The following is a 67519-nucleotide window of genomic DNA, read 5'->3' as shown; positions in this document are numbered from 1 at the left end:
AAGGGAAATTACTGCTTCATTAGTTATTCTAAGGTTTTGGACTAGTTGACTTTTGAACTCTTACAATGCGTGAATTGTATGGGCTGTTGCAAGGCATTCAAAGTTTCTGTAGTTTGAGTTTTTTTTTTTTTTTTTTTTTTTTTTTTTTTTTTTTTTTTTTGGTGGTACTGGGGATTGAACCCAGGGCATTGTGCATGCGAAGCAAGTACTCTACCAACTGACCTATATCCCCAGGCCCTTGTCTGAGGTTTTTAATGATCATTAATAAGCACGTTTTCTTGTCTCTATGCTCCCTTTTTTTCCTCTCGATCTTTATTATAAAAAATGGAGGATGCAAGCTGGAGATCATCTAAGGATTGATTAAGGCCATGTACCAATTTTTGTAATTTCCTCTAAATGTTTGGGGCTGACTGAATGATAAATTTATCCTTTAAAAATAGGTTGCCCTCTATGGATTCAGGATTCAGGATTCAGGATTCAGGGTGGTGTGTTTTCTTATTGCCTTTCTGAGTCTCTCCATGAAAATAGCAGGACTTTCCTGAAGGCCTCATACAGTTTTTTAGGCATCCTACTCATTATCTAAATCTAAGTTAGGGTGGTTTCTGGGAATTGTCTGTGTTCTAGATGGTTAAGTAATAGGATAATTTTTCCAGGTGAAGCCAAATACCTGGCATAAGTTCTTAAACATCTCAAAATATTTATTTGGATTCTCCAAAAACCTTCCTAAATTATTTTTATCTGTCTTAAGTTGGGGGGATCCCCTTGATTTTTCCCCCTTCGTAGGTAATTCCTCAAAGTTTTCTCCTCTCATGCCAAGCCTAGTAACATACGAAAATCACTTTTCTTGGTCATTTGTAATTTTGCAGTATGCAGGGTGAACCTGGCAATACCGTTAAGAGAGAAGCTCCCATCTGAGTTAGAAGAAGTATTAGGGACGTCTCCCTAAGTCTGAGCTTCCATGCAATCCAGAAGAATGCGTCTCTTACCACTGGCTTTGTCAAAGTCAATTTTGGCCTTCTTTGGCAAAGTGCTAGGGTCTTAGCTTGCCTTATGCCAGAGATCCTTGGAGAAATCAGAGTTAAGGGCATTATTGCTTTCCTCCCTGCCATTATAAACTTCTAATTATGAAAAAAAAATGACAAAAGTAAAAATTGTGCATATTTGTCTATTTTTTGCCCTGTAGACTAAAGGACTCTCCAGAGGGTGAGGGGACATTTATTGGTTCTTAGAGGGTCTCATAGGAGGTGTTGATTTTAAATGCCTCCCTCTTGCAGCTTAAAGACAACACAGTGAGCACATTCAAGCACAGGAACACTAATGGGGAGAGTATAGACTAGTGAAGGCTAACTCTGGGAACAAAGGGAATCTGGGCATTTTCTTTTTTTTTTCCCCCTAAGTCATTAGTTTTTCCTTTATTTTTGTACCTATAGAAAAGATATCAGATCATAAATGTAGTGCTAAGGGAATTAATTACAATTTGAATACACCTGTGTAACTATGTGCCAGATCAAGAAAATTTTTATTATCCTAAAAGGAAACTTTGTCTGTTAGTGGTCATTGCCTATTTCTTCCTACTCCCTCCTGTGTTACCCCAAGCCCTAGGTACCTATTAATCTCCTGTTCCTATTGTTTTGTCTGCTCTGGATGTTTCATTTAAATGGAATTACATAATATGTGTCCTTTTTGACTGGCTTCTTTCACTTAGCACAGTATTTCCCATGGTTCAACCCTATGGTATGAATCAATATTTAAGCCCTTTTAATGTTGAATAATATTTCATTGTATGGGTATGTCACATTTTCTTTATCTGGTGGTTAACAGACATTTGAGTTAGGTCCACTTTGGACTATTTTGAATAATGCTACTATGAACACTTGTGTACAGTTCTTGTGTGGATACATTTTTATCCAGGAATAAGAATACTAAGGCTTTTGGTTTTTGATCAGGAACTCTCACATATGGGTGTCTATTAGTCTCTACCTTAGAGTGATGTGATATTGAAAACATGTCATGCTTATAGACTGGATGGCAACATTCCACTTCTGGCTTGGAAGTCTTCAGTTGTTCACAGTTACCATTTTACCATTTTGTCACCACATAGCTAGCTCTCCTTGGTGCCGGGGACCAGCCCAAGCAGCAGAGTCCAGGGGTCCTTGATGGCCTGAAATGTAAAAGCCCCGAGTGATTAGGCGGCGCAGCGTCGGCGATGGACAGCAACCACACAGACTCAGGTCAGTGTTAGGTTGCTGACAAGTTTATTGAATTTACCAGCAATTTTTATACCCTTTACAAACTTACTAAGAATAAAGGAGGGAGTTTCAAGGGCATAGATAACAGAAGAAGGATTTGGGCATTTAGCCAACAGGCGCCATCTGGTAATATCTTATCTTACTTGACATTTTCCCACAATGAAGTATCCTTGACTCGAAACTTACAAAAGCAAGTTGTTGTATACTACTTGTTTTTCCTTGAAGTTTAACTTTTATTTGATTTCTTACTGCTAAGATTAATTATAACTTCTAGTAATTTGTTATTAATTTTTTATGACTATAATTACATGTCTATGCTATGTTAAATCATATTATACTATTAAGAACCAAGTTATTATCTTCAGAGTAAAAAATCTTCATCTAAAAGAACTAAAACTTTTCTTTTGAACTAAATATAATGTATTTCTGTGGGAGGCTCATTACTTTGCAGAAGAAACCAGATGTAATAAATATGTTGATCACTGAAGCTAAGAGAATCACTTATATGCAACTAGATGTCTGGGAGTCTTGTAAAAGTTAACAAAAACATCACAAGACATATTGCTTCAGAATGTCCACCATTCCCTATAGGAATATTAGTGCTTTGTGTAAACAAATGAACTTTATTTTACTGGAATTGAGTTAACTCATATGAACTGTTTGTGTTCCCATCATCCTTCAACCGAAGAACTTTATTAAACATGATTAATCCGCGTAATATTGTGAGTTCTGGTGAAAAACAAAAAAGGAAGAGAGATTAACACTCTGAGGAAGGGGCTCCAGCTTTACTCAACTTACGACGAGTCCTTGCTATCGTCTTCCAGGGAAGGCCTTGGCAGCACCCAACTTATGACGAGTCCTTGCTATCATCCTCCAGAGGAAGATTACCAACCTCTGGCATGGGTCTTTATGCGCCAGGCACACTTCCCTGGCATGAGTTTTATGTGCTAGGCGCCCCCGCACCTTGGGGTATGTTTTTATTTTGTTTTGTTTCTTTGTTTAACCAAATGTCTCACTGGGCATTTTCTTACTAATCATCCCAAGTCTTTTTAGCAGAAGGTTGAGATCAGTAGGGAGGGGGCTTGTCAGCAGGGTCCTGGGGTCAAGGGGTCTTAAGAGCTAGTAGAACCTGGGTCAGAGAACAAACAGAACAGAGGGACAGCTTGGAACAGAGGAGGGAGAAGCCTGGCATAGGGGATCCCTGTCCATTTCCCCAGGACTCACAAAGGTTGAAAAGGTCCCTCAAAATGTTGGGATCCAGGGTGCCTGCAGGCAGCCATTTGGAGTCATTGTCTAAGGTATAGAGGGGCCAAATTTGGTTACAAAGACAAACTAATTTTGTGCCTTCGAGTCAGGGGTAAGGCGGAGTGAGTCCAAATTTGCCAAAAGGCAACCCAAAGGGGTGTCTGAGGGGATGGTGGAGGTGGCTGCACCCATGGCAAAAGAGAGCCTGGTAGGGAGCAACAGAGGCGTCCCTCTGTTCTCTTGTATGGAACGAGAAGGAGCTGACCACTCTGGGAGCCGTCACTGCCTCAGGGATGGTGGTAGCTGGGGCTAAGGCCCATAGGGGCTCTGGGTGCCTGTGACCAGGGCTTTGGGCTGGAAGGGTGACAGAGACCTGCAGAGAAGATCTTTTACCAGAATGAGGCCCTCTGGCCCCACAGACTTGATTGACAGTGGGGATCAACTGTGGCTCTGAAAGCTGTGGTTGGGGTGCCCCGGCCACATGAGGAACCCTGGGAGTGCTGGACGTTCACCAGTCACTCCCTGGGACCTGCAGGCCGTTTGAGTCGATCACAGGCAGGGGAACTTACCCAAATCAGCCAGTGGTGGATCAGAAGTCAAGCACCGAGTGAAACGGAAGGGGAGTTTGTAGTGAGGGTGGACTTAGACCAAATATAGGATCCCAAAACAGCTCAGAGCCCCACGGGGAGAGCAAGAGCCATGGGAGAGCCTGTCCCAGTCACGGCACCATGAAAGGGCAAGTGGTAAGTCCAAACACAGCTCAAGCACCATGCCACACACGGGACTCGCACACAAGAGACTTATTAAGTGGGCAAGAAGTGTCTGTCCTTAAGGATGAGAGAGAGAGAAAAAATAGTAGGGGAGCAAATGGCAGGGAGAAAATGATAGCAGCAAAATGGCAGATCTGATGCCAATACTAACAAAACTGCTTATGTCTGCTTTTTGCTTCAGCATTCTTACCCCTAGGAATTTGCCCAGAAGCTACACCTCTAACGATATGAAAATACATATGCACTTGGTTAATCATTGCATCATTGCTATAACTATAGAATACTGAACATGATATGAAATACTGATACAAAATACTGTCCAGATATGAAATAGTGGCTGAATAAACGACAGTACCTTTACACATCTCTAAGAACCCATAGGGAATGGTGTCCAGGATAGGATGTTGCTAAGTGAAAAAGCGAAGTGTGAAAGAATATTTAGAGTATGTTACCTTTGTGTACAAAAGGGAATCAAGGCCTAGGGTTGTAGCTCTGCGGTAGAGCCCTTGCCTAGCATATGTGAGGCCCTGGGTTGGATACCAATGGGGGGGGGGGGAGGGGAAGCAGGGGTGGCTAACAGACATTTGAACAAAAAGAAACCTAGCTAAGTAAAAACGTGACTGAGCTTGTTTGACAAAAGGGAATGGACAAGGATGGGGAAGAAGATGCTTCTCTTAATATATCTTTTTGTATATGTCTGACTTTTGGCACCATGTTACTGTTTTAAATATTTGAAAAACTAAGTAAAACACATTTAAAGGAAAAGAAAATATTTAGCTAATCGTAGTAAACTTTTTTTTTTTTTTTTTTTTAATGGTACAGGGTGCGCTAGCACTGAGCTGCATCCCCAGCCCTTTTCATTTTTTATTTTGAGACAGGGTTTCACTAAACTGCCCAAGCTGGCTTAGGATCCTCCTGCCTCAACCTCTGAGTGGCTGGGATTAAAGGTATGTACAGCTGGCATAATTCTTGCATACAGTGTTTAACAGATTATATACCCTCAAGCTAAAGACAAAACCAATTCCAAATACTGAGCTCTAATTTGTAGGTATATCCTCCCTACCCCTACAGGAAGCATGTACAAATGATTTTGAAGCTACTTTTTACAATTCTAGGATGAAGGAAATTAGTAAATACATTGGAGAGGACTGTGGTCGTAGCTCAGTGGAAGAGTGCTTGCCTAGCATGTCTGAGGTCCTCGGTTGGATCCCTAGCATGGAACAAACATAACAACAAAAGGTGATGGTGATGGAGTGGAAGACCAGTTTCTCCGAGTGGGAGGAAGAAATTACAGAGAGGGAAGTACAGAACAAACCCAGCAGCATTAGATGAACGGGAATCATCAGTGTCATGGATACAGGACTGTATTTCATTCAATTCCCAGCTTCATCACCTCAAGAGGGTCTAGAAATGATATTCCAGTAATTGTAAGTTCATCTAACATACAACTTTGGCTTCAAAATACATTTCCCACTGGGTGAAGGTTGATTAGTTGGTTTTTCATTACTATAAGAAAAAAACACATTCGAGGCAGGCTAACTTTACAGAGCGATTTATTTAGGTTGCAGCTTTGGAGGCTGAAAGTTGCAACAGCCAAGTGCAGGCCCTGGAGGGCCTCCTACCTTTGGCTGCACCACCTCCTGGCTTATGGCAATGGTGGGAGCAAGTGAGAGAGGAAGTGGCATTGCTTCAATGTCATTCTGCTCATTTCAAAACCTGTATTGTGGATTCATGGGGGAAATTCACCATCATCCTCATGGGAAAAGAATATTTCTTCCGATGGGGTTGTCACGAGCATTTAATGCGCTAATGATTCAGGTACGGAACTCAGCACAAAAAATCTCGTCAACACCGAGAAGTCACGGGGGCTCTGGTTTCGGGAAGGTCTGTCACCTGGCCCGGCTGTCCACGCAGCGAGAGGCTCGGGGAGACCGCGGCACCCGCCGGTGCAGGCACCAAGCGCCCTTCGTGGGCACGTTGAGAAGGACTACACAGCGCCACCGAGGCAGGCTTGGCGAGCACGGCCGGCGCCCTGCCCCGCACGCCGGGCGGACCACGCAGCGCCGCCGCCGTCGCGAGGAGCTACGGTGCCCGCAGGGCTCACGTGTCGGTGGCGTCGCGTGCAGCACGCGCTGCTTCTGCGGGGAATTCGCGTCCGGCCGTCCTCCGCCCGAAGGCGACAGGACGCGACTTCCCTGGAACCTGTCTCCCCCTCGCTCGGTACCGGCGGGCAGGAGGCTCGGCCTTCCCGCAGGCCCAGGGCCTGAGGCTGGGCTCCCGGCTGCCAGCGGTGCGCAAGGATCAGGCTCTCAGGTTACTCCATCCCAGTACGACAAATCGAGTGCTGAGCTGGGCAACGGTGCAGTGTCCCCAAGATTGGCCATCACCGCCCAAGATGGGAAGACAAAATGGCCGCCGTGCCCCCAAGGCTACATCCGGGTTCCGCGCCGCGCCTGGACTACAAATCCCAGAATGCCCTGGACCGAAGGCGGGCGCCTGAGACGCTCTCGGCGTCGGCCGATGTGGCGCTAGGCCTTGAGCCCCTCCCCCAGCGAAAAGCCTCCTGCAGGCGTTGTGGTCTCGCCCGCTCGGCCGTTCATCCCTGCACAGTCTGACGGGACTCGTAGTTTTTCGGCTGAGTAGTTGAAATTCCCAGCACCTTCAGGAACTTTTTTCAACGGTGTGGTTTCCGCGCCTGCGCACAAGGTCTCAGGGCGTACTACGCATACCGGCGCGCCTTGCGGTGCGCACGGTTGCGTGCTGACGCACTGAGTCGTGCTGACGTGCAGCGCGGCCCAGGCGGGGTGCGAGTGGCGCAGTCGGAGCCCGCTGCGGCCCCTGAGGAAGCGAGGAGGCGTCGGCGTCGGCTGAGGCGGGCGGACCGGCGAGGCGAGGCGGCGGCTCCAGGCCCCGAGGGACTCGGGAGCCCGGGCAGCGGCAGCGGCAAGACCTCTCCCCCTCAGAGGCGGCGGGCGGAGGCGGCGGCGGGTGAGAGGGCGAGGGAGCGCGCGAGCCGGGTGGGGGAGGGGCGGCTCCGGCGCCAGGCCCCAGCGCGCGGAGAACGGCCTTGCCGCCGCACGCACGCGCGCCCGCCGCTCTCAGCTCGCGCGGACGCCCTCTCCTGCCCCCTTCCTCCCCGCCGTCCGGGACGCGCGCCTCCTTCGACTCCCGCCCCTCCCCCATGGCAACGGCGCGCGCCGCCGCCTGCGCACGGGTTCGCGCGCGTGCTCGGCGACTGAGGAGCGCGCGAGACTCGGCCTCTCGCCGCCCCGCGCGTGTGGCGGAGCAGTCTTCGCCCCCTCTGCTGCCCTCGTCGGCCCCTCAGTGGCTGGGAAGGCCCGGCCGCGTTGCGGTGCCTCCGCCTTCCCCCTCTGCTCCCGGGCCCGCCGGCCGCCCGAGCCTCCGGACCCGGGCGCCGCGCAGCCCCTCCCCCACCCCGGGCCGAAAATAGGCCTCGCGGCTGGCGGCGCGGCTGCGGGTGCGCGGGGTGCGGAGGGAAGCCCGGCGCGGGGAGAGCGTGCCGGGCCTGAGAGCGGTAGGCCTGCCCCGCCGCAGCGAGGCCGGGGAGGCAGTTCCGGGCTGCGTGTGAGGGTACGGCCTCCTGTTCGGGGCGCTGTCCGGCGCGGAGCCCTCGAGGGCCCCGCCTTGGGTTCTGCTAGACCCGGGTCGGAGCCGCGGCCGCCTGCCGCGCTCCGCTGACGGTCGTGGGCCTCGGCCTCGCCCGGGCCGGTCCTCGCCATTCTCGGCCGGCGCCGGGTCCGGGTCCCCGCCCGCTCTTCCCCTTTCCGTGCCGTTTCCTTTCTTGATTGTCCTAGTATTGGATTTCGAGGTGCTTTTACTTGGCATTCCGGTAATTTTCCAACAGGAAACATTCTTTTGTCTTTGTAGATTTCTTTTACTTTCTGCAGATTCTTGGAGTGTCTTTAGTATATCCAATCTGATCACTCCGATTTAAGAATTGTCTCGTTTTGGTAGTTTTGTGTTGTATTTTCTTTTACTTTGATTCTGTGATTCTCCCCCACCCCCCATTCTTTTTTTTTTGTCATCCCCTAAAATTTCTCCAAAATGTTGTGACTTACTACCCTTTTCTTACAATTTTTCCATTTTTACGGAGTGGGGGGATTTTTGTGTGAGGCGGTATGGAAGTGTGGGTGAATGATTAGGCTGAAAAATTAATCGCAGGCCAGAAGCTTTTTGCAAAGCAGAAATTATGTGGGATATGGAGAGACAACACATGGCTTGAGTTTAGACTGGGGAAGGATTGGTTTTAGAAAACTAAAGTGAGAGTTGGAAGGTAGAGAAACTCATTTCTGGTGCTGTAAAGAAGTTTTTCATTTCTTCCTGAATTTGTTTGCTTTTCCTAAATTTAACCTTGTGTGTCACTCCTTTACCTTGGGATGGTCATCTTTCACTTCAGAACTTTCTTGGGTTTGCCTTGGGGTTTGGGCAGGGACTGGTCAGACATAGGAATGGGACAGAGGCAAATTGGGCAGCTCCCTTCCTTTCATCATCTCGCCTTATTTTTACTTCCTTACTTACTACACATTTTGGTATCTTTCGTCCAGGCATTTGTTTGATGCCTTCTCGTCCACCCCGCCCCCCAATTATATTTATTTTTGGGCCTGGGAATTGAACCTAGGAGTACCGAATCCTTTTTTAAGACAGGATCTTGCTAAGTTGTTGAGGCCATCCGTCACCTTGGGTTCTTCCTGCCTCCTCCGCCTCTTTGAGTGCTTCAGATTACAGGTATATGCCACCGTGCTTGGCTGGCTATTCTGGAATTTCTTAAGTGCAGTCTTCCCCACATCCAAATCCATCTTTTCTGACTAAACTTTCTGCTTTGCCTGTTCCTTGGGTTTTTTCCTGAGGTAATTTCCCGTCATACCTTGTGAAACTATTTGGAGAGGATTTGTTGAAGAGATAGTACCATATATAGCAGGAATAGAGTGTGAATAGCCTATAAATCTAGCCAGAAAAATTGGGATTTAGGGGTTCTTCAGAGTCACATTGGGTTGGGACAAATCAAGAGGATGGAATCTGGTAGGAGGCGTAGTGTTAACATACCTGAGAGGAATAAAGCAGAATTGAGAGAGAAAACCCAGGAAGGTGCCACAACAGAATTGATAGGGAAAGTAAAAAGCTGGGCATTAATGAAAATGAGGTACAGAGACGCAAGTTTTATTGGATAAGTTTAGGGTAACATATAGAGAAACTGTGGAAGAGTTGAAACAGAGGAGGCTGTTTTGGTGTCTTTAGAACATTGAATTGAAAATGGGAAATATTTAACAAGAGGTAGCAAGATTTGGAGGAGGTGCAAGTCGTAAATCCTGTTGGGAAGGAAATTAAAGGAGTGAAAATTTAGGGTTGTTAAGAGTTGTGCATATTTGGAATCAAAGAAATGACTCTTCCCTGGGAGGTGAAACAAGATTACATGTCCTGGTTCTTGTGTTCCTGATGTGTATACTGGTTATAGTCTGGATGTGAGGCTGCACAGGCATTTGGTTGATGTTACCCAGCAGCCTACCTGTTCAGATACCTTAGAGATTGTTTAGTCCATTTTGTGTTCATACTGGATAGTCTGAAATCTTTAGGTAAGTTCTTGGAAGTTTCTTTCAACGTGGACTGTAGGCCCTTAGGCACTACAGATGTGTGTTTTGTTTATCATGTCCACTTTGGAGGACACTTGGTTATCAGAGGTTAGATGGCAAGAGTAGTTGATAGAGACACTATTTAAAGTGTATTGGCTTCAACAGAATAAAATGGTAATATGGAGAGATTTGAAAGAAACCTTGATTGCCTAGGGTGAAAAAAGAAGGAAGTCTAGGTGCAAGGAGGAATGATTTTGAATAATGTGGAAGAGCATTGGGAGAAAAAGACTAAGAATTGGGCTATGATTTGGTTGAAAGGATGAAAGGGACTTGTTAGTTCAGAATGAACGCAGCTCATGGAGATGTAGTGTGAGGATGGAGAGCAGAGACATGGGTGGTGGTAAGTGGTTAGTTTGGGGCCAGGGGCCTGACCCGTGTCTCCCCGCTCCCCTTCAGGAGCGGTGGTGCCCCCGGGCACAGGGCCATGTACAACGGGATCGGGCTGCCGACGCCCCGGGGCAGCGGCACCAACGGCTACGTCCAGCGCAACCTGTCCCTGGTGCGGGGCCGCCGGGGTGAGCGGCCTGACTACAAGGGAGAGGAGGAACTGCGGCGCCTGGAGGCTGCCCTGGTGAAGCGGCCTAATCCTGACATCCTGGACCACGAGCGCAAGCGGCGCGTGGAGCTGCGATGCCTCGAGCTGGAGGAGATGATGGAAGAGCAGGGGTGAGGGGAGGACTGGGGGAGAGGCAAGCACTGAGTGAGTGCAGAGCTGGGTGTTAGGTGGGATGTATGGAGTTTAGGGCTGGTTGAAAGAGCCCTGGAGTGGAGTTGTAGGGGAGGAGGTAAATGAGTTAAAGATTTGAAAAGAGTTAAGGGGCAGTGCAAGTGGGAGGTGAGGAAACTGTGTCTCGTGTTAAATGGGAGCCTAAGGGAGTCTGAATTACTTTAGATGGATGCACATGGGGAAGGGGGACCATTGAGGAACAAACGTGTGCTGAAAGAGAGATGGGAAGGCAGAAATTAAGTAGGAGAAGAGCTAGGCAAGCTGTCAGGTGTTGTCATTGGTAGGAAAGAGGAAGTAAATGGATTTTAAGGATTGAGGCCTTGGAAAATAACAAAGGCAGAAAAATAAGGATTGGTAGAATATTGGAATAAGAGTGTCATGGGCGGGTAGGGAAGTGAAATTTTGAAGAAGGAGCACATTAAGACACCTTTTAGAGCAGTGGTTTTCAAACTTCATCAATGGTACCCTTTTTATATAATATACCTTTGGAAGCCCATGAAGTAAGAGATCTGTTCTTGTTGAAGTTGGTGAGGCACATTGAGAACTCTGCCAGCTAACTTTCCTTTCTTGGCTCCTGAATTGTAGCATGTTTAAAATCCACTGTTCTAGAGGGCATAGGGAATAAAGGGAAGAAAGATGATGGGAAAAGATCAGAACTTTAAGGCATTTTAGGGTGACAGTGAGTGAAAAGTTCTATGTGTGCATGGAGAGGGAAGGGATCCCCACTGGGAATAATGGGAATGGGAACCTGGGACTAGGGAAGTGTCCTGTCAAGCTCTAACCCTGAAGGAATTTGTTCTTCAGGTACGAGGAACAGCAAATTCAAGAGAAAGTGGCGACCTTTCGACTCATGTTGCTGGAGAAGGATGTGAACCCTGGGGGCAAGGAAGAGACCCCAGGGCAGAGGCCAGCGTGAGTGTTGAACTCTCCCTTGGTTCCCCCTGGATTTTATCTGCTGCTGCTGCTACCCTCTCTCCTTATTTGGAACTTCTCCCTGCTTTCATCTTCCTTATTCCATGGCTGTTTGGCTCCTGCTTATAATTTTGTTCTGAATTTGTTTCTGCTCTTTGCTTCCTGTATTGTTCAGATTTCTACCTTTTTTTCTCTAGGGTAACTGAAACCCATCAGTTGGCAGAATTGAATGAGAAGAAGAATGAGCGACTCCGTGCTGCCTTTGGCATCAGTGATTCCTACGTGGATGGCAGCTCTTTTGATCCTCAGCGTCGTGCTCGAGAAGCTAAACAACCAGCTCCAGAGCCTCCCAAACCTTACAGGTACTCGAGACCTAGAAACCAGTATCAATTTCTCTTCCTGGTTCTAAGCACTCTGTTTTTTTGTTGTTGTTTTGTTTTGTTTTTTTATTTTTTTTATTTATTTATTTTTTTGGTGCAAACTCCTCTCTCAAAGTCTTAAGGTTTTACTTTTGAGGTTGAAATGTATTAAAGACAGTTTGTCTTATTACCCATGTTTTTTGTTTATCTTTTACCAGCCTTGTTAGGGAGTCCAGCAGTTCTCGCTCACCGACCCCAAAGCAAAAGAAGAAGAAAAAGAAGAAAGATAGAGGACGGTGAGTTAGTTGGAAAGTTACTCTATTGTACACACAACTAATCCTGTGGTGTACTTTTTCTCTGGAAGTCAAGGATTCTGCTTTCTGGGAACAGCAGGCAGATTTCAGAAAAATTGAGGAGAAGGGAGTTATCATTTCAGATCTTAGCTGACAGGCGAGATGTGCTTAGTGATGAAGGATTGAGTCCATAGCCCTGACGGTTAAGAACTGGCAGCCACAATTTGGATTTCTGGAATTGTTTTCATTTTTAGATTTGTTGATTTAAGGAGTTACCTCTACTTCTTGGAAAATAAGGAAATAAGTCCTAGATTTAGGTGTTCTGATGTTGCTGGGGTTATTTGGGTGTTTTAGAAAACCGTTTATGAGAATGGGTTGTAAGTGGGAGGGCCAGGAAAGAAGCCAAGCAGAATGATCTTGCTTCTGATTCCATCTTTAGCAGGTCAGAGAGCAGCTCTCCTCGACGGGAGAGAAAAAAGAGCTCGAAGAAGAAGAAGCACAGGTATGAGGGTGAAGTAGTTGGGGTGATTGGAGAAGGATTATTGATGAGTTCAGGCATAGGCATAGATATAGGTATATGATTTTTTTTTTCTCCCCTCCCCTCCCCCCAACAGGTCAGAATCCGAGTCTAAGAAACGAAAGCACAGGTAAGAGCCCTTTGGTATATAGGGGCTTAGGGACACATGGGAATGACAAGCTATTGCTTGATGGCCTTGCTTGCTCTTTATTTGGCCTCTGGGAGGTTTTATCTTGGAGTAAAACTTAATTCTTGGTCTTTCTAATCGTTAGAGAAGCTTTGTAGTTCCATCTACTTCACTTTAAAAAAAAATTTTTTTTTTTTTGCCAAGTATGGTGGCACATACCTGTAATCCCAGAAACTCAGAAAACTCAGTCAGATAGATCATAAGTTGAAGGCTAGCATTAGCAACTTAGCAAGACCCTGTCTCACAATTTTAAAAGAGGGTTGAGGAACCAAGTATGGCTTTGCATACCTGTAATCCCAGCATCTTGGGAGGATGAGGTGGGAGGATCACAAATCTGATACCACATCTCTTAACTGTCTCAAAAGGTGTGTGTTGGGGGGGCTTGCCAGGAACTAACTGAAAGGTAGAGTTCCCTTTGTTCAGTCTCTAGTATTGCCAAATAAATTTTAACATCCTCACCTAATTTCCTAGGTCTCCCACTCCAAAGAGTAAACGTAAATCTAAAGACAAGAAGCGGAAGCGGTAAGTGAATTTGAGGGGAATTTTTGTAGTAAGTAGACGAATAGGTTCCCTTAGGGGGGATAAGACATAATTAATCATGTCTGATTGGTGAAGGGTGGAGGGGTGAGTAGAATCCATTGTAGGTTTGACAGCCTCCTGAGCTGCCTTTCATGGGATTCATTCAGGTCACGGAGTACGACACCAGCTCCCAAGAGTCGCCGGGCCCATCGGTCAACCTCTGCTGATTCTGCTTCCTCCTCTGATACTTCTCGCAGTCGGTAAGGGGTAGTCCAGGAGGAAGGGAGGGAGAGGGAATGGTGGGTTAATCAATTTAATATTTATTGAGCGCCCACGGTGTGCTAGGCGCTGCACAGACCATTCGGAAGACACGGTCCCTGCCCTCTAGGAGCTGACAGGCTAAAGCAACAGGATGGACAGACATATACATTTCCCCTTCTCTTTTTTTTTTTTTTTTAATTTGTTATTTTTGTTTCGTTATGATGTATATGGACTGCCAGAATAGGGGGGGTGGTTTGTTCGTGGTGTCTGGGGGAGGAAGGAATCCTTACCCTGGCTTCCTTAATCGGGGAAGGCTTCCTGAAGGAGGTGGGCTCCGAGGTGAGTTTTGAATGAAGTGGGTAGGGAATGGGCTGGGTGGAGGGTTTGGGGATGTTTGGGGGAGGTGAATAAAGGGGTAGAGGGAGAACATTCTTTGGGATTGTGTTGGGAAGAGAAGAAACAAAGTGACCTGAATTTGCATTTCTGTGAATGATTTGAAGTGTGACTAAGGCTTTTTGGAAGAGGGCTGTGTATGGTTAGGAAAGGTAGTTGGGAGCTGGGAGGGGGTTTTCTGTTCTCCCTTGAGCTGATTTCCCTGCTCTCCCCCATCCTCCATTAACTCCCACAGGTCTCGAAGTGCTGCAGCTAAAATACATGCAACTGCTTTGACTGGGCAAAGTCCTTCCCCTGCTCCAGGGCGTCGAGGGGAGGGAGATGCGCCTTCTAGTGAACCAGGTACCACCAGTATACAACGGCCTACCAGCCCAGAAACCTCTACAAAGCAGCCTAGCAGTCCATATGAGGACAAAGACAAGAAGGAGGTATGTTCCTGAGGGTAGTGAATGATTATTGAGTTGCTAGGTTATGGGTTTTAGGATAGGGGTGTGGAGTGAAGAGGAAAGATGATGGCTTACTAAGAGAAGTGAATTTAGGTTTTGTTTTTTTTTTGATGTGCATTCTTCTTCCACTTAATCAAGTTCTTTTATATTTGTACATATTTTAGAATGTGACTCAATGAATCTTTGAAGTCTTTAGAATCAAAATTCACTGGATGTTTATAATAGATTTTGTCTGTTTACACGTTACATAGATAGAACTGGAATAGAAAGTTCTTTAAGTCACATTTAAATTTACTATTTAAGATATCTGTTTTTTTTTTTTTTTTTTTTTTTTGTGGTACTGGGGCTTGAACTCAGGGCCTTGTGCTTGCAAGGCAAGCACTCTACCAGCTGAGCTATCTCCCCAGTTCTTCTGTTTTCTTTAGTTTGTAAAACTGTTGAACCCGCTGGGGTTTTGCCAGCAGGCTGAAAACACTAAAAGAAATGGTATTCCCTGTAGTTACCGTTTTACATCTTCTGTCCTAATTCTCAATCCTGATTATTCGTGCTTTAGTTATTATAATTTCTCTGTTTTATGTCTCATCTAACAAACTTTGTAAATTATGAGTTTGATCATCTCAGAGATTGTATCTGTTTTCTGTGACTTTTGAGTCGTATTTAATAGACTTGTGTAGTTTGTTTTCCTTTTCTTTTTTTCTGTATTTTCGCCATTCTGGTCAAACCTCCCAGTTTGGCTCCCCACCCCGAACCCTGGTCTTGAACTCAGGGCCTCATGTCTGCTAGGCAAACACTCTTCATTGAGCTACATCCCTAGCTCTGTGTCACTTTTTTTTACTTCATACAAATTGTATTTTCAATATTTTGCATTTGTTCCTGCAGTTTCTTTTACCTTAATATAGTAGTTTCTTAAGAGTGAGGTCAAGTGCCACCTACATTAGGAAACTGCTTACTTTTTCTTCTTAAAAATGCTATTGGAGATCTGGGAGTGTTAACGTGCACAAGGTCCTGGGTTCTCAGCATCCCTGAAAACAAAAACCAATTGCCCCACCCCAATTCCTGCCCTTTCTGTATACTTTGTAGTGGCATTTATTGTTAATTGTAGTGCATTAGTTATTCGTACTTTGTTTCTTCTCTACATCTTAAGACTTCAGGTTACAGATTTTTCATGTTTTTCCTACTGTGCTTTGTGTTTAACAATTGTTTTGTTGTTGAATGAATGTGACTGCTTGTGGTGAGGGAAAGGACCGGTTGGTATGATGGGGCATGTAGAAGTTTAATTGGAAAGGTACTAGGATCTTATGGGTGATAGGAAGTTTGGGTGCTTATGTATCCCTATCCCTACTTTCTCTTCCACTCAGAAATCTGCAGTTCGACCTAGCCCCTCTCCGGAAAGGAGCAGCACAGGCCCAGAACCACCTGCTCCCACCCCGCTCCTTGCTGAGCAACATGGCGGCTCCCCACAGCCCCTTGCAACAACCTCCTTAAGTCAGGAGCCAGTGAACCCCCCATCTGAGGCCTCCCCAACCCGGGGCCCTTCACCACCTAAGTCTCCTGAGAAACCACCTCAGTCTTCTTCCTCAGAGAGCTGCCCACCATCCCCACAGCCTACCAAAGTTTCTCGGCATGCCAGCTCTTCCCCTGAAAGTCCTAAACCCACTCCAGCTCCTGGGGCCCGCCGAGAGAGTTCTTCTTCTCCCACATCCAAGAATCGGTCACATGGCCGAGCAAAGCGGGATAAATCACAGTCTCATACCCCTTCCCGTAGGATGGGGAGATCACGTAGCCCTGCCACTGCTAAGAGAGGGAGATCCCGGTCTCGAACCCCCACCAAGAGAGGTCATTCCCGTTCCCGGTCCCCTCAGTGGCGTAGGTCCCGATCTGCACAGAGGTGGGGAAGATCCAGAAGCCCCCAACGGCGTGGCCGCTCTAGATCCCCTCAGCGACCAGGTTGGTCCAGGAGCAGAAACACCCAGAGAAGAGGCAGGTCTAGATCAGCAAGGAGAGGCAGATCACATTCTAGATCCCCAGCCACCAGAGGCAGATCTCGTTCTAGAACACCAGCCAGGCGGGGCAGGTCCCGCTCTAGAACACCTGCCAGACGGAGATCACGATCCAGAACACCTGCCAGGCGAAGGTCCAGGTCAAGAACGCCAGCCCGTAGAGGCAGGTCTCGGTCAAGAACACCTGCTAGGCGCAGATCTAGGACCCGGTCACCAGCACGAAGGAGATCTCGTAGTAGATCGCAAGCCAGGAGAAGTGGCCGCTCACGCTCTAGAACCCCAGCTAGACGGGGTCGCTCACGCTCTAGGACCCCAGCTAGGCGCAGTGGCCGCTCACGCTCTAGAACCCCAGCTAGGCGCAGTGGCCGCTCACGCTCTAGAACCCCAGCTAGAAGAGGGAGGTCTCGATCTAGAACACCAGCAAGGCGAAGATCCCGCAGTAGAAGTCTAGTTAGACGAGGAAGATCTCACTCTCGGACACCACAAAGAAGAGGCAGGTCTGGTTCATCATCAGAGCGGAAGAACAAATCCAGAACATCTCAGAGGAGGAGTAGGTCCAACTCGAGTCCAGAAATGAAAAAGTCTCACATTTCCTCCAGGCGGAGCAGGTCTCTCTCTTCACCACGATCCAAAGCAAAATCTCGCTTGTCTTTGAGGCGTAGTCTTTCCGGGTCCTCTCCGTGCCCTAAACAGAAGTCACAGACGCCACCCAGGCGCAGTCGCTCTGGATCATCACAACCTAAAGCTAAATCTAGAACACCAAGGCGGAGTCGTTCTGGTTCTTCACCACCTAAACAGAAATCTAAAACGCCATCAAGACAAAGTCATTCCAGTTTATCTCCTCACCCAAAAGTGAAATCTGGAACACCACTACGAGAAGGTTCCTTCCCAAGTCCCCAAGCCAATGAACAATCTACAACACCACAACGACGGAGCCATTCTGAATCACCTGATCCTGAGGTGAAATCTAGTACTCCTTCGAGGCAAAGCTGTTCTGGTTCCTCTCCTCCTCGAGTGAAGTCTAGTACGCCTCCAAGACAGACCCCATCTAGGTCTTTGTCTCCACAGCCCAAAGTGAAAACAGTGTCACCAGGACGAAGAAGTCATTCTGGCTCCTCTTCTCCAAGTCCTAGTAGGGTGACTTCTGGAACACCTCCAAGGCAAAGCAGATCAGTGTCTCCCTGCACCAATGTGGAATCTAGATTGTTGCCAAGGCAGAGCCATTCTAGATCCTCCTCACCAGATACCAAAGTGAAACCTGAACCACCACCAAGACAAAGTCACTCAGGGTCTACATCACCATACCCCAAAGTAAAGCCCCAAACTCCACCAGGGCAAAGTCAGTCTGGGTCAAAATCACCATGTCCCCAAGAAAACTCTAAAGAATCTCAATCTCAGAGTTGCTCTGGATCCTTCTCCCTCTGCCCAGGAGTAATATCTAACACACCACCGGGAGAAAGCTACTTTGGCTCCTCATCTCTGCAACATAAAGGACAATCTCAAACTTCACCAGATCCCAGATCTGATACTTCAAGTCCAGAAGCAAGACAGAGTCACTTGACATCTCCACTTCTGCAAAGCAAATCTCAAACATTCCCAAAGGGCAGTGGGTCAGGGTCCTCCTCTCCAGTCACTGAACTGGCATCTAGATCTCCAACAAGACAAGATGGAGGGGAGTTATCAAGTCCTAGGCTGAAATCGGGAATGTCTCCTGAGCAGAGCAGACCCCAGTCTGACTCTTGCCCATATCTTGCAATGGACTCCAAGTCTCTTCTGGGGCAAAGCCGATTGGAGTCTTCTGAATCAAAAGAGAAAATGGGTTTACCCCTTCAGGAGGATGTTGCTGCATTGTCTCCTAGATCAAGAGACAAACTTGGTACAGCTGTACAAGATAGGACTGAATCCTCACCAGTACTAAAAGACACACCTAGAGCCCCATCAAGGGAAAGAAGTGGCACTGAATCATCGCCAGATACAAAAGACCAAAGTAATACATTACCTAAGTCAAACCAAGATGAAGAATTAATGGAGGTGGTAGAGAAATCTGAAAAACTTTCAAGCCAAGTCCTGCCCCATTTGTCTCCAGAACTTAAACAAATGACTGGAAGTAACTTTGAATTTTCTCCTGAAATAGAAGAAAGGCCTAATGTGTCTTTAGCTCTTGACCAAAGCCAGTCACAGACTGCTTTGGAAGAAGTTCCTGCAGTGGCCTCATGTTGGGGAGGGCCACATTTTTCTCCAGAGCATAAAGAACTGTCTCACTCTCCCCCCAGGGAGAATAACTTTGGATCACCTTTAGAATTTAGAAACTCAGGCACTGCTACAGAAATGAATACTGGATTTTCACCTGAGGTTAAAGAAGATTTGAATGGACCGTTCCTTAATCAGCTGGAGACAGACCCATCTCTAGATGTGAAAGAACAATCAACAAGATCCTCCAGGCGTAGCAGTTCTGAGTTGTCCCCAGATGTGGTGGAAAAGGCAGGAATGTCTTCAAATCAGAGTGTGTCTTCACCTGTACTTGATACTGTACCCAGAACACCCTCAAGAGAGAGAAGTAGTTCTGCATCTTCTCCTGAACTGAAAGATGGTTTACCCAGAACTCCATCAAGGAGAAGTCGGTCTGGGTCTTCTCCAGGACTTAGAGATGGTTCTGGGACTCCCTCCAGGCACAGCCTGTCTGGGTCTTCTCCTGGAATGAAAGATATACCTAGAACCCCATCTAGGGGGCGAAGTGAATGTGATTCTTCCCCAGAACCAAAAGCATTGCCTCAGACTCCAAGGCCAAGAAGTCGTTCTCCATCATCTCCTGAGATCAACAATAAGTGTCTTACTCCTCAGAGAGAAAGAAGTGGATCAGAATCATCAGTTGAGCAGAAAACTGTGGCTAGGACGCCCCTTGGGCAGAGAAGTCCATCTGGATCGTCTCAAGAGCTTGATGGGAAACCCAGTGCATCTCCTCAGGAGAGAAGTGAGTCTGATTCTTCTCCAGATTCTAAAGCCAAGACACGAACCCCACTTAGGCAGAGGAGTCGCTCTGGATCCTCTCCAGAGATTGACAGCAAATCCCGAGCTTCTCCTCGACGCAGTAGGTCTGGATCATCTCCTGAAGTAAAAGATAAGCCAAGAGCAGCACCTCGGACCCAGAGTGGTTCTGATTCCTCTCCTGAACCCAAAGTACCTGCTCCTCGGGCCCTTCCCAGAAGAAGCAGATCAGGTTCATCAAGCAAAGGCAGAGAACCTTCTCCTGAAGGAAGCAGCAGTTCTGAGTCCTCACCAGAACACCCTCCCAAATCCAGAACTGCTCGAAGAGGCTCCAGGTCCTCGCCAGAGCCAAAGACAAAGTCTCGCACACCACCTCGACGTCGCAGCTCTCGGTCATCTCCTGAGCTAACTAGAAAGGCCAGATTGTCCCGTAGGAGCCGCTCTGCCTCTTCATCACCAGAAACCCGCTCCAGAACTCCTCCAAGACGCCGAAGAAGTCCCTCTGTATCTTCCCCTGAGCCAGCTGAAAAGTCTAGGTCTTCTCGTCGGCGGCGTTCAGCTTCATCTCCACGCACTAAGACAACTTCAAGGAGAGGCCGTTCCCCTTCACCAAAGCCACGTGGACTCCAGAGGTCCCGTTCCCGCTCACGTAGAGAGAAAACCAGAACAACCCGTCGACGAGATAGGTCTGGATCTTCTCAGTCAACTTCCCGAAGAAGACAGCGCAGCCGGTCCAGGTCTCGGGTCACTCGTAGGCGCAGGGGGGGCTCTGGTTACCACTCCAGATCACCTGCCCGCCAGGAGAGTTCCCGAACTTCCTCTCGACGCCGAAGAGGTCGCTCTCGAACACCCCCAACCAGTCGGAAGCGTTCTCGGTCACGCACATCACCAGCCCCATGGAAACGCTCTAGATCTCGAGCCTCCCCAGCAACACACCGGCGATCCAGGTCTAGAACACCCTTGATCAGCCGACGTAGGTCCAGGTCTCGGACTTCCCCTGTGAGTCGGAGACGGTCCAGATCCAGAACATCAGTGACTCGACGAAGATCTCGATCAAGAGCGTCCCCAGTGAGTCGAAGGCGATCCAGGTCCAGGACACCTCCTGTAACCCGTCGTCGTTCAAGATCCAGAACACCAACAACACGCCGACGTTCCCGTTCTAGAACTCCACCAGTGACTCGCAGAAGGTCCCGATCTAGGACCCCACCAGTAAACAGGAGGCGATCTAGAAGCAGAACTTCACCTATTGCTCGCAGAAGGTCAAGATCCAGAACGTCCCCAGTCACTCGAAGGCGATCTCGATCACGTACATCTCCAGTCACTCGGAGAAGGTCCCGATCTCGAACCTCTCCAGTGACTCGTCGCCGTTCTAGGTCCCGAACGCCTCCAGCTATTCGACGCCGCTCTAGGTCTCGAACACCGTTGTTGCCACGCAAACGTTCTCGAAGCCGCTCACCACTTGCTATTCGCCGCCGTTCTAGGTCCCGTACACCCCGTGCAACTCGGGGCAAACGGTCTTTAACAAGATCTCCTCCGGCTATCCGCAGGCGTTCTGCATCTGGAAGTAGTTCTGATCGTTCACGTTCTGCTACTCCTCCAGCAACAAGGAATCATTCTGGTTCTCGGACACCTCCAGTGGCACTCAATAGCTCCAGAATGAGCTGTTTCAGCCGTCCTAGCATGTCACCAACTCCTCTCGATCGATGTAGATCACCTGGAATGCTTGAACCCCTTGGCAGTGCAAGAACACCCATGTCTGTCCTGCAGCAAGCTGGTGGCTCCATGATGGATGGCCCAGGTCCCCGAATACCTGATCATCCGAGAACATCTGTGCCAGAAAATCATGCTCAGTCTAGAATTGCACTTGCCTTGACAGCCATCAGCCTTGGCACTGCCCGGCCTCCTCCATCCATGTCTGCTGCTGGTCTTGCTGCAAGAATGTCCCAGGTCCCAGCTCCAGTACCTCTCATGAGTCTTAGAACGGCCCCAGCTGCCAACCTTGCTAGCAGGATTCCTGCAGCTTCTGCAGCAGCCATGAACCTGGCCAGTGCCCGGACACCTGCTATCCCAACAGCGGTGAACCTAGCTGACTCACGAGCACCAGCTGCAGCAGCAGCCATGAACTTGGCCAGTCCCAGAACAGCCGTGGCACCTTCAGCCGTGAATCTTGCTGACCCTCGGACCCCCACAGCTCCAGCTGTGAACCTAGCAGGAGCCAGAACCCCTGCTGCCTTGGCAGCTTTGAGTCTTTCAGGATCTGGCACGCCTCCAACTGCTGCAAATTATCCCTCTAGCTCCAGAACACCCCAGGCTCCAGCCCCTGCAAACCTCGTTGGTCCACGATCTGCACATGCCACAGCTCCTGTGAATATTGCCAGCTCTAGAACCCCTTCAGCCTTGGCTCCTGCAAGTCTCACCAGTGCTAGGATGGCTCCAGCGTTGTCTGGTGCAAACCTTACCAGCCCTAGGGTGCCCCTTTCTGCTTATGAGCGTGTTAGTGGCAGAGCCTCACCCCCACTTCTTGACCGAGCCAGATCCAGAACACCACCATCAGCCCCAAGCCAGTCTAGAATGACCTCTGAGCGGGCTCCCTCCCCTGCCTCTAGAATGATCCAGGCTCCTTCACAGTCTCTTCTCCCTCCAACACAGGATAGACCTAGGTCTCCTGTGCCATCTGCTTTTTCAGACCAATCGCGTTCAAATGCCCAGACCACTTCTGTAGCAGGGTCTCAGTCCCTGTCCTCTGGTACGGTGGTAAAGGCCGTGTCCTCCACTGGTGACCACAATGGCATGGTTTCTGGCCCTACTCCTGGGGTGCCTCACCCTGAGGGTGGGGAACCACCTGCCTCTACTGGGGCCCAGCAGCCTTCTGCATTGGCCACCCTGCAACCAGCAAAGGAGCGGCGGAGTTCCTCCAGCTCCTCCAGCTCCTCCAGCTCCTCTTCATCATCATCATCGTCATCGTCATCATCTTCGTCCTCTGGCTCCAGTTCTAGTGACTCAGAGGGCTCTAGCCTTCCAGCTCAACCTGAGGTGGCACTGAAAAGGTGAGGGAACTGGATTTTCAGGAATCTTTTAGGGGAAAGGAATTGGGAATGGATGAGGGAGTGGGGAGGGAGAAACCATGTTACACGTTCTTGACTCATTGAGGAAGTATGGGGAACCTTGACCCTCAAGCTGGGGGTAGAAGAGAATGCTTGGGTGGGGGCTATGGCGGGGAGGGATGGGACAGAAAAGTCTCCGAAGGTTAATTCTCTAGAGGATAATGATAAGTTTTCCATCTCTACAGAGGACAGAACTAGAGGAAATGGACTTAATTTTACAGCAGGAGGGATGGCAGTTAGACCTCAAGAGGAACTCCCTGGGCTGGAAGGATCTTCAGAGGTCATCCCATCCCTCTCCCTGCCTCCAGGCAGGACGGCCCCTCCCCAAGCCAACCTGCACTCACAGGGGCCTCCCCAAGCTGCGGCTCTCCCTCTCCGAGGAAGGAGACCACCCAGCTTCAGCTTCCACATCTGAGCCCAGGGGCCTTATTCCTTCATCAGGGACATTCTTGAGGTTTAACCTTGATCCCTTGTGCTGCGGGCCCCAGCCTGTTGCTTGTGTTAGCAGAGGTCGGGTCGCTCAGGCCAATGCTCTCCAGAGAAGCACTCACTGGCTCGCTTCGCGCGTCTCCAAGAGCTCCCAGGGCCTTTCTCAGGCACCCCTCCCCCACTGCCGTTCCTCCAGGCCAAGGAAGGTAGGGTTGGGGCTGGGGCAGCTTGTTTCTTTGTAACACTGGCCTTCTCCCACAGGGTCCCCAGCCCCACTCCAGCACCAAAGGAGGCTGTTCGAGAGGGACGTCCCCAGGAGCCAGCCCCAGCCAAACGGAAGAGGCGCTCTAGCAGCTCTAGTTCCAGCTCCTCCTCTTCCTCCTCCTCCTCTTCTTCCTCTTCCTCCTCTTCCTCCTCCTCCTCCTCTTCCTCTTCCTCATCTTCTTCCTCCTCCTCCTCCTCTTCCTCTTCCCCTTCCCCTGCTAAGCCAGGCCCTCAGGCCTTGCCCAAACCTGCAAGCCCCAAGAAGCCACCCCCTGGCGAGCGGAGGTGAGTCCTGATTTGCCCGAGGTGGAGGGGAGGGTGACTTCTCCAGAATGGGCCCCTCGTGGACTACAGTGTCTGGTTGTAAGGGAGGAGTTGGGCACACTCCTCTGCCCACTATTCTCTGCACCCTGTCTGGTAAAGGGCTGCACCATCTAAGTGGGTTCTCAGGCAAGAATTGGGAAGTCCTAGGTTTCTTCCTTTCCCCCAACATGCAGCCTGGTCCCAGGGATTCTAGCTCTTTAAGTCTCCCCATTGCTGCTGCAGGGCTCTGGTCTGGCCACCGTCATCTTCTCCCGACTCTGTCCACAGCCTCTTCCCTGTCTCCCTGCCTCCACGCCATTCTCTTCCACACGTAGCCAGAGGGATCTTTCTAAAACGCACATCTGGTTACTTCCCTCCACTCCACAAATCCTTCCGGGACGCCCTGTGGCCTGCAGGATAAAGCCCCACCTCTGCGGGAATGGCGTGTGAGGCTCTTCACCAGCTGGCCTTGCCCACCCTGTGCTCCTCCTGCCCGCCCCTATACATGCCCTGTGCTCCAGCCACACCCAGCGCCTTGCAGTCAAGGAGAGCCCATGCCTTTGGACATGCTGTTCCTTCTGCCTGGAATTTCCTTGTCCGCCTGGTGAACTCCTCGTTCTGCAAGACTCCACTCAGACAGCACCTTCGAGAAGACTGTCCTGCCCCTGCCCCTGCCCCGCCCATATACCCCTGCCCCAAGTCCCCAGATCCATGCACATCCATCCCTGTGGGGCTGCTTCCTACACATGGGGCCCTGCGTGCCTCCCTTGTTGGCCTTCCTTCACTACCAGACTGAGCTCCTCCAAGGGCAGGGACTGTCTTTATCTTTGCATCCCCCGCTGCACACTGTGCCCTGCCCACTGTGGGCACTCAGTGGAAGGTGTGCGGGCGGATGGGTGAGTGCGGACAAAGGTGGGTCTGAGGCTGGCCCTGCGTGGTGTGAGGTTTGGTGGTCAGGACCTGGGTGGGTGGTTCTGAGTGCTGGCTGGTGGATTTGGAAGGGCGTTGTGCTATGGGAACCTACTCTGCTCCGCAGGTCCCGCAGCCCCCGGAAGCCTATAGACTCCCTTCGGGACTCCCGGTCCCTCAGCTACTCACCTGTGGAGCGTCGCCGTCCCTCACCTCAGCCCTCACCCCGCGACCAGCAGAGGTAAGGCCCTCTCCAAAGGTTAATGCAGTCTCAACTGCCACAGGACTTGAGCAGAAAGCAGGTGCCTCCCAGAGGTCTGACGTGCGTACCTTCTTTGCAGCAGCAGTGAGCGGGTTTCCCGGAGAGGCCAGCGTGGGGACAGCCATTCTCCGGGCCATAAGCGCAGGAGGGAGACTCCTAGCCCCCGTCCCATGCGACACCGCTCCTCCAGGTATATCTCCCCTGAAGGCTGGCCCCCTCCTAGAGGGTGGTAGGAAGCTGAACTTGAGGGCTTGATGGAGCTTTGGTGTTGATCCCAATCTTCTCTGTTATAGGTCTCCTTAAGTCATCGCACCCCATGCTCTGGAACCACAGGGAGTGTCCCCTTTCCCCCAACAGAGCTGTGGGAGGTCCTTGTCTTCCCCCACCTCCCCCACCTTTTGAATCCTGGCAGCATCTTGGGTGGAGGGCTCCTTCCCCCCCTTCCCCCCTTTTTTCTTTGTTCCTGTGAAATGTTAATTTCTGTGAGTTTTTCCTGGTTCATGTGTTTGGGGGGGTTTGGGGGTGGGAGGGAATGCTGATGGGAGTTGGGGGAGGAGAAGATATAGTTCAGGACACCGAGGCCTGGAATCAGAGGCCCTGGGAGATGCAGTGGCCTGAAATTCCCCGGGGGTGATGGATTAGAATTTAGGAAGTTATATTGAGGTGTTCTTGGAAGGGGCAGGAGTTGAAATTAGCTGGCCCCTGCTGCCCCCATGAGGTTGTGACCCCCTCCCCCAATTTTTCTTCATGTTTCTTAAAAGGCATTTTGGTTTTTTTAAAATCTGTACAGCAAGAGCAACTTTTTCTGTCAAATAAAAATGAGAAATGCAGGAATTGGGTCTGTAGACTGTTTATTTTAAGTGGCAAGAGCAATGGAAAAGAGCCACCTCCATCTCCACCCTCACTGCAAATCCCCAAGATTTTTGCCCTAGATCTCCTGAAGCCCTGGGTGGCGGGGTGGGGCTCCTGTGGTTGCCTCATGGAACCCACTCAGACCAAGACAACTGGTTCCAGCCTGGAACTTGAGTCCCTCGAAGGCTTGGAGGCAGACAGGACACACCTGGAAATGGGGCACCACACCTTGAACAAAGGCTGGAAATATTGTCCCCTACTGCATCAGGCTGGCCTAGGGCTCAGAATTCTGACCTCTCTAAGGCCGGGAGTAGCTTGGCCCTCGGGGACAGCCCAGATCCCATGTGAGAGGCAGGCTGGGTCAAGTTCTCAGACAGCATAGCATTAGCCTGGTAAGAGCCCAAAGAGAAATGGGGGAGCAGGACCCATCCCAGGGAGGGCAGTCAATGCCTGGAGTAGGGAGGAGGGTGTGGAGAAAGAGGCAGGAACCAGGCGGACACCCAAATCTCTTTTATTGGGGGGTATGGGCCTCAAGAGTGGGCCTGAGGCCCTCACTGCACAGCTTGTTCATTGGCGCTGCCTCCGGAATCCTGAGGCTTCATCACATCTGGAAGCTCTGGTGGGCTAGAGAAGGGCTCGATGCGCAGGGCCTCAAAGGCATCATCTGTAGGGGAGGGACAGAGCTAGAAAGGTGCTCAACTCATGCCCCAGCTGGGCCTTAGTGTCCACCTGTAATAAGCTGTAGTTGTGGGGGACCTAAAGTTACTCTTCCAAAGCCATGACCTGCCCACACTGCCAGCTGCCTCACTTAGCAGTGAGTGGCACTGGAGTGACTCCTGCCCCCAGTGGCCCAACCCCCTTCACTGGCCATTCCAGGCCTCTACATTTAACTTCTGGCCAGGTGCCCAACACCTTCTGTCTCCACAGCCAACGTCACCCTCCACCCACCCAGAATGTTCCAGTGGTTTCCCATCATACCGGTCTTAGGTCCTTGACCTTGTTTCTCCAATGCTTAGACTCACTCCCACACCAAGCTCTTTCCTGCCTCAGGATTTTGTACTTGTGAGACCCAACACCTGTCTGTCACACAGGACATGCTGTGGGCATTCAGGGTTCAGCTCAAACGTCACCTCAGAAAAACATCCCCAGCTCCCCAATACAGTCACTGCACCCCAGCACTCTGGGCATTTCCTTGGCAGCTTTTACCAACAGTTGATTGTCAGATTTGTTTTGATAGGTTGCTTTTCCCACTCAAACAGTGGCTCTAGTTCCAGAACACATGTATGCCACTTCATACATTTTTCTCCTGTGCTTTCCTCCACCTAGGAGGCTGTTCTCCTGACTCATGCTCAATTGATTGGGCCCTCAAGAGAAAGTCACACTACCCTGCTCTCCTGTCTGGAGAGCATTGGTGGTCATAATGGGGCAGGTGGAGGGCTAAAACTGCTATCCAGTCAAGACAAGCCAGGGATGTTGCCATACGTTTGCAATGCACAGGATGGCCCCCCACACAATCCAGCCCTAAATGCTGATACTGCTAACAAACCTGACCCACCTTCATTTACTCTTTCAAGTCACAAACCTGCAGGGACACACTTGCCTTTACATACACATTGCTATGATTTGTCTGGCCAGTGCCATTTCATACCTGATATTACACTGTCATCTCCCTAACTGAGCAGTTTGAGGCTGGCAAACACGTGTGTCTCATCCTTTAGCAAGGACACAGTGGCAGAAAGTATGGCACCCAGTCAAGGCCCAAGATCCTAATGCTGACTGGTCAGCTGCACAAAGATGTCTTTTTGCAAGGAGTCTGTGAGGAAACAAAAAGTAACCAGCCCCAACGACCTGCCAGGATGACAGGAGTGAAGGCCCAGAATCACCACCACATCCAGTGCCATGGTGGGCAAAAACAAGTCATGCCCCTTAGCACTGATTTTCATATCTGCAAAATGGGGCTAGTGTCTCCCAAGTCACACCAAGCACCCTCTGGGGTGCTCCTGTTCAAACTAGAGAAAAAAGTCGCCACATACCTATAATCCCAGCTACTCGAGCTAAGGCAGGAAGATCCCAAGTTCAGGACAGCCTGGGCAATTTAGTGAGACCCTGTCTCAAAATGAAGTAATAAAAAGAGGTAGGGATATAGCTTAGTGGTGGAGTGCTAACCCAGCACATGTGAGGTCCTGGGTTCAATTCCAATGTATCAAAACCAAAAGTCTATAGAGAAAGGGTTACTTCTGGGAGAATGCAGCTCTGCTGCCTCTGCTCAGAAAGCCAACCAGATGTGACTTAGCTGAAAGACACTCCTGTATGATGTCTGCAGTATTCACAGCAGGCCAGGCCTAGAAAGTCTAAGTTTTAGGCTGCCTTGCTGTGAAGCTGGTTCTATCCCACTCCATCACACTTCACTGTGGAGATGGGAACTTCAGGCTGGGTCAAGCAGGGAAAGAACTGGCCTGAGGACACAGCTGCTGAGGCTGAGGTCTAACCAAGTTATCAAGACTACAGCTAGGACCACACTCTTCCTTCTCAGCCTGTGCTGTTTTCTTACAAGACAGAAAATAATTCCTTTATCCATGTTCCCTCAACTACCCACATAACCCCTGGGTCCACATCTGTGAAAATACAACTCTATGATCTCTGTTTAAATTCTGGGAGGCCAAGAGTAAAAATTCTGCCCTCCCTTTTTATAAGGTGGAAGGAAATCTGAACATCTCCCCACACCTCATGGTACAAAAGCTTGGGAGGGTTGGGGTAAGGTTAACAAGAGTACAGGCTCTGGACCTGAACCCTGAACCCTGGAGGTGACATCCTAGCAAGCAACCCAAGTTCCGCAGGCTCACATTTACACATCCTTAAAACACACAATCCACAAGGCACAGGCCTATGTTACCAGCAATTCCCAAGACTAAGGCAGGAGGATTGGGAGTTTGAGGCAGGTATCGGCAACTTAGTGAGGACCTAGGCAAATTATTGAGACCTTGTCTCAAAAACAAATAAGTGCTGGGAATGTGGCTCAGTGGTAAAATGTCCCTGGGTTCAATCCCCAGCACCAAAACCATCACCACCCAAACTGTCACAAATCCTAAGTCTTGACCACAAAGATACTGGGGGAATCAGGTGATAAATTGCACAAATCAAGCATGGTATGGTATCTGGCTCTAGCAAAGGCCTCACAGCTTGCCTCTCACCCATGGCACCCCATGGAACCACTAGCAAGCTTTGGTCATCCTTGTCTGCAAATGTGGATGGCAGTGCTGACATCTCCAGGCTGAGAGGATTAGAAGGGAGGACTGTGCTCAATAAATCCTCTACAAATCTGAGGGGGTGCTGGGGCAAGGGATCTTCAAATCATTGTGAAACAGGCTTTAACTTGTACAAGTGTCTCTTGTTTGTCTTATAATGGGGAAACACTGTCAGTGATAGTTCTTCCCCTTTGTGGATTGGTAAGACAGTTCCACAAAGGCTTGGAAATTCAGCTTCAGGCTCCCTGAAGACCCTTTTCTGTGGTCATTACCAGAATACCCAGCTGCCACCTGGCCCAGCCCTTACCTGCCCTGAAGGCCAGCCCCACTGTGGCTGGGGCCTGTGGTCGTGCTGTTTGGCTGGTGAAGCCACACTCGCCCAGAGTTTTGCCGTCATCGAGAAGCTGGTCATCCTGGGGAGAGAAGAAGAGCGAGACCCTCGGACCCCTAGCCAGCAACCACACTGGAAGGCAGAGGGAGGAAACACTCCCAAGCGGGGCTCATGACCTCCACAGAACACACTGGACACGCGAGGTTCCAGAGCCACGGCCCCAAATTTCCAAATCAGAACCTTGCAGGAAGGGCCCTGCGGTCTGCTTTTCCACGAGCCCGCCTGGACGGAGCACGGCCGGGCTTAACTGACAGCCCTGCCGCCCTGGACGAGGTGGCCCGCTTCTTCCTGTCAGATGTTCTCAACTGTAAAACGGGAATCACCGGCGTTCCTAGCCCACTGGGCGGCCGGGGGGTCCACGAGCTGGAGCGGGGCGGAGGGCAGCGGGCCCGGCCTGCGGCACACGGAGGGTCCCGTGCGCCGAGCGCCCGCAGCCGGCGGCCAGCGACCAGCGAAGGCCTGCGGAGGCGCTCAACCCCGCTGGGGCACGTTTCCGGCTCGCCCCGCGTCGGCGCGGCGGGGCCGCCGTGCTGCCCGAGACCTGCGCCCGGCACCGGGCGAGGACCCCACCCCGCCGTCCGCAGGCGTGCGCACCGGGGCCCCCGCACGCGCTCGCCAGCCCCGGCCCACCCGGCGGCAGGGGGACGCCGCGGGCCCCCGAGCGCGCAACCGCCGCCCGCCGCACCTTGTAGAGCCGCTGCTCGTCGGGCGGCCGCTTGAGGATGCCCTCGACGATGCGCTTCAGCTCGAACACGGTGCTCGACTCCTTGGCGTCCGTGAAAATGGTGGTCTTGTGGCGCCGGATCATGAGGAACACGTCCTGCGGGCGACGGGCCGGCGTCAGCGCCCCGCCGCCGCCCCCCGCGCGGCCCGCCGCCCCCGCCGCCCCCGGCCCGGCCCGGGCGCCCCTCCCCCCGCGCCCGCTCACCATCGCGGCTGCTGCCTCTGGCTCGACGCGCCGGCGCGGCCGCGCTCCGCCCCTTCCCGGCAGCCCGCGCGCGTCCCGGCGTGCCCCGCGCGGCCACGCCCCTCCCCGCCTCGCGCGGTCCCGCCCCCGCCGCCATTTTAGGTGAGCCGGAAGGGGCTCGGCGCGGGCCGCCATCTTGCTGCCCGGCGGGCGGCGGCGCTCTCCGCGTCTCTCGCCTGTCGGTGTTGGCTGAGGTAGTCGTAGATGGTGGCGGGGTTCGTTGTTACACATTCGCACGTGCACACACTCGACGTGGCCACCGCCCCTTTCCGCTGACGTCCTTTTCCGTGAGACCCTCCTCCCTTTTCCCGCGCTAGCTCCCGCCTCTGAGAGGAAGCCAGGACCCTGACCTGCGGCCGCGCTCGCTGCTCAGCCTGGGTTCTCAGCTCCCCGCGTTGCCCCCGCAGAGCCCCGGCTTCCCCGTGGCAGCGCAGGCACCCACATTTCCCGTACCTGTCCGCCCGTGGACAGGCTGGCTCCCCCCTGGGGCTGCGGACTGACCGAGTCCCCTCGGTGCTCGGGGCGCGGCCCTGCTGCTCGCCCGGCCTGCCCCTCCCTGGTCTCAGGAGCAGGTCACCTGCTTCCCGCCCTAGCGCCGTCTGTCCTTGACTCACCCGCCACCGGGCGGGTGCAGACCGTGGGGAAGGCACGGGGGCCTCGGCAGGGCCGTCTCCCGAGAGAACAGGGAGCTGGACTCCAGCAGAGCACGCCGGCCTCCTCGGAGGCGCCTCTGCAGCAGCCCCCTGCTCCCCATGGTGGGCGGAATCAGCCTCCCTCTGGGACAGACCCCTGTGCTTCTCCTTCACAGCAAAGCAATAAACCTCCTTTTTCTCAAAACCGTGCCCTTTTAATTGGATTGACATTGAGAGCAAGGACTGGGCTTTTGGTGACACATCCAGCCCTTTTTGTTTTTTATTTTACTTTTATTTTATTGCTGCTGGGGCTTGAACCCAGGGGCGCTGCACCACCCAGCTGCATCCAGCCCTTTTTATCTTTATCTTGAGCTGGCCTTGCTAGTCTGCTCTTGGCTGTCACCTTGATCCCCTGGCCAGGTCGCATTGTCCCTGGGGTGTCCAGGGCAGGAGGGATGCCCCCTCCGGCTGACTTCCTGGACAGAGCAGCACTCCCTCCCTGCCTGGTCCCCGGGGGAAGCCCGATTTCCCCACTGGTGGACACTCCCACCAACAGCATTGAACACTACTCTGGAACCTGGCCATCCCCCAGGAGGGGACAGCCTCCTCCTGGGCCATTGCTTGGCGGGTGTGAGACAAGGCCACCAGCCCAAGAGACCCACTGGTGGTGACCCTGGACACCACCACAGCTCTGCAGTTGTTGGGGCTGGGGTCTCAGTGTCCAGGAGGGGCTAGGCAAAGGTGTCAGCTCTAAGAGGAAGTCAGAGGGGTAGGCACCTGTGCTTGGGGTGGGGTAGGAGACTGCATCTCTTCAAACCCCTCCAGGCTTTTTGTTTTGCTTTAGTTAAGGCCCTCCAGAAAAGACCATAAGGAACTTGTATAAGCCAACCCAGACCATGCTCTTCTAGGTCATTGGATCTTGCTCATTATAATCTCCTTGGAAAACTAAATTCTCTACCCAGAGGCTGTCCCACCTGCCAGTTTTAAGCAGTCACTATGCTAAGAAGCTGGATCTTGAACTGTGCATGGCCGGAACCCCAACCCTAACCCTAAACCTTCTGCACGAGACAGTCTCTCAGATATCAATATGTGTGAGTTGCCCCAGTAAAATTCCATGTTCCCTTGGTTCGGGGAGACTCTTTAGGAGCCTTCCAGAGTCCCTTCCCCACCTGCGACTTCCCTCATCGGACCTCAGCACAGTCCCCGTCGAGTCCATCGCCTGGCAGGTCAGGCCTGTGGGCAGGTTTCAGCTGATGGCCTGAGGAAGCTCCAGCTTCGGCAGGGCAGGACCACCCACGCCTACGTGGTTTTGGCTGGCAGCTGGGTTGCAGCAGTGCAGGACTGAGTCGCTGTGACTTGCCAAGCAGAGCCTGAGGTAAGAATCTGAGGTGATGATGCAGTGAACCCACCTGCATGGTGTGTGTCAGGGTGCGACGAGGAGCAGTTATCTCTTCTAATTGGTTCTTCCCTTCCCTGTCTACTCCTCCCGCAGCCTTGGCTGCTGGCTGTGCCTCAGAAACATGGGCTCTCTGGATGGAAAGGCAAACCTGAGGCCCTGGCTTGCTCAGTGTCTCAGGTGCTGCCTTTTGGAAGAGTGTCCTGGGGACCCTCTCTGGCTGGCCTCGGGCCAGGGAAGCCGTGGGAGGAGAAAGGCCTGAGGTGCACTCTCAGCAGCGGGCAACTGACATGGCTCAGTAGGGTCTTACTGCAGATATGCCCATGGCCTCTGCAGGCTGGCCATTCCTGTCGGTCACCCAATTCTACTGCAGAATGGACCACTCTCACATTCTCCCGCCGCCCCACCCAAGCTGGCCTGGTCTAGCAGTGACCATTGTGTAAGTCCCACTGGTAAGGGAGAGAGGCTCAGGCCTGTGTGAGGCCTGAAGGGGCCTCAATGCACCCACCCCCTCTCCCCATCTCAGCTCCAAAGAATAGGCTTTGATTTTCCAGATTTTGCTCTGTTTCTTATTCTGTCTGCTGCTCTAGAAATTGACCTCTGTCTGTTGACAAGAGAGGTCCTGGTCCTGGGGACATGGGTCTGGCAGGGAGGCAAGAGGAGGCCCCAGGCTGGAAGGGGAGCCGAGGGAGGGCATGGAGCCACATAGGAGAGGCTGGTGTCCAGATCGGGGTGTGAGGAGCGAATGGAGGTCAGAAGCAACAGGAGCAGTAGCAGCCGTGGCAGGCCGTTCCTGGAGATCGCCACCCTGCCCTCCCAGGCTGAAGGGTCCAGGCCAGGCACACCGACTTCTGAGCAGGGAGCCAGCCTGTCTTCCCCTGGAACACCTCCAGCACAGCGGAGCAGAATCTTTAGTTGTCATGGCTGTGTAACAAATTGCCACAAAAGTAGCAGCTTAACAGGACACCAGTTTACTAAATCATGACTTCTAGGTCAGAGTCCAGTGTCCAGCTGGGTTCTCTGCTCAGGGTCTCACTAGGAAGAAGGCAAGGGGCTATTGGGGCAGGGCTCACAGAACTGGTGGTTGTAGGTCTAAGATTCTTTGTCCTGCTGAGTGTCAGCCAGGGCCAGTCTGCTGGAGATGTTCACAGTTCCTGGACCCTCCATCTTCAGAGCCAGCAGCGGAGACGCCTCCTTGGTGTTGACTCCCCTCATGCTTTGAATTTGTCTGACTTCCTCCAGAAAACAAGGGGGACACAGGCCACACAGGGAGCCAGCTGGTTTGTCTCTATCTGGCTGTCCTGTCCTCATCTCTGGCCAGAGCTGAGGAGGGTAAATGGAAGCCAGGAGGGAGGGGGGAGAGTGAGCCCCTGGACTCACAGAAGGTCCCTGGATGATGGCTTTTAGAGTCATTCAGTGAGTCCCATGGAGAAGAGGCAGGGGAATGGAGAGGCAGGTGCACGGATGGCCCCTTAGCATCTCGGCCTCCAGTCAGAGGGGAAAGAAGTGTGCAGGTCCCCAGATGGGCTGAGGCTGAGGCCCCAGGGCGGCAGCAGCAGAACCACCCAGCATTACAGGCTGAGGTGAGCCTGAATCCAGGGGCTGTACTTGGCCACATTGGTGTAGACACCAGGACGATTGGGCAGGGCACAGCCCTTGCCCCAGCTTACCACACCCACCAGGACCCAGTGCCCGGACTGCAGGCAGCTCAGGGGCCCCCCGGAGTCTCCCTGCAACAGAAAGGCTACTTCAGGTCCCAGACTTCCCAAGACTTTGGGGCAGCTGTCCCGGGTCACTGGGGTGATATCTCTGGATTGGGGGCTGGGAAGCAGCTTGGAGGTGGGATCTGCTGGGGCCTGGATTCTAAGGAGGTGGGGTGCCAGACACAGGGGCATGGACTCTAGAGGTTATGGGTGGGAGGACACACCTGGCAGGCATCCTTGTGGCCCCCAAGGTAGCCAGCACAGAGGTTCCCTGGCAGCACTATGCGCTCTGCCTCAGGTACACTGGTGCCCACGTGGTAGAGGCGGTCGCAGGCGCGTGAGCTCAACAGCGGCACCCTCACTCCTTGCAGGGGACGCCACTCTGGGAGTGGCACTAGGGGAGAGGACAGAGCGTGGAGCAGGACTCATGGCAGAAGTGAGCCTGAGTCGGCTTTGTCAGCAGGGGACGCCGTGGGTCTGACTGGGAGGAGTTTCTGGTTTTTAGAAGTGGCACCATGTCCTGAACTGGGGCTGTGAGGGTCTCAGTCGGATAAAGGAGGGGGTTTACCCAGTAATCCCATGCCCAGCCTTCCGTGCCTCACCTCCTGGGCGGAGGGTGCCCCAGCCAGTGACCCAGCAGGGTGAGCTGGGTGGTGGGCTGGCACCAGGCATGGGCAGGCAGATGGGCTGGATGTGGGCACTCAGGGTAACTGGGTGGCGCAGCTGCAGTAGCGCCAGGTCACCGCGGGTGGCATCCTTAGAGTGGTCCGGAGGCAGCAGCACCCTCCACACTGGCACCAAGAGCGCGGGGGGTGACGCGGGGCCCAGGCGCAGCATCCCTAGGCGCACGCGGTACTCGGATGGCAGCGCCTGTCTGCAGGACAGGAGTGGGGACGACTGGCTGAGGGTCCCACCCAGAAGACTGGCCGCAGGAACTGGCCCTGCCTAGGCCTCCAGGCGCCCGTCTCCCCCACCTGCCTCTGGGGCTCTCTGGGAGCTGACCTGGCGATGCAGTGTGCTGCGGTCAGCACCCACTGGGATGCGATGAGCGACCCCCCGCACACGTGCGCCCCCCGGTGCTGGATGCTCGCCTGCCAGGGCCACTCTCCCTCGCGGGCATCCCGGCCCCCCACGATCCGGCTGGACATGCGGGGCTGCCCACAGGCTATGAAACAACAAGGGGGCAGCAAAGGTTGACCAAGGACTGGGTGGGCAGAGGAGGCAAGGCCAAGGCCCTGGAGCAGGCAGCTCTTACCTGCAGAGGCCCGCGCCCCGACGGCTCCTGGAGGAGGAAGTGGGGAGGGAACTGGATCACGGACTCGGTGTCAGAAAATGGGGGAGGGGTCAGAGATCAGGAGGGCAGTGGGACCTGATGTCACCCTCCTGAGCACTGTGGGGTAGGGGTGGGACCCAGGCCCTTTGCACAGGCAGCCCGTTGGGATTGGGAGAGCCCACATTCGGGAATTCAGGCTAGAATGCCTGAGGGCATTCCAGGGGAACCAGGCCCAGAGGTGGGTGATGTGGGTGACCTGGAGCCAAGTCTCTGGGGCCGTCACCCCTAAGTCTTGCTCCCACTCACCGAGCACCAGCAGGCAAAGGACCTGGAGGTGGGCAGCCCCCCTCATTCTGTCTCTGGGGCTGGGCTGGGTAAGTACAGCACTGCCCAGTGCTTGGACGCTGGAGTCAGCGGGGAGCAGAGAGAACATCCTAGCCCACCTGCCCAACTCTGTGGCCCTTCTGTTTGCACTGTCCCTTCCACCCAGGCTCAACACCCTTTCCTCTGCCCAGATTCTGGGTGACCACCTCTGGCCCAGTATCTAATCCCCCCAACTTTCAGATTTGGGTATCCCAGGCCTCAACAGGAATCCTGGAGCCTTGTCCACAAACCCCATTCTTCATTTCCACTGCCCAGCAGCTGCCCTGTCCTGCCCCAGCATGCCCTGGACACTGCTCTCACCCTCAGTCTGGTGCCCTCTCTGCTGTCTGGGACTAGGGGAGGGCCCAGGGGCTTAAAGGACAGAGGGGTGGAGGCTGGGCCAAGGCCAAGGCAGGGCTGTGGCTCCACCTGACCAGCCTCAAACAAAGATACTTTGAGCAGTCCTTCGGAAGTGGCAGGGAGAGGACACCAGGTGCTAAGAACTGGGGCTTGCGGTCAGGCTGGGAAGCGCTGGAGAATCCTTGGCAGGTCATCCCTGAACCTGATCCTGCCTCCTTGTGGGGCATGGTCACTGGGGCTTCTGAGCTCTATTGTTCTGTCCAGTAATCTCAGCTTGGCTGGGCCAGCCAGCCCCATGTGGGTCCCTGACCGCTGGCCCTGGACCCCATACCTCATATTTGGCCAGCTGACTCCATACAGAGACCCCAACCAGGCCAGCCCCTCCTGGATCCTGAGCTCAGAGTAGGAATGCATGGCTGACCAGAGCCAGAAGCAGGTGTGACCTTAGGAAACAGTCCACTCTTGGGCTTGGGGTGGCCAGGGCATAGCAAGACTGCTGGTCTAGTGTGAGGCCAGGAGGTGGGGAAGCAGGGCAAGGACTGCCCTCCTGGCAGGTCCAGTGGAGGACTGAGACCAGGACAATGCCCAGACCTGAGTCACCCCTTGGGTTCAGGCACAAGAACCGTGCAGCCCCTCTGCCTGGCTGGTGCTCCTGGTCGCTCAGCCTCGCTCTGCTGCCTCCTGCTCAGGGGCCCTCACAGCTCAGGCCATGCCTCCCTCACACCAAGTCATGGTTCTGGTTTGTTCATCTCCTCTCCACGAGGCCGGGTCTGGGTCTACAGCCCCGTATTAGCTCAAGCTGCTATGACAAATATCCTAGGTGTGGTACCTTAAACAGAAATTTATTTCTCAAGGTTCTGGGGGCTGGGGAGCCCAAGGTCACAGTCAAGCAGGTAAGGTTGTTCTGAAGCCGCTACCCGAGGCCTGCTAGGCGGCCTTCGTCCTGCTGGGTACTGACATGGCCTCTGTGTGCAGAGGGGAGGGAGAGTGAGATTGGGCTCTTGTCTCCTTTTCTAAGGACACTTATCTTACTGGATCAGAGCTCCATTCTTATGACCTCATTTAATCTCAATTACTTCCATAAAGGCAAATACAGTCACACTGGGGATTAGGGCTTGCTATGGTCCCAATATGGTTCCCCCTCCCCAACCTCAAATCTTGAAGCATTTTTATCTCCAAAGGTTTATGTTAATGGTATTAAGAGGATGGAAACTTGATCTGCTACGGTTTTGTGGTGGAGCCTTGGGAAGTGATTAGATGAGATTAGGTCGTTTGGGTAGAGTCCCCATGATGGATCCCTGTGGCTTCATAAGAAGAGGGAGGGAGACCACAGAGACCCATGAGCTCCCTCTGCCCCACAGCTCAGGACTCTGCCAGCAAAGTTATCACCAGAACTGAACGATGCCAGCGCTGTGCCCTGGAGCCTGTGAAACTGAGCTCAATAAACCTTTTCCATCACGAAGCTGATCTGCCGTGGGCACCTTTATAGTCCTGAAAAGCTGGCTGACACAGAGCTTCCACACAGGAACTCTGGAGGACCGAGCTGTCAAACAGCCTCCAGTGGGCAGAGGAATGCTCCATACCAAGTGGGCACCGTGGGAGTGGGTCCACAGAGCTGAGCCTGGCAGCTGGCTGGGGAGGAGGGGACCCCTGGTGACCAGGCCCACCCTCAAGACCAGCTCTGGGCTGGGAGAGCACTTGCCTGGCACAAATGAGACGTGGGTCTGACTCCCCAGAACTAAAGACCAGAGCTCTGCAGTTGGCCGAGGCTCTCTCTTCCAGGTCAAGTGCATGAAGTGGACAGAGTCTGGAATAGTGCTTGGGACAGGTGATCAGCAGTGCCAGGGAAAAAGGGCAGCATGTCCCCGTCCTCTTCAGGCCTCCTGACCTTTAGTCACCCAGGTCCGGCCGTCCACGGACAGCCTGGCAGAGTCAGGGCCAGTCCTGTGCAGGGTCAGAGGCAGCTGGAAAGCGGGAGGGATGGGTGGGAGTGGGGTCATCCTGGGGACTTAGGCCAGATCTTGGTAGGAGAGCAGGCTGTGGGGCTGGGCACTCTTCAGCTGGTGGCTGGGAGCCGCGATCAGGGGTGAAGGCCAGGATGGAGGGAGGAGTGCAACAGAGGGCACAGGTCAAGGGAGGAGTGCAACCAGAGGGCACAGGTCGTTCCTGAGAAACTGACTCTTTTTAGGGGAGGGGTCTGCAGCAGGATGGTTAATGTGCATCTGAATCCTGGGAAGCAGGAAAGAGCCCTTACACCCAACCCCTTCTCAATCGAGAAAGGCAGAGATCTCAAGCCAAGTCTACTTCCCTCTTAGCCTCTTTTCTTATTGGGGTAAAAACCAACACACTCCTCACCTGTGCTTCCTGGGATTACCACCCCAGTAAACTACACTTGGGGACCTTGGCGACACCAGGAGCATCTGAGACTCGTGTAGTGGGGCACACCAAGATGGGGGGGTGTCCATCAGGAGCATTTGCTTCCTGGTACCCTTCCCCAGACGTCCAAGAGGTGATGAACCTCTTTCCATAAATCAGCTTTCTGGTTGAACTGACAAGAGGGGTTCTGCTGTTTGTATCCAACAGCTGGACAAGGTTTAGGAGTTAGGGACAGGTCCTGGGCTGCACAAGTCATGGGTGAACACAGACGGTGTCCTGGAAGCCACTGGGTCCCTGTAATGCTCCGTGGATTGCCAACTTGGGCATGCATATGTGTTTATTAGCAAACAAGACAGCAGGGAAAGGGGGCCTGGTCTGGAAGCTGTTACCACACAATACGGAGTGTCCATAGGATGGGGGAGGGCAGTGCTATGGTCCCCACAGTATCCTCATGGGTTCAGGTATGCTCAGGCTGGCCCCAGGAGCCTGGGAGTCCAGGGCAGGGTAAGGAACAGCAGTGCAGGGAAGGGGTCAGGCCTGGGCATGCCATTATGGGCTGTCAGCCTCTGGATCCAGTTGAAGTGCTGACTGACGTTGGTGTAGACTCCAGGCTGGGTGGGCCGACCACAGCCCACTCCCCAGCTCACAATTCCAATCTGATACCACAGCCCTTCCAGGTCGCAGACTAAAGGTCCTCCTGAGTCACCCTGGGGAGAAGCCTGGGTGAGCCCAGCCAGGGCGGGGTGTGTGGGGCCTGCAGAGGAGCTGGGGGAGCAGGGGTGGCTGTGGAGCTGGCAGGGGGGCGTGAGTCCTATTCCCTGCTCCCCGCAGGGACAGAGCCCCAGTTTCTGCATCTGCAAAGTGCAGTCTCTACTTCCAGGACGGATGGGATGTGGGAGGAGGCACCACCAGTGGAAAGTGAGCAGTGCGTATCGCAGGCTGGTGAATAAGGATGCAGTTGCTTCAACTCCAAGTGTGGGCTGGAGGGGGCTCGGAGACTGCTCTCAGCCCTGGGGCGGGAAGGTGGGATTTCCGGTGGGACAAGGCACTCACGTGGCAGGAATCTGCACTGCCATTCTCAGCACCAGCACAGATCATGTCGAAACTGATGAAGCTGCGTTGAAAGGGCAACTCGAACAGGTCCCCGCACCTGCTGTTGTTCAGGATGGCCACCTGCGCTTCCCGGAGGCGGTAGGGGGGTGGCAGAGGTACTGGGGTAGGACAGGGACAGAAAGCAAGCTCAGCCTCTCCTGTGCCATCTGGAGCAGGGTGGACTGGAGGTCACGCCCGGTAGCAGGGGGAGGTCCCGGGTGACCACCTCACATCAGGGGCAATCAGCACCATCCCAGAGGGACAGGCAGTTGCAGCTCCCCTGAGATTTGGTTTTCTAAATGGACAATAAAGATTGCACCCCTTCTGCCCAGTTGGAGAATATACCAAAATGCACACATTAAGTGGCTTGTTTGACGTTCTGTGAATTAGATCTCAAAAAAAAAAAAAGCAAGAGAGGCTGGAGCTGTGGCTCAGTGGTGGAGCACTTGCCTAGCATTGTGAGGCACTGGGTTCGATCCTCAGCACCACATATAAATAAAGGTCCATTGGTAACTTTAAAAAATATTTTAAAAAAAGAGAAAGAAAGGAAAGGAAAAAAGAGGGATGCAGGACTGATGGGAGCCATAACTGGACAACATAGGAAGAAGCAGACACAAAAGGCCACACGCTGTGCGCTGCACTAGTAGGAAGGGCCAGAAGAGGCAGACCATGCAGGCAGAGGGCAGGCGGTGTTGCCACCGGCGACGGGCCCAGGGCACAGAGGGCATTGAGAGGAATGACCAAGGAGGGCAGGGGCTCCTGCTGAGAAGGAGCTGCTCTGCAGTTAGCGCCCACGGCCACACAGCTCTGTGAACGTTCAGACTCTGACCGGCATGCTTCGCCACTGCTGCTTTAAAGTCTTGGTTTGTGAACTAAATCTCAGCGTAAGGAAGTTAAGGCCTGAGACCCTTGTCAGGACGCTGTCCTGAGCCCGCCACCCGCTGGCTAGCAAAGGCTCCTGCCTGGCCCACCCAGTGTCTGAAGGGAAGGGACTGAGCCTGTGCTTCCTGCCCTCAGTGGGAGCAAGAGGAGGGAAGCCCATGAGGGGAGAGTGCTGAGCAGGTGCCCAAGGCCAGCGAGGGGCAGCTGGGCCTGGTGGCTGAATGGGATGAGGACAGTGCCCAGCCCAGCCCACTGTCCCCAGCCTTACCCATATTCTCATGGATTGCTCCCCAGCCAGTCACCCAGCAGTCAGACCGGTGCAGGAACATGAAGGTAGAAGACAGGACACAGATGGGCTGGACGTACTTGCTGTAGGTGACTGAGGAGGCCAGCCTCAGCAGGGCGATGTCATGGAGCTTCCCTTTAGCCCGCGGGTTCACAATGATGTCCTTCACTCTGTACCGGTTGCGGTAGGCCCGCAGGTTCCAGAAAGATGAGTGGAGAGTCAGCTCACCAAGCTGGACTACCCACTTGGAAGCACGAGGGGTCCTAGCAGGGGAGAAGAGAGCCATCACCAGGGCCCTGGGAAGGGGCACTGGCCACCTGAGCACACCTGGGCCCAGGTGATGCTGTGGGCTGCTACCACTTGCTCATCGTGGACACCATTAGTGTGCATGGCAAGTCCTTCTTATGGGCCCAAGGGACCCATGTAGAGACCAGGGACCCAGACAGGCCCAGCCAGACACTGGGGAGCAGGGGCAGGATTGTGGCTCCCCCTGGTGTCTTGTCCCGGCCCAGACCCTTGTGGATCTGGCCAAGAAGGACTGAGCAGGTGTGAGGCCAGTGCTGGGCCTGCGCTGGGAGTCCCGCAGCCGGCTGGGGACAGCTCCAGGGGAGGCTGGGGACCAGCACAGGCCCCTCCTCAACGCAAGCCTCCCCCTCCACCGGGAGGTGGAATAAGGTGAAGCCGTTTGGTGACAAAGAAGGGAGAACACGGCACCGATGCACGGCAGCGTTCTGGTGAAGCTGGCGGCAGCATTTGAAAGGGCTCCCTCCAGGGGCGCCTGTGTGAAGTCGTTCGTCGGCGATGAGGGGCAGCGCTGCTCGAAGCAAAGGGGAGCACGAGGCCCGGTCCAGGAGCCAGGCGCGCCCCCGCGAGGCCGGGTGGCGTCCCCGCGCGCGCGCAGACTCACCTCCGGAAGCAGTGCGCGGCCGACAGCACCCAGCGGCGGCTGAGCAGGCTCCCGCCGCACTTCTCGCCGCTGGGCACGCGCACCAGGGCCTGCCACGGCCAGCGCCCGCGCGAGGCCTCCACTCCGCCCACGATCAGAGGGCGCACCGCCCGGCGGCCGCAGGGCCCTGGCGCGCAGACAGCCGCGGTGAGCTCGCGAGCAGGCCCGCCGCGGCCCGGGCTGCCTGGCCCGCAGGGGCTCCCCGGAGCTCGCCCACCGGGCCCGCGCGATCCCGGGTCTGCCGCGGAGGAAGAGGGCACTCTCGCCCCCGCCCCGGCCCTCCCCCAGGGCCCGGCCGTTACTTGAGAGCAGCAGCGTGTTCATGGGACCTGAGGCGGAGGAGAGGGAAAGATGAGCGACCTCGGCGCGCACTGCGGGCCACCGCGCGGGAGCGCACGGCCTGGCGCGCACCTGACTCCGGGTTCTCTTCCTGCGATTCTGAGTGGGGGCGAGAAGGTGAGCGCCCCCGGACCTGCACGGCCCCACGGCCCCACATCGCCCCGTCCTGCCCGCAGCGCCCCCTGAATTCACCCTGCGCCTCGAGTCCCATGCACCTCAGCAGCGCCAGCAGCAGCAGCAGCGGCAGCCGGCAGGGCCGCTCGCCCATGGCCTCCTCTGCAGCCTGGCGCCCCCTCTGCTTCTGCCTCTCCACATCCTGCCGGCGCCCCCTGCGGGAGGCGCACAAGGCTGGCGGCCTTGACCACCGCCTTCTCCCAGGGAGCTCCCTGGGGCCAGGGGCAGCTCGGGGACCACAGTGCCTTCGGCTCCTCCATCCTGATGTGGTGCTGCGGCCAGTGAACCCCAACCACCCCCCTCTTGTCTCAGCCCCGGGGGTGCTGGCTGCCTCCTCGGATGCCCTTCCCCCGCTCACAGATTCCCCCAGGAACAAGGACATGGCCCCCAGCCAGGAGCGCCCCAGGAAAGCCCATTAGCACCCCCTGATGGGAGGCTGGTCTGCAGGCAGCTGTGTGGTGCGTCCTGCTGAAGGTGCTGGTCCTTTGCAGAGTCGGAGCTGACTGTTTGACCATGCCCAGGGCTTGAGCTGCCTGCAGGGGCCTCCAGGGACTCCACTTCCTGTGGGAGCAGGGGCAGTGCACCCCCACTGGTGAATGGAAGCCAGCGGGCATCCACACCAACACCCCTGGTCAGAGATTCCTCCGGGTGTGGGGGTGTCCCACAGAACTCAGAAGGGTCAGTGTGCTCCTGGGTGAGGACACAAGCCCCAGCTTCCAGGGTGCTCCCCAGCAGAGGCCAGTGTCAGGGCTGGTTCTCCCAGAGTGGACCTGAGATCGCTGGCCTGAAGTAGTGCCACAGGGAAGCTAGCGGCATCTGGGCGCCAGGGCTGGACTCTGAGGTGTGCTCAGGGAGGCATAAGATGCCCAGGTGGGGACCTTGGTTACTCAGTCTCCAGCCCCTGCACAGGTGCAAGTGTGCCCTGTGGCCCAAGCCCCACGGGGAATCCCACTCTTAGTGGGGCCAAGAGTTCACCATCCTCCAGGGTTGCAGGGACACTCCTTGGGAAGGATGGTCCAAGGGCTCCCGTGATTCCCCCAGAGCTGTCAAGGGCCAGTGCTTTGCTTGGGCTGTGCTGGAGTGGAACAGCCTGCTCCTGCTGAGCTAGCCCTGGACTGCAGGACAAGGAAGATGAGGAATGTCCCAGGAGAACTCAGGCCTTCATCAGAGGGCTCTGCTGCAGCAAGGTCAGCTGAGCACAGAGGAAGTCCAGATAACCCAGGGAGAGCAGACAACTGGGCAACTGCTTCTTTGTTCTTCCTACTGGAGGTACAGCCTGGGGTGCTCTAACACCCAGCCATCCCCCAGCCCTTTCAAACAAAGTTAGAGACAGGATCTGCTAAGTTACCAAGGGTGGCCTGACTTGGGATCCTCCTGCCTCAGCCTCCTGAGTCACTGGGATTACCGGCATGCGCCTCCACACCCTGAGGGAACTAGTGTCCCTCAGCAAGATTCAGGAGGAGTCTGCAAGGAGGAGGCAAGAACCGTGCAGGAAAGGAGCCATCAGAGAACAAGCGTGTGGAGAAGTTGGAAATATCACTGCTGAAGCAGAGCATTTTCAGAAGGGCTGAGCACTACTTGGTCATAGCTAAGGAATGCGGTGGTGAGCTCACAGAGAAAGCAAAGAAAGAAGCTCGGAAGGCAGAGCGAAGATTTGGAGGGGTGTTATGGCTTGGATGTGAGGTGTGCCCCAAAATCTCACGTGTGAGACAATGCAAGAAGTTCAGAGAAGAAATGATTGGCTTGTGAGAGCCTTGACCCAATCAGTGACTTAATCCCCTGATAGGGATTATGGAGCGGCAACTGATATGGAGGCTGGTAGGGTGTGGCTGGAGGAGGTGGGACTTTAGGGGTGTGGCTCAGGGGTCTATGTGTATCTGTTGCGGGGAGCCTCTCTGCTTCCTGGTCATCCTTGAGCTGCTTCCCTCTGCCATTCCTTTCGGCCATGATGCTCAGCCTCACCTTGAGCCCTGAGCAATGAGCCTGCTGTCTATGAATTGAGACCTCTTAAACTGTGAGCCCCCAAATCAACCTTTCCTCCTCTGCAGTTGTTCTGGTCGGGTCTTTCAGTCAAGTAGTGAAAAAGCTGACTAAAACGGATTGGGGTGATCCATGAGCAAAGGCTGTAAAGACCAAGACTCAGCCAGATGTGGTGGTGAATGCCTGTAATCCCAGCAGCTCAGAAGGATGAGGCAGAAGCATCCCGAGTCCCGGGCCATCCTAGAAAACTGGGAGATCCTGTCCCAAAATCAAAAATAAAAACAATAGGGGCCCTCGGGTGTGGCTCAGTAGCACAGTGCTTGCCTTGCACAGGTGAGACACTGGGTTTTATCCCCAGCAGCACATAAAAATAAATTAATAAGGATATGAATAGATACTTCACAGAAGAAGATCTACAAGCAGTCAACAAACATATGAAAAATGCTCACCATCTTTAGTAATAAGAGAAATGCAAATCAAAACTACACTAAGATTCCATCTCACCCCAATTAGAACGGTGATTATCAAGAATACAAGCAACAATAGGTGTTGGTGTGGATGTGGGGAAAAAGGTACACTCATACATTGCTGGTGGGACTGCAAATTAGTGCAGCCACTCTGGAAAGCAGTGTGGAGATTCCTTAGAAAACTTGGAATGGACCTACCATTTGACCCAGCTATCCCACTCCTCGGCCTATACCCAAAGGACTTAAAATCAGCACACTACAGAGATACAGTCACATCAATGTTCATAGCTGCTCAATTCACAATAGCCAGACTATGGAACCATCCTAGATGTCCTTCAATTGATGAATGGATAATGAAACTGTGGTATATATATATACAATGGAATATTACTCAGCTATAAAGAATAATAAAATTATGGCATTTGCAGGCAAATGGATGAAATTGGAGAATATCATGTTAAGTGAGGTAAGCCAATCTCAAGAATCCAAAAGACAAATGATCTCACTGATAAGCAGATGATGACACATAATGGGGGGTGGGTGGGAGGGGGGCAAGAATGGAGGAAGGAGGGACTGTATAGAGGGAAAAGAGAGGTGGGAGGGGTGGGGGGGGAGGAAAAAATAATGGAATGTATCAAACATCATTACTCTATGTAAATGTATGAATATGCAAATGGTATGCGGTTACTCCATGTACAAACAGAAACATGTATCCCATTTGTTCACAATAAAAATAAATTAAGGAGGAAGAATACCTACCGGGAGGTTCGTCGTCAAGGTGCTCATGTTCTACTCCTGATCGTCAACAAATGCTTATTCTCGCAGTGGATTGCTTTCTTCAAATTCAAGAGAGAAGAACTTTGGAAGAAAAAGAGGTTCTTCCTGGGTGAGTGGTTCATGAGCTTCTGGATCTTCTGGATGTGGCTTTCTATGTGCAGGACAAAGACCATTTTCATCAGTGCAACTTTTAGGCCCACAAAATTGACAAATCCGGTGGCCAGAGGTAACTGAACCACAGAAAGTGAAACTGGACAAGGAGGACTACTGTACTGGGTCTCCCTAAAATGCTGAGGGTGACCTTGAACTTGTGATCTACCTGCCTCATCCTCCCAAGTAACTAGGATTACAGGAGCGCTGCTTTCCATGGGGTTTGGATTCGTGGAGTACCGGAAGCCAGAGCAAGCCCAGAAAGCCCTCAAGTAGCTGCAGGTGAGGCAGTGTTTGCTGCTTATCGATCCCCTACTGTTTACCCATTTGTCTGCTGTGATCACCGCAGTCTGCCATCATATCGATGCCTTTTGTGAGTGCAAATTGCTCACTGTCAGGCATCTATCATCTGCCATTTGCCTGCCTCTTGCCTGTTCATTGCCTGCCTTACTCCTATCCATCACCCAACACTTGAGGTTCACCTCCTGATTTTCCGACAACAGTCAGCAAACTGATCACTGACGCCAGTGGAGCACCAGCTGCCTGCTGTTGCCTGGAAGTTCACTGTTAAAGTACCTGCAGGTTTGATTACACGTGGCTGCCGCCACTTTGAGACAACAGCCAGGCCCTGTAGGACCCCTGGCCGGACTGACTGAGCCCTGTCTCCAGGATACCTTAGCCCGACCGATCACTCCCTGCCTCTGGGGCCCTCACATGGACTGACTGCTCCCTGCTGCCAGGACCCCAGACAAACTGACTGTGCCCTATCACCAGGACCCTAGACCAACTGATTGCACCGGCCTCCAGGATCCCACAACTACACCAAACACACTGGACTTCCAGGATGCCTGCCGGACCAACTGCATCCCGTCTCCAGGACCTCCAGCTGACCACGTCCACCCCTGAGCTGCAGCTCCCCATTTGCCAACACATTTCAAAGCCAGAGCGGCCATCTTGGATAATCCTGGAAGCCTTAGCTCCAATCTTCCAGTGGGGCAAATCCCATCCTGAGACGCCTGCTGGAGGCTTGAAGCTCATTGTCAGGTACCTCTCATGCATCAGGCTACTGAACTCTGGGAGGTTTCATTACTATATGACTGTTATACAGTAGATTTTCTTTTTTCTCCTTTTTAAAAAAAAAAATTTAAGTTTTTATTTCTTTACTTTTCTTGCTTTCTTTTCCTTTTGTTTACCTGTTCCCTCAGACTCTCTTTCTCCCTTTTTTGCATGCTAACATCCGATTTCTTTAGATTACACTCTCACCCTTTCTATTTTCTAGAACTTCTGTATATTCTTTTCTTATCCCATTAATAGCCACATTCTACATCCCTCTGCATCCTCTTTGTCCTCCATTAGAAACTGCAGACCTTATTGCAAACCTGTTTGTTTTACCGAAGATAATATTTGAACTCATTTTGTTTATTATGACAATTTTGTTATTGTCCCCATAGGGGCTATTTGGTCTAGGATTGCATAGTGTCTGATCTGGGCACTGCTAATATTGATCTCCCCTTAAAGAAAGGGTTTTGGAAACCTATAGGGCCACTATAAGCCTGTAGGGGGAAATCTGCAATACCCTAGATCTGCAGCGCTAGAGGGGAAGATACATGAACAACATGAAAAAACAAGGGAAGAAAATGATCCAAACAAATCTAGATTCTATACTAATAGAATCTAATGACAGTATGTTAGAAGAAATGTCAGAAAAGAACTTCGGATTATACATGATTAAGATGATTCGCAAAGCAAAGGATGAGATAAGAGAGCAAATGCAGGCAATGAATGATAATACCAATAAGCTGAAAGAGCACCTGCAGGAAGCAAAAGATCATTTCAACAAAGAGATAGAGATTCTAAAAAAAAAAAAAAAAAAAAAAACAAACGGAAATCCTTGAAATGAAGGAGACGATAAACCAAATAAAAAACTCAATGGAAAGCATCGCCAACAGACTAGACCACTTGGAAGACAGAACCTCAGACAATGAAGACAAAATATTTAATCTTGAAAATAACATTGCCCAAACAGAGAAGACGGTAAGAAATCATGAACAGAATCTCCAAGAACTATGGGATATCATGAAAAGACCAAATTTAAGAATTATTGGGATTGAGGAAGGCACAGAGATACAAATCAAAGGACTGAACAACCTATTCAATGAAATAATGCGGGGGCATCTGGAATTCCATCCAGTGCTTGACAAAGATCCTCTGGAGGATGTTTGCAAAGGCTCATGTTAAAGGAATTGCCGGATGTTTTGCTCCGGAGCATGGTGTTTTTCTGATAATATATTACTCATTTCAGTCTGAACGAATGGCTTAAGGGGATGAGGGGAATACAACAAAAATTCCAGAAAATATTACCTACAATCTGAAAAACAATGGGTCTTTACCACTAACAAAGTCAAAAACAATTTTGCAACCATGCAATGAGTCCCTGAAAGCCTCTGGAGAAAACAGATATAGATCTGCCTTTGTCCCCAACAGGCTGGTTAAATTCTAACGATGGTTTTGTTTATGTGTGGTGGTGGGGTAATAGAATAAGGTTCTACAACATTCCTTCCTTCCTACAAAGAATATGTCACCCCTATAATAAATGTTGGTACACAATAACCATTGGGACCGCTGCCCTCCTGCAGCCCTTAACTCAGCAAATTAGATATTAACCAGATGGACCTAGTAGAGATGGTCACATGAGAATGTCTATCGCTTTAACAGCAAAAATAATAAGAATAGTCTTAAGTCACATAGAGTTTAGATATTAAGGAAATAAACATTGTATTAGCTCATTGACGTAGTTAGATATTCTTAAAACAATTGTGATTAGGTAAGGACAATCTGTAAGGTTGCTGTTTTCTGCCTATGCTTTGGAAACTTCTTTAATATTAACCACAAGACTGCCATTATAGCCTTAAGAAAAATGTATATAAACCCAGCCTTCCCCAGAATAAAGAACTAGAGTCTGTGTCTTTCATTCTCCATCCATCGCCGACACTGTCTCCCTGCACCCCATTTACCTGTGTGGAACCCATGGACTCCTGCTAGGGCTGGACCCCAGCAAAATAATATCAGAAAATTTTCCAAACCTGAAGAATGAAATGGAAAATCAAATACAAGAGGCTTACAGAACACCAAATGCACAGAATCACAACAGATCCACTCCAAGGCACATTATAATGAAAATGCCTAACATTCAAAATAAAGATAGGATTTTGAAGGCCGCGAGAGATAAGCATCAGATTACATATAGGGGGAGACCAATATGCATAGCAGCTGACTTCTCAACCCAGACTCTAAAAGCTAGAAGGGCCTGGACCAACATATTTCAAGCTCTGAAAGAACATGGTTGCCAACCAAGAATCCTATACCCAGCAAAACTAACCTTCAAATTTGAAGATGAAATAAAATCCTTCCAAGATAAACAAAAGTTTACCCCTTCATGCTCAAAACACTAGAAAAAATAGGGATAGTAGGAATATACCTGAACATTGTAAAGGCTATTTATGCTAAGCCCATGGCCAACATCATTCTTAATGGAGAAAAACTGAAACCATTCCCTTTAAAAACGGGAACAAGACAGGGATGTCCTCTTTCACCACTTCTATTCAACATTGTCCTCGAAACTCTAGCCAGAGCAATTAGGCAGACTAAAGAAATTAAAGGGATAAGAATAGGAAAAGAGGAACTTAAGCTGTCCTATTTGCGGATGACATGATTCTATATTTAGAGGATCCAAAAACCTCCTCCAGAAAACTTCTAGACCTCATCAATGAATTCAGCAAAATAGGCTATAAAATCAACACGCATAAATCTACAGCATTTTTATACACAAGCAATGAAACAGCTGAAAGGGAAATGAGGAAAACAACTCCATTTGCAATAGCCTCAAAAAAAAAAAATAAAATAAAATACTTGGGCATCCATCTAACCAAAGAGGTAAAAGATCTCTACAATGAAAACTACAAAACACTGAAGAAAGAAATTAAGGAAGACCTTAGAAGATGGAAAGATCTCCCATGTTCTTGGATAGGCAGAATTAATATTGTCAAAATGGCCATACTACCAAAAGTGCTATACAGATTCAATGCAATTCCAATTAAAATCCCAATGACGTACCTCACAGAAATAGAGCAAGCAATTATGAAATTCATCTGGAAGAATAAGAAACCCAGAATAGCTAAAGCAATCCTTAGCAGGAAGAATGAAACGGGGTATCACAATACCAGAACTTCAATTATACTACAAAGCAATAGTAACAAAAATGGCATGGTATTGCCACCAAAATAGACAGGTAGATCAATGGTACAGAATAGAGGACACAGACACAAACCCAAATAAATACAATTTTCTAATACTAGACAAAAGTGCCAAAAATATGCAATGGAGAAAAGATAGCCTCTTCAACAAATGGTGCTGGGAAAACTGGAAATCCATATGCAACAGAATGAAACTAAACCCCTATCTCTCACCCTGCACAAAACTCAACTCACAATGGATCAAGGACCTTGAAATCAGACCAAAGACCCTGCAGCTTATAGAAGAAAAAGTAGGTCTAAATCTTCAACATGTCGGCTTCGGATCAGACTTCCTTAACAGGACTCCCATAGCACAAGAAATAAAAGCAAGAATCAACCACTGGGATAGATTCAAACTAAATAGCTTTCTCTCAGCAAAGGAAACTATCAGCAATGCGAAGAGAGAGCCTACAGAGTGGGAGAATATCTTTGCCACTCATACTTCAGATAGAGCACTAATTTCCAGAATATATAAAGAACTCAAAAACCTCTGCACGAAGAATACAAATAACCCGATCAACAAATGGGCTAAGGAAATGAACAGACACTTCACAGAAGAAGCAAGCAATCAACAAACATATGAAAAATGTTCACCATCTTTAGTAATAAGAGAAATGCAAATCAAAACTACACTAAGATTCCATCTTACCCCAATTAGAATGGCGATTATCAAGAATACAAGCAACAATAGGTGTTGGTGTGGATGTGGGGAAAAAGGTACACTCATACATTGCTGGTAGGGTTGCAAATTAGTGCAGCCACTCTGGAAAGCAGTGTGGAGATTCCTTAGAAAACTTGGAATGGACCCACCATTTGACCCAGCTATCCCACTACTCGGCCTATACCCAAAGGACTTAAAATCAGCACACTACAGAGATACAGCCACATCAATGTTCATAGCTGCTCAATTCACAATAGCCAGACTATGGAACCATCCTAGATGTCCTTCAATTGATGAATGGACAAAGAAACTGTGGTATATATATACAATGGAATATTACTCAGCTATAAAGAATAATAAAATTATGGCATTTGCAGGCAAATGGATGAAATTGGAGAATATCATGTTAAGTGAGATAAGCCAATCTCAAAAATCCAAAAGACGAATGATCTCACTGATAAGCGGATGATGACATATAATGGGGGTGGGAGGGGGGCTAGAATGGAGGAAGGAGGGACTATATAGAGGGAAAAGAGGGGTGGGAGGGGTGGGGGGGAAGAAAAAATAATGGAATGAATCAAACATCATTACTCTATGTAAATATATGAATATGCAAATGGTATGCTGTTACTCCATGTACAAACAGAAACATGTATCCCATTTGTTTACAATAAAAATAAATTTAAAAAAATAAATAAAATGATGGGAGGTGGCAGGGGAAGAGAAGAATGAAGGAAATTTGGGTGTAGAGGAAAAAGGGGTGGAAGGGGGTGGGGATGGAAGAACAGAGAATGAAACAGACAGTATTACCCTACGTTTATGTATGATTACATGAATGGTGTGAATATACGTTGTGCACAACCATAGAAATGAAAAGCTGTACCCCATTTGTGTACAATGAATCAATGTGTCTGTAAAAATAAAAAATATTTTAATAAAAAAAGGAATTAAAAAATTAAAAATAAAAATAAATTTAAAAAAATTAATTAATAAAATAAAGGTATTATAAAGGTATCGTGTCCATCTACAACTAAAAAAAAAAAAAAACATTAAAAAGAGAAAACCAATGGGGGCCAGGGATGTGGGAATTTAACTCAGGGACAGAGCACTTGTCTGGCTTGTGGACGACTCTGGGTCCAGCTGCCAGTATCATATAAATGGGTAAATAAAGAGGGAGAAGTAAAAAAAGGTAAAGATGGCCTCTGCAGTGGTGAGTGTCCGAGCCAGGGGGCAGGATGCTGCTGGACTCCTGGGCCTCAGTGTGCACTCTCATTTTCCACCGTAAAAAGTGTGGGAAATAGACAGGGGGCTGGAAGAGAGGAAGAGCCAGGTGGGCTCCAGGAATGCCCCCAGTGCCCATTCGGTGCTGGGACATGCTGGGGTCCCGCCCGGGGTGTGTCCAGACCGAGCAAGTTGAAGAGGCAGAAGCATTAGCTGCACTTGGAACATCCCTGACCCCTCGTGGGCTGAAGCAAGTGATGGGCACCCTTGGCAGGGAGGGCTCGGAAGGCTCTTCCCTTTCCCAGGAAGTAGGTCACAGGGCCAGGCAGAGTCCCTCCTCAGCACCAGACTCGGCAGGCAAGCCACTACCCAGGAGCACAAAGAGGCTCAGTCACGATGGCTGGGTGTCCTGGGAGCAGCTCACTGATGCGGATGGTGCTGGAGATGACAAGGACTGGGGTGATGTCTTCAAAGGAGACTTGTAGGCCAGGCACTGGATCCCTTCCACTAGGAACCACCCCCCAAAACAGAGACTGCTCCAGTGGGGGGCTGCGCCTTTATCCCCACAAGTTTTCTGAATCATGTGAAACTCACAGAACTCCATCATTGGGTTAATAAGAATATGTGAGCATCTTTTTCTTATTTTTCTTCTGTTTTGAGAAGAGATTCTGAGAAGACGTCCTGAGATTGAACCCAGGGGCACTGAGCTACACTCCAGTCCTTTTTTAGTTTTAGTTTGCTGCAGGGTCTCGCTAAGCTGCTGAGACTGGCCTTGATCTTGCACTCCTGCCTCAGCCTCACAAGTCCCTGGCATCACAGGTGTGAGCCATCACACTCAGCAATACTGGACCTTCTTACAAGATGTCAGCTGGTATATTCCTGTGAATGCAAGCAGAAGTGGGTGAGGACAGGTTTTTTGTCATTTCTTTCTATTTGATTTTTTGTTTGAGGTACCAGTGATCGATCACACCCAGGGACTTGTGCATGCTAGGCATGCGTTCTACGGGTCAGCCGCATCCCCCTCCTGTTGTTTCTGAATGCTTTCCTTCTGTTTCAGTTTTCATATACATTGTTGAAAGAAGTGCAGAAAAAAATGAAAGCAGATGTGGAAATTTTACTGTCACATAAAATGTGGTCTTAGGTTTGAAAACCGAGGATGTTTTCCCCAGACAAAAGTTGCATTCTACTGAAAGATGTAGGAGGCATGTACCTTTAGTCCCCAGAGCAGAGGTCTTGGTAACACATAAGCAAAAAAAAAAATGTTCAAAATACCTGAGAAATGAAAATCCACATTTCCCCCCTCAGAAATCAGATTCATTAAAAGACGAAAATGAGTAAGTGGAAAAGCAGTCATGCAGAGTGGTCCCCAGGAATGATTTCTGCTGCACTTAGGCAGAAGGTCACCGGGTGCTGGGAGCACCGAGCCCCTTGGAAGGGTTACCTGGAAGTGAGGTGGAAGGAAGCCCCGGTGCCAAGGCCGTCCAGAGATCCCCTGCCCAGCAGCACATCTGGGAGGCCCCTGATCCCAGAGACCGGCCCACGGCGCCCCCTGGTGGTACGTGAGTGGATGTCGTGGCGCTTGCTCTGCGGTGAGAGGGCAAGTACTTCGGTTTTTCCTGTTGAGATCCAGTCTCCTTGACGAATGAACTTACCTCCCTCACCCCAGGTTTCCTGGCCCACCTAAGCCCCGCCAGAGCCCCAAGATGGAAGGTCAATGGCCAACAGGGCAGAGCGGGTGTGCCTGGACAAGACGCCTGTGGCAGGCCCTGGGGTCTGCAGCTCCACTGCCTATGCGGCCGCTTCCACCCCGCAGGGCTGCAGGCAGCTGCAGCACAGGGCGGAAGGCAGGATATTCCAGCTGAGTGCCCGTGGCACTGGGGCAGGTCCTGCACCCTGCAGTCTCAGCTCCTCAGCTCACGGCGGGGGTCATAAGAGCTCCTGGGAGGTAGGCAAGGTGGGTGTCCTGCAGGAGGTGTCAGGCCAGGTACTTCAGCCAGCACCCAATGAAAGGTGGGCATTGTGATTCCAGAGCAGAGCAAGGAAAGGGAGGCCCTGGGGGCTGGGTCAAGGGCTAGGGGCTGTGGTCAGGGCTAGGGGGTCATGCCTGGGCCTGCCTGGAGTGGGCCGGTGGTATGATATCTCACACGTGCTGGGTACAAATGGTACAGGAGCAGTAGCAGACGGGGAGTGCTCTCAGTCTCTCCTTTCTCACTCTTCTTTCCAGTCTCTCCAGGGAACTCTGGGTACTAACCCAAGATATCCAAGAAGAGGACTGGAGGCGGAAGCACAGGCTGGAACCCAGCAGGATTGGAGGGTCAAGTGAGGACCCCTGGCCCAGAGGCAGGAAATGGGAGCCTTGGAGCCTCTTTGGGTGGGAGTCTCAGTCTCCATCCCAGGGCCCTGGGAGCCATGGGTCCCCTCTGCTGCAGGCCCCCACGGGGACCTTCTCTCACCCTCTGGGGCTCCCTCCAGGGTGTCCCTTCCTTGCTGCCTTACCCCCCTGGGCCCAGGCTTCTCTGGACATGTGGGGCATGTGTCCCTGTCACTCCTTCCAGCGGCTGTGACCGGACTGTCTGCCTTGAAGACTGACTCCTTATGGCCAGTGAGTCCAGCAGAGCTAAGGGAAAGCTAGGGCTGGGAGGACGGGGCTGGGAGGAGGCCAGGCCAGAGACCAGAGGGTGTAGCTGACCATGCTGGAGGGAAACAGCCCACACTATTTCCAGATCAGCCAGCTGGTCAGTTGCAGAAGACTATAGCTGACTGACCACCAGGGACACACATGGTCACCTGGCCCCGAAGCTCCTATATGCCACATGTGACGTGCCCATGGGACCCTGTGCTGCCTGTCTGGGGTGGAAGGAGAAGGAGCATGGTCCTCCCCTCATACAGAAGACCCCTCCCACACCACACACTATCATGGACCCCCGGCTGCTGCTGCTCACCTTCTCCGGGCTTCCTGCCCTGTGGGAGCCCGGGCTGGCAGCCTGGTGTGCTACAGGAGAGCAGAGAGGAGGGGAGGGAGGGCTTTCCCCACCCCAGGGCCTCCTGAGCCTGGCAGACCTTGCCTCTGGCCTCCACAGAGCTGAGATTCCCCAAGGCGTCCACAGGGCTGCCCGGTGAGGCCCAGGGCTGAGCCACTCCTTGGCAGGTGGTCCCACTGACCTGCCTCTGAGCCCTCAACCCTGGACACTGTGAGCCTCCTGTTCCTACTCCTCCAGAGCCTCCCTTCCTTTCGTCCCCATCAACTGCCCGCTTCACAAATGTTCCCCAAGCCCGCCTTGAGCAGAGGTTGGAGGTGGCGGAGGTGGCGGAGGTGGCCAATAACCACGGCACAAGCACCAGAGGAGGCCATTTCAGACACACTGCTCAGTTGTGGGGGCAGTGGGTGGACAGTCAGGGGGGCCTTCAGGGCTTACTTTCTACAGGGAGCAGAGGTGAAGTGAGGGACCTGAATGCCAGGAAGAAGCCTCCGGCAGCTCTCTGGGCGGCGGGCAGTCTGAGGGTTTGGTCAGGACCTGCAGACGGAGGGCTCCCTGGGCCTCCCAACAGCATCAGAGGTGGTGGTTGGTGGTATGTCTTCGGTGATGACCTGAGTTTGGTCCCAGTGGCCAGGAGTGCTCAGGAAACTGGCTCAGATACATGTGCTGGAGGGCTAAGGGAAGCAGAGGGGGACCATCTTCGGGACACTCTTGCCCCATTGCCATGCACATGGACCTGATCTCTCCCCAAGCCTTGGCCTGCTGTTGAGGCCTGTTCTGCCCAAGTGCCTTGGCCTGAGCCCAGGTCCATGGCCACTTTCTCTGCAGAGGTGACCTGGTCACTGATGTGTGAAGTCAAGGAGACATGAAAGTGAACTGTTGTACCCACAGCAGCACTCAATGTGCCCGGTCAAGGACACCATCTGGAAGGCTCTCTGCTGTGCCTCCAGCCAGGGTCCTTGTCTGCCTCTGCTTCATGCCCTGGCCCAAGACCGAGGACTCCAGGAAGTGGACACCTTTGGGACACTCCTGCAAATCCTGACTGTTCTACCTGGAGGGAGCTCCCTGCAGGCCAGGGGAAATCAACGCTCTGAAAACCCACCCTGTTCCTGGGAGTGTCCCGGACAGAGGGGTACAAGCCGGCACAAGCCTCCACAGACGCCCTCCAGAAGCCTCAGGTCACAGGGACACTGGGATGGACAACCCAGTGGTGTCTCTATCTCCCTTTCCATGCATTCCCTTTATCCTTGGACAATAAAGTTTGTCAAAGGCAGTGGCACCGGTTGCCTTTCACCACAGCCACGATGCAGGTCTGCAGAGCTGAGCACAGCAAGAAAGCAGGGTTCAGGTTTACAGCAGGACACTGCTCAGCCCAGGGTCAGACGAAATCCGCTCATCTGCAGCAGCATTTATGTATGAGCCTGGACAACATTATGGTAAATTAAATAAGGTGGGCCCAGAAAGACAAAAAGTGACTTCATCTATTTGTGGAAGCTAAAAGCAGTTCATCTCAAAGAAGTAGAGAGTGGAATGGGGTCACAAGAGGCTGGGAAGAAGCGGGAGGATGGCTACCAGGTGCAGGGGAGCAGTTACACAGGAGGAATAAATTCTAAAGTGCCACACCCAGTGAGGAAACTGGTTGGCAACAACTTACCTAATATTCAAATTAGCTAATGTAGAGAATTTTGAATGTTCCCAACACAAAGAAATGATAAGTGTTTGTGGTGATGGATATGATCACTATGTATTGTATGCATGCATCAAAATGTCACATTGTACTCCATACATATGTACAATTATGTGTCAGTTAAAAACAAAAGATATACCAGCAATCCAGGAGGCTGAGGCAGGAAGATCTCAAGCTTGAGACCAGCCTAGGCGAGTAAGCAGCATCCTGACTCAAAAAATAAAGAGGACTGGAGATGTAGCTCATCTGTAAGGCACCCTTGAGTTCAATTCCCAGTACCACTAAATAAATAAATTTTAAGTGGGTATATAAATATATTTTATTTTTCAAAAAAATATATTTTATTTTTAAAAAATATATATTTTAGGGCTGGGGCTATAGCTCAGTTGGTAGAGTGCTTGCCTTGCAAGCACAAGGCCCTGGGTTCAAATCCCCAGCACCGAGATATATATATATATTTTTTTTTTCTTTTTTCTTTTTTTTTTTTTTAGGCAGTCCACTGATACTCCGTACCCCACCTAGACCCCGATTTAAAAAAAAAAAAAAAAGGCTCAACGTGGAGGGTGAGACGGGCTTGCCGCTAGGGGGCAGCCTAGGCGGGTGGGAACCAGACCACGGTCTGCTGGCAGAGACAAAGCCCAAGACCCTCATGTTCCCCAACAAGTCCTGTGAAGGTACATATTCCTGCCCGGCAAACAAGGAGGAGGTGCTAATGAGTCTTCCTGGGGGGTCCTGGCTAAGGACCAGGTCCTTGGTCCGGAGGAATTTGTGGGTAGAGGAAAGGGAGCAACACGGGAGGCAACCAGGAGACAAGAAAGGAGTTGTCGAGGTTCACTGTCTGCTGCCCCGTATCAAGGGGTGTAGAGGCTGACCGACCCCCGGAGCAGCTGAGCCCAAGGGCTTCTGTGGTGTCCAGCCAGCCCGAGCCCAGGGAGCTCCTGCTGGGGGAGGGTGGTGGCCAGGGCTCTCCGTCTGCTGCCGCCCCCAGGGGGCTCCAGCCCGGCCGGAGTAGTAGGAAGCAGAGGGGCCGCCAGGCTGCAGGAGAGGAGGCCATGAGCACTCGGGGAGAGAAGCTGCTGCTGCTGGCGCTGCTGCTGGCGCTGCTGCTGGCGCGGGTGGGACCCGAGGAGGAGGGTGAGCGCAGGGGGCGCTGCGGGCAGTACTCCGGGCGAGGGAGGGGATTTCGGGCGCGGAGGTCAAGGGGAGCTCACCTTCTCGCCCCCACCCAGAATCACAGGAAGTGGACCTGTTGTCAGGTAAGGCGCCCAGGATGCCGGCTACCTGTGTGGCTGTGGTGCGCCTGCGTCGGGGTGCAAAGGAGGCCTCATCCTTTCCTCTGCCTCGCCCAGGATGGAGAGCTCGACGGTGCTCGAAAGTAGCGGGGCCCTGTGGGAGGCGGGCCGCCGCGGGCCACGTGGGGAGGATCCCGGAAACTCCTTCTCCTTCCACAGTCGACCCGGCATGCGCGCGGGCACTTGCGTGGGACTCGACGGAGCCCCTGCGGGTCAGGCACCCTGGGGGCAAGCGGGGCGGGGCGGGCCTGTCTCCCGCGACGCAGCCACAGGTCCGTCTGACCATCCCAGGGCCGTGCGGCCACCGGACCATCCCGTCCCGCGTGGTGGGTGGAGATGATGCGAAGCTCGGGAGCTGGCCATGGCAAGGGAGCCTGCGCCTGTGGGGCAACCACGTGTGTGGAGCCAGCCTGCTCAGCCGCCGCTGGGTGCTTACTGCCGCCCACTGCTTTGAAAAGTGAGTGCGGGAGAGAGCAGGGGCCAGGGCCTACCTGAGCACGCGGTTCAGGTGGCTGCAGCTGGTCTTGTACTGAGCCAAGGCTCTGCTGCAGCTGGTTATGTCCACAGGAGTTTCTGTGGGTGCCCCTGGAAGGAACCTTCTTCAGTTTCCTCCAGAATGTTCTTCCACTGCACTCCCATGCACCTAGTGTATTGCTCGCCCTTTCTTCCCTGCCACACTCCACGGACCTGCAGATGCATACTTCAGGGGTGGGAGGGGTGGGTACAGGGGTGGGCAGGTGCTTAGCAAGCAGCCTGGCCTGCGGAGCTCTCTCCAGGGCAGCCCTTTGACTTAATCCCGCCCAGCACCCCCACCCCCACATCTGTTCGCTTCTCTTGGGCTACATAGGGGTCCCTGTCCTTAGGACAGCTCTTGGAGGTGACAAGACCACTGGAGGGAGCCACTGTCCTCAGAGTGCCCAGAAGTGAGGGCTTTGGGTGTCTGTCTTGTTTCCACAGGGGCCCTTGGGCCCATCAGAGGGACTTGAAAAGGGCATTTGGGATGAGCAGTTAGCAGCCCCCCAGTGTCACTTCAGGAAGGGATTTAGGTTGCTCAGGTGGCTGGCTCTCTTCTCCCCTGCCAGGTCCCTTGATCCCTATGAGTGGACAGTCCAATTTGGCGAGCTGACTTCCATGCCATCTATCTGGAACCTGCAGGCCTACTACAGTCGTTACCAAGTGCAGAATATCTTTCTGAACCCCAACTTCAAGGGGGTGGCACCCTATGACATTGCCCTGCTAAGGCTGGACTCCTCTGTCACGTACACAAACCTTATCCAGCCCATTTGCATCGTGCCCTCCACGTTGGAATTCGAGAACCGGACTGACTGCTGGGTGACTGGCTGGGGGGACATCAAGGAGGAAGAAGGTGAGGCTGGGGGCAGGTGGGCCTGCGGGAGGGTACTACTCATCCCGTTTAGCCACCAGGCCCAGCTGCCCTTCCCTGGCCTTGGGCACCTGCTCAGCACTCTCTCCTCACAGACTTCCCTCTTCTTGCTCCCACTGAGGGCAGGAAGCACAGGCTCAGTCCCTTCCCTTCAGACACTGTGTGGCCAGAAGGCAGGGTGCAGGGGAGGCCAGCTGGGCCAGCCTGAGGGATGGGGGTCCTGAAGGGCATGTAGAAGGGCCTCAGCTTTGCTTTAGTCATGTGTCTTTCCACTTCCTTGGCCAGTCCACCATTAAGCCCCACGCTGGCTCCTCAGTGCCTTCTGCAGCCACCCTGGTTCCACTTGCCTGACCTAGAGAGCAGAGCCCTTTCTCTCTCCTCAAATTTTCCAAGCCACTGGGTGTGACTGGCACAGCTGCTCAGTAGGCTGAGTCAGGAGGATGGCAAGTTCAAGGCCAAGCTGGGCACCTTAGTGAGACTGTTTTATAATAAAATTTTTAAAAAGGGCTGAGGTTTTAGCTCAGTGGGAGAGCACTTGCCTAGCATGTGTGAGGCCCTGGGTTCCATCCCCAGCAGCTGGGGGTGGGGGGGCTCTACCTTCACAGGGTAGCTCTGAGGTTTAACAGGGTTAGCACCCAAGCTCTTAGAAGTGCCCAGTGTAGAGGAACCACCATCTGCGTGTCTCTGCAGGGTCCTGTGGTAACTGGACCCAGACAGGAATTGGGTTCACATCAGGCTCTGTCTTCTCTGGTGCCTTTCTGGAGGTGACTCTTCCCCCAACCTGTTCCTTATCTGGGAGTGGGTCTTGATGCCACAGCATCTTAGAGGCGATGAAGGAGCCTGAGAGCACAGGGTTCAGGCCTTGGAAGTACCCCGGATGTCATCAAGGGCAGAGCATCAGCAGACTGCCCCTACCCCGTCTGGCATCTGGATGCTGCAGCAGGGCTGTGTTGATCATGAAGCCGTCTCAGCCTCCTTAGCCTCTCCTCCTGTTTACTGCCTCAGGTAGTAAATAGCTTTGTGTGCATTCTACAGAGAGCAAAACTAAGTCTTGGGAGAGTGCTAACAGCCTGTGCATCCACTGGGTCCCTCTTTTTTTTTTTTTTACCAGGGATTGAACCCATGGGTGCTTAACCTCTGAGCCACATTCCCAACCCCTTTTTTATATCTTATTAGACACAGGGTCTTGCTGAGTAGCTTAGGGCCTTGCTGAGTTGCTGAAGCTGGGTTTGAACTCATGATCCTCCTTCGGCCTCCCAAGCCCCTGGCATTACAGGCATGGGCCACCATTCCTGGTTCCATAGGTCCCTCTTTGGTATTCTTTTGTGTGTTGCAGGGGTTGCTGGGGATTCAACCCAGGGCCTGGAACACACTAGGCAAGCACTCTACCACCGAGCTACACCCCAGCCCTCTCCTGTTGATTGCTTCTGAGTACAGGGCTGGAACCAAGGCCCGACGAGAGAGAGTTGCAGGCATTGTCGGTGCCCAGGGACACCCTGACCCCACAGCCTAATGCTCTCTCTCCCCCAACCCAGTGGAGGATCAAGTTGCCTGTTTCTCTGTCCCCTGTCCCCCACAGGGCTGCCATCTCCTTACACCCTCCAGGAAGTGCAGGTCTCCATCATCAACACGACCATGTGTAACCACTTGTTCCATGAGTCAGACTTCCGCTATAGTATCTGGGGAGACATGGTTTGCGCTGGAGAGGCTGAAGGTGGCAAGGATGCCTGCTTCGTGAGTGTCACCCCAGCCCACCATGGTCTCCTGGAACTAGTATCCCACTGCTCCCAGCCCCAGGCCAGACAGCAACTTCTCACCCGAGACCTCTTTTGATCTCATGCTACCCCTGGGAGGTGGAGACTGTGGCCCCACTTTGTAGATGCAGAGAGAGTAAAACTCATGCCCCCCCTGCCAGCTCCACAGCCACCCCTGCTCCCCCAGCTCTTCTGCAGGCCCCACACACCCCGCCCTGGCTGGGCTCACCCAGGCTTCTCCCCAGGGTGACTCAGGAGGACCCTTAGTCTGCGACCTGGAAGGGCTGTGGTATCAGATTGGAATTGTGAGCTGGGGAGTGGGCTGTGGTCGGCCCAACCAGCCCGGAGTCTACACCAACGTCAGTCAGCACTTCAACTGGATCCGGAGGCTGATAGCCCATAATGGCATGCCCAGGCCTGACCCCTTCCCTGCACTGCTGTTCCTTACCCTGCCCTGGGCCGCCAGGCTCCTGGGGCCAGTCTGAATGAACCTGGGCTGTGAGGGTTGGAACCTTCTACTAAGTACAGCTCTAGTCCTCTTCTGGCTAATAAACACATTCAGCATTCCTCCAGACTGGGTGCTTCCTGGACAGTCTCCTATTCGCCCCTGTCTGGTTCAGCCCAAGACCTGTCCCCAACTCCCCAAACTATTAATTGCATTAGCCAAGCTTTGAGCTGCAAATGCAGAACTCTCTCCATTTAGTTCAATCAGATAATTTACAGGAGGGGTGTAGTTGTAAGGTGACTGGGGGCTGGGAAGAGTGGGGGTGCAGGTGCTCGGGAGAATCCCAGTGTGCCCCATCATGCAAATGTCAGTCACTCCTGGTATTACCATGGTCCCCTAAAAGCCAAACTAGGACCAGGACTTGGTGAAGGTGAGGACATGGGGAAACTGAGGCAGGAAGCACAGAGTTTGTACAAAAAGGTTACCATTGTGGTCCACTGAGGACAAGGACAGCAGGGCTGGCATTCCTCCTGACCCCCAAGGCACAGCAAGGTCCGGAGGCATGGGATTCTCCAGAGCAGGAGCTGACCCCTGCTGAGGCTGTCAGTCAGAGCTTCACCAGCTGAAGCAGCAGCAGCAGGTGAGGCAGGTGCAGTGGGAAGGCATCTGCCTCGTCTGTGCCCCGCAGGCCCTCCTCAGTGGCCAGGGCACCTGTCCACCAGGGCAGCCTTGGGGTGGGGGTGGGGGCTCTTTATTCAAGCAGAGCGGATCCTGCAAGATCCCCAAACGCTGTGAGCACGTAAGATGGAGATGCTCTGGCCAGATTCCTCTCTCCTGGTGCCACCTCCCACCCCAGTCCCACTTAATGGAAAATGCCCCCCCTGAAGCTCCTCTCACCTCTGAGCCTGGGAGAAGTCTAGAGAGGGCTTCCGGCTCCCCATCCTGGGGGTAAGCTGCAGAGGACGCGCTGCCCTCACTACACCGTGGCCTGGTCTCCTCCCCTCCCCCACGTGGTTCCCACAGAGATTCAGAAGCCCTGTGGACGAGTTCTGTGGCACTGAGCACCACCGGCTGCTCCTGGCCCAGCCGCCGCTCTCCTCCAGGCTGGCTGGCTGCTCCACCCGCACTGGCGGGCGGGTCTTGTCCCATCAGCCTGGTCTCTGCAGGCACCCATCTCTCCGTCTCGTCTCGAAGGTCTGGGCAGCCTACATGCAGCCTGCACCCGCCTGCTGCTGGCTGGAGCGCTCCTTCGGCACCTCACACCTCTCTCCCTTCCTGCCCAGTGTCTCCTGTGATGTGTTCCCAGCTGGGTGACCCGCAGTCTGTGGTGGCCCGGAGCTTGGAGGCGGGTTGGTTCCGCCTGGCTGCGGTCTGCGCCGGGCGGGGCCGCGGTGGGAACGTGCAGACACCTGGGTGTCGCATCCCGCCCCAGCGCTGCCCCTCCTCGGTGCGACAGATAGGGCGACGGCGCGTTGGACGGAGGGGACCCCAGCCGGGACATCATGCCGATTCGGTGGCTGAGGAGGAACGCCCCCTGCCGCCCACTCCCCACGTCAGTGGGTTGGAGCTGCTGCGGGGAGCGAGGACCACTGCACCCGAGGCCTCACCTCCCCAGCAGTGGGCGCGGCTGCGGCCGCTGGGTCCGCCCCCTCGGGAGGCAGGGGTCCCGAGAGAAACTGCGGCCCAGCACCAGGGCCCAAGCCCCTGCGCCCTCTGCCGGAGAAGGGCCCCGGCCGGCAGCCCAACCCCGTCCCTCGCTGGCCTCCCAGCGCGTGGCCGAGTCACGCATCTCTTGGAGATCAGCACCCTGAGTCCCGCCTCGCGTCCCCGCGACCAGGGGTGCTGGCCCTGCAGCGAGTCTGAATCACTTCCCAGCAGCCGCCTTGGGGACAGGCCCTACCCTTGGCCTGAAGGAACTGCGTCGGGGGTCGGGGGCTGAGGGACCCGCTCTGGTTAAGTCCTGTGCCATTTGGATCCAGCGCGGGTCATTTGCGCGCGAGTCCGGGTCAGGAACTTCAGTGTCGGCTCTGGGGACTTTCAGGCCGTTTGGATCCACGAGGTTTGTTTGCGGTGGTGAGCAGCTCGACACAGCCAGTAAAGACCATCTCCCCAGTCTCTTCTCCCAGGGGAGCTTGTTTTGGAAGGGGGCCCTGTGTGGTTGGGGTTCCTCTGGTGGGTGGTTTTGTTTCTTTTCCTTGCGATCTGAAGTGGGCACCTGAACTTGACACCTTCTGGGAGCCCCTATGGGTACTCCCTTCTCTCTGCTCCACTTAACAGCACTCAGCCGGAACCTAAGAAGAGCCGGGCTTCTTCTGTACTGCACCTGGTCCTGGTATTCTTTGGAATAAAAAAGCAATTTGAAAGTAGGTCCTGAAGACAGCATCGGACAGTTTTTATTTAAACACACCAGGTAAATTGCTGCTGGATTCCTACACACAGTTGGGGTGTGGGGTAGGCTTCCCCCTATTTTTTTTTTTTTTTTTTTTAGCAGAGATTCCACCTCACAGTTTTTAACATCATTTGTTTAGGTACCTGGGATTGAATCCAGGGGCACGAACCACTGAGCCATACCCTAGACCCCACAGGTCCCAACTCTCTATCTCTTTTTATTGTGATTTTTTATTTTTTTATTTTGAGACAGAGTCTCCCAAAGTGTCCTGAGGTCACTAAACCCCTTGGAAGCAGTTGGTTATCTGAACATGAGGTGGAAGGAAGCCCCAGTGAGTGCCCAGAGCCCATCTGGGAGGCCCCTGGTCCCAAGAGACAGGCCCAAGGTCTCCCCTGGAGGCAGGTGGGTGGATGTCAAGGTGTTGATCTGCTATGGTTTTGTGGTGGAGCCTTGGGAAGTGATTAGATGAGATTAGGTCGTTTGGGTAGAGTCCCCATGATGGATCCCTGTGGCTTCATAAGAAGAGGGAGGGAGACCACAGAGACCCATGAGCTCCCTCTGCCCCACAGCTCAGGACTCTGCCAGCAAAGTTATCACCAGAACTGAACGATGCCAGCGCTGTGCCCTGGAGCCTGTGAAACTGAGCTCAATAAACCTTTTCCATCACGAAGCTGATCTGCCGTGGGCACCTTTATAGTCCTGAAAAGCTGGCTGACACAGAGCTTCCACACAGGAACTCTGGAGGACGGAGCTGTCAAACAGCCTCTAGTGGGCAGAGGAATGCTCCATACCAAGTGGGCACCGTGGGAGTGGGTCCACAGAGCTGAGCCTGGCAGCTGGCTGGGGAGGAGGGGACCCCTGGTGACCAGGCCCACCCTCAAGACCAGCTCTGGGCTGGGAGAGCACTTGCCTGGCACAAATGAGACGTGGGTCTGACTCCCCAGAACTAAAGACCAGAGCTCTGCAGTTGGCCGAGGCTCTCTCTTCCAGGTCGAGTGCATGAAGTGGGCAGAGTCTGGAATAGTGCCTGGGACAGGTGATCAGCAGTGCCAGGGAATAAGGGCAGCATGTCCCCGTCCTCTTCAAGCCTCCTAACATTTGTGACCCCAGCTTTAGCCATCCACTGACAGCCTGGCAGAGAGTGGGCCGGTCCTGTGCAGGGTCAGAAGTTGCCCAGGCTGGCCTGGGACTCAGGATGCTCCTGCCTCATCCTTCTGAGCTGCTGGGATTACAGGCATTCACCACCACATCTGACTGAGTCTTGGTCTTTACAGCCTTTGCTCATGGATCACCCCAATCCATTTTAGTCAGCTTTCTCACTGCTGTGACTGAAAGACCCGACCAGAACAACTGCAGAGGAGGAAAGGTTGATTTGGGGGCTCACAGTTTAAGAGGTCTCAATTCATAGACAGCAGGCTCATTGCTCAGGGCTCAAGGTGAGGCTGAGCATCATGGCCGAAAGGAATGGCAGAGGGAAGCAGCTCAAGGATGACCAGGAAGCAGAGAGGCTCCCCGCAACAGATACACATAGACCCCTGAGCCACACCCCTAAAGTCCCACCCCCTCCAGCCACACCCTACCAGCCTCCATATCAGTTGCCGCTCCATAATCCCTATCAGGGGATTAAGTCACTGATTGGGTCAAGGCTCTCACAAGCCAATCATTTCTTCTCTGAACTTCTTGCATTGTCTCACACGTGAGATTTTGGGGCACACCTCACATCCAAGCCATAACACCCCTCCAAATCTTCGCTCTGCCTTCCGAGCTTCTTTCTTTGCTTTCTCTGTGAGCTCACCACCGCATTCCTTAGCTATGACCAAGTAGTGCTCAGCCCTTCTGAAAATGCTCTGCTTCAGCAGTGATATTTCCAACTTCTCCACACGCTTGTTCTCTGATGGCTCCTTTCCTGCACGGTTCTTGCCTCCTCCTTGCAGACTCCTCCTGAATCTTGCTGAGGGACACTAGTTCCCTCAGGGTGTGGAGGCGCATGCCGGTAATCCCAGTGACTCAGGAGGCTGAGGCAGGAGGATCCCAAGTCAGGCCACCCTTGGTAACTTAGCAGATCCTGTCTCTAACTTTGTTTGAAAGGGCTGGGGGATGGCTGGGTGTTAGAGCACCCCAGGCTGTACCTCCAGTAGGAAGAACAAAGAAGCAGTTGCCCAGTTGTCTGCTCTCCCTGGGTTATCTGGACTTCCTCTGTGCTCAGCTGACCTTGCTGCAGCAGAGCCCTCTGATGAAGGCCTGAGTTCTCCTGGGACATTCCTCATCTTCCTTGTCCTGCAGTCCAGGGCTAGCTCAGCAGGAGCAGGCTGTTCCACTCCAGCACAGCCCAAGCAAAGCACTGGCCCTTGACAGCTCTGGGGGAATCACGGGAGCCCTTGGACCATCCTTCCCAAGGAGTGTCCCTGCAACCCTGGAGGATGGTGAACTCTTGGCCCCACTAAGAGTGGGATTCCCCGTGGGGCTTGGGCCACAGGGCACACTTGCACCTGTGCAGGGGCTGGAGACTGAGTAACCAAGGTCCCCACCTGGGCATCTTATGCCTCCCTGAGCACACCTCAGAGTCCAGCCCTGGCGCCCAGATGCCGCTAGCTTCCCTGTGGCACTACTTCAGGCCAGCGATCTCAGGTCCACTCTGGGAGAACCAGCCCTGACACTGGCCTCTGCTGGGGAGCACCCTGGAAGCTGGGGCTTGTGTCCTCACCCAGGAGCACACTGACCCTTCTGAGTTCTGTGGGACACCCCCACACCCGGAGGAATCTCTGACCAGGGGTGTTGGTGTGGATGCCCGCTGGCTTCCATTCACCAGTGGGGGTGCACTGCCCCTGCTCCCACAGGAAGTGGAGTCCCTGGAGGCCCCTGCAGGCAGCTCAAGCCCTGGGCATGGTCAAACAGTCAGCTCCGACTCTGCAAAGGACCAGCACCTTCAGCAGGACGCACCACACAGCTGCCTGCAGACCAGCCTCCCATCAGGGGGTGCTAATGGGCTTTCCTGGGGCGCTCCTGGCTGGGGGCCATGTCCTTGTTCCTGGGGGAATCTGTGAGCGGGGGAAGGGCATCCGAGGAGGCAGCCAGCACCCCCGGGGCTGAGACAAGAGGGGGGTGGTTGGGGTTCACTGGCCGCAGCACCACATCAGGATGGAGGAGCCGAAGGCACTGTGGTCCCCGAGCTGCCCCTGGCCCCAGGGAGCTCCCTGGGAGAAGGCGGTGGTCAAGGCCGCCAGCCTTGTGCGCCTCCCGCAGGGGGCGCCGGCAGGATGTGGAGAGGCAGAAGCAGAGGGGGCGCCAGGCTGCAGAGGAGGCCATGGGCGAGCGGCCCTGCCGGCTGCCGCTGCTGCTGCTGCTGGCGCTGCTGAGGTGCATGGGACTCGAGGCGCAGGGTGAATTCAGGGGGCGCTGCGGGCAGGACGGGGCGATGTGGGGCCGTGGGGCCGTGCAGGTCCGGGGGCGCTCACCTTCTCGCCCCCACTCAGAATCGCAGGAAGAGAACCCGGAGTCAGGTGCGCGCCAGGCCGTGCGCTCCCGCGCGGTGGCCCGCAGTGCGCGCCGAGGTCGCTCATCTTTCCCTCTCCTCCGCCTCAGGTCCCATGAACACGCTGCTGCTCTCAAGTAACGGCCGGGCCCTGGGGGAGGGCCGGGGCGGGGGCGAGAGTGCCCTCTTCCTCCGCGGCAGACCCGGGATCGCGCGGGCCCGGTGGGCGAGCTCCGGGGAGCCCCTGCGGGCCAGGCAGCCCGGGCCGCGGCGGGCCTGCTCGCGAGCTCACCGCGGCTGTCTGCGCGCCAGGGCCCTGCGGCCGCCGGGCGGTGCGCCCTCTGATCGTGGGCGGAGTGGAGGCCTCGCGCGGGCGCTGGCCGTGGCAGGCCCTGGTGCGCGTGCCCAGCGGCGAGAAGTGCGGCGGGAGCCTGCTCAGCCGCCGCTGGGTGCTGTCGGCCGCGCACTGCTTCCGGAGGTGAGTCTGCGCGCGCGCGGGGACGCCACCCGG

General features: G+C 53.1%; 5 protein-coding genes across 17 annotated transcripts in view; 3 read left to right on the top strand and 2 right to left on the bottom strand.

Annotated features, from left to right (window-relative positions):
• The first annotated feature begins 7048 nt into the window (after positions 1–7048).
• SRRM2 (serine/arginine repetitive matrix 2) lies at positions 7049–25616 on the top strand. Of its 9 annotated transcripts, none has more exons than XM_079120263.1 (15): positions 7049–7252; positions 10309–10578; positions 11444–11551; positions 11749–11913; positions 12129–12206; positions 12646–12705; positions 12818–12850; positions 13379–13429; positions 13594–13686; positions 14316–14508; positions 15885–22558; positions 23306–23593; positions 24648–24761; positions 24862–24972; positions 25076–25616. In XM_079120263.1, the coding sequence occupies exons 2-15, from the start codon at positions 10337–10339 to the stop codon at positions 25083–25085; spliced, it is 8220 nt and encodes a 2739-aa protein (XP_078976389.1). In that variant the 5' UTR covers positions 7049–7252; positions 10309–10336; the 3' UTR covers positions 25086–25616. The 9 variants fall into 9 exon arrangements, 8 of the variants coding, with proteins under 8 accessions (XP_078976389.1, XP_078976392.1, XP_078976391.1 ...); XM_079120262.1 differs by having other exon boundaries at positions 7050–7252; positions 12643–12705; positions 24865–24972; XM_079120261.1 differs by having other exon boundaries at positions 7050–7252; positions 12643–12705.
• Positions 25617–26129: 513 nt separating this feature from the next.
• Positions 26130–30531, bottom strand: ELOB (elongin B). The gene is made up of 4 exons (XM_079120389.1): positions 30199–30531; positions 29956–30090; positions 29187–29292; positions 26130–26298 (listed from the first exon to the last, which is right to left on the bottom strand). Exons 1-4 carry the CDS (start codon positions 30466–30468, stop codon positions 26186–26188), a joined length of 624 nt encoding a protein of 207 aa, XP_078976515.1. The 5' UTR covers positions 30469–30531; the 3' UTR covers positions 26130–26185.
• A 2478-nt stretch (positions 30532–33009) lies between these two features.
• On the bottom strand, positions 33010–43845 carry PRSS33 (serine protease 33). 4 transcript variants are annotated; one of them, XM_079120328.1, is made up of 9 exons: positions 42078–43845; positions 41958–41984; positions 41849–41875; positions 41508–41673; positions 40583–40863; positions 34971–35133; positions 34571–34842; positions 34193–34362; positions 33010–33588 (listed from the first exon to the last, which is right to left on the bottom strand). In XM_079120328.1, exons 1-9 carry the CDS (start codon positions 42439–42441, stop codon positions 33358–33360), a joined length of 1701 nt encoding a protein of 566 aa, XP_078976454.1. In that variant the 5' UTR covers positions 42442–43845; the 3' UTR covers positions 33010–33357. The 4 variants fall into 4 exon arrangements, with proteins under 4 accessions (XP_078976454.1, XP_078976452.1, XP_078976455.1 ...); XM_079120326.1 differs by having other exon boundaries at positions 41958–43845; XM_079120327.1 differs by having other exon boundaries at positions 33450–33995; positions 41958–43845.
• Positions 43846–57323: 13478 nt separating this feature from the next.
• On the top strand, positions 57324–61268 carry LOC306649356 (testisin-like). Its single transcript, XM_079120247.1, has 6 exons — positions 57324–57406; positions 57502–57528; positions 57856–58021; positions 58647–58930; positions 60528–60682; positions 60948–61268. Exons 1-6 carry the CDS (start codon positions 57325–57327, stop codon positions 61185–61187), a joined length of 954 nt encoding a protein of 317 aa, XP_078976373.1. The 5' UTR covers position 57324; the 3' UTR covers positions 61188–61268.
• A 3880-nt stretch (positions 61269–65148) lies between these two features.
• LOC306649746 (serine protease 41-like) overlaps positions 65149–67519 on the top strand; it is a 12283-nt gene continuing 9912 nt past the window's right edge. The window contains exons 1-4 of one of the 2 annotated variants that reach the window (XM_079120993.1): positions 65149–66916; positions 67010–67036; positions 67119–67145; positions 67321–67486. In XM_079120993.1, the coding sequence (XP_078977119.1) occupies positions 66553–66916; positions 67010–67036; positions 67119–67145; positions 67321–67486 (584 nt within the window). In that variant the 5' untranslated portion in view covers positions 65149–66552. Of the gene's footprint in view, positions 67037–67118; positions 67146–67320; positions 67487–67519 lie in introns of both variants that reach the window. The other variant, XM_079120992.1, reaches the window with a different exon arrangement.

This window comes from Sciurus vulgaris (assembly GCF_902686455.1).
Source record: "Sciurus vulgaris genome assembly, chromosome: 18".
Classification (NCBI taxonomy): Eukaryota; Metazoa; Chordata; class Mammalia; order Rodentia; family Sciuridae; genus Sciurus; species Sciurus vulgaris.
This window is presented reverse-complemented; position numbering and strand designations above follow the sequence as displayed.

What these genes read in the sequence shown, in the direction of transcription:
- LOC306649356 (XM_079120247.1), top strand. Translation starts at nt 57,325, where the DNA reads ATGAGCACTCGGGGAGAGAAGCTGCTGCTGCTGGCGCTGCTGCTGGCG. An exon ending in GCCGCCCACTGCTTTGAAAA is followed by an intron (nt 58,022 to 58,646) that starts GTGAGTGCGGGA and finishes CTCCCCTGCCAG; the next exon opens with GTCCCTTGATCCCTATGAGT. An exon ending in GTGGCAAGGATGCCTGCTTC is followed by an intron (nt 60,683 to 60,947) that starts GTGAGTGTCACC and finishes GCTTCTCCCCAG; the next exon opens with GGTGACTCAGGAGGACCCTT.
- SRRM2 (XM_079120261.1), top strand. Translation starts at nt 10,337, where the DNA reads ATGTACAACGGGATCGGGCTGCCGACGCCCCGGGGCAGCGGCACCAAC. An exon ending in TCTGATACTTCTCGCAGTCG is followed by an intron (nt 13,687 to 14,315) that starts GTAAGGGGTAGT and finishes TAACTCCCACAG; the next exon opens with GTCTCGAAGTGCTGCAGCTA. An exon ending in AGGACAAAGACAAGAAGGAG is followed by an intron (nt 14,509 to 15,884) that starts GTATGTTCCTGA and finishes TCTTCCACTCAG; the next exon opens with AAATCTGCAGTTCGACCTAG.
- PRSS33 (XM_079120326.1), bottom strand. Translation starts at nt 42,441, where the DNA reads ATGTCCTTGTTCCTGGGGGAATCTGTGAGCGGGGGAAGGGCATCCGAG. An exon ending in GGAAGAGAACCCGGAGTCAG is followed by an intron (nt 41,876 to 41,957) that starts GTGCGCGCCAGG and finishes CCTCCGCCTCAG; the next exon opens with GTCCCATGAACACGCTGCTG. An exon ending in GAACACGCTGCTGCTCTCAA is followed by an intron (nt 41,674 to 41,848) that starts GTAACGGCCGGG and finishes TCTGCGCGCCAG; the next exon opens with GGCCCTGCGGCCGCCGGGCG.
- ELOB (XM_079120389.1), bottom strand. Translation starts at nt 30,468, where the DNA reads ATGTGTAACAACGAACCCCGCCACCATCTACGACTACCTCAGCCAACA. An exon ending in ACGAGCAGCGGCTCTACAAG is followed by an intron (nt 29,293 to 29,955) that starts GTGCGGCGGGCG and finishes TTCTCTCCCCAG; the next exon opens with GATGACCAGCTTCTCGATGA. An exon ending in GGGGCTGGCCTTCAGGGCAG is followed by an intron (nt 26,299 to 29,186) that starts GTAAGGGCTGGG and finishes CCTCCCCTACAG; the next exon opens with ATGATGCCTTTGAGGCCCTG.